At 34.1% G+C, this 72089-nt stretch overlaps 3 protein-coding genes across 3 annotated transcripts; all 3 read right to left on the minus strand.

Moving 5' to 3' along the window:
• Nucleotides 1–859: 859 nt before the first annotated feature.
• On the minus strand, nt 860–3213 carry LOC133781578 (alpha,alpha-trehalose-phosphate synthase [UDP-forming] 1-like). Its single transcript, XM_062220618.1, has 6 exons — nt 2957–3213; nt 2593–2641; nt 2182–2282; nt 1799–1986; nt 1478–1595; nt 860–1308 (listed from the first exon to the last, which is right to left on the minus strand). Exons 3-6 carry the CDS (start codon nt 2248–2250, stop codon nt 1285–1287), a joined length of 399 nt encoding a protein of 132 aa, XP_062076602.1. The 5' UTR covers nt 2251–2282; nt 2593–2641; nt 2957–3213; the 3' UTR covers nt 860–1284.
• Nucleotides 3214–24383: 21170 nt separating this feature from the next.
• Nucleotides 24384–26721, minus strand: LOC133784638 (receptor-like protein EIX2). The gene is made up of 2 exons (XM_062223928.1): nt 25059–26721; nt 24384–24970 (listed from the first exon to the last, which is right to left on the minus strand). Exons 1-2 carry the CDS (start codon nt 26719–26721, stop codon nt 24384–24386), a joined length of 2250 nt encoding a protein of 749 aa, XP_062079912.1.
• An 18075-nt stretch (nt 26722–44796) lies between these two features.
• On the minus strand, nt 44797–47468 carry LOC133784639 (receptor-like protein EIX2). Its single transcript, XM_062223929.1, has 2 exons — nt 44875–47468; nt 44797–44833 (listed from the first exon to the last, which is right to left on the minus strand). The coding sequence occupies exons 1-2, from the start codon at nt 47466–47468 to the stop codon at nt 44797–44799; spliced, it is 2631 nt and encodes an 876-aa protein (XP_062079913.1).
• Between the last annotated feature and the right edge of the window lie 24621 nt (nt 47469–72089).

Raw genomic sequence — 72089 nt, forward strand, 5'->3', positions numbered from 1 at the left:
CGGGAAAAGTAGTTCTATCATCACGAATAGTACGAGGCGTACCAATTAAGATTGAGGACAAAGAACTAGAAGGAGACCTGATACAACTGGCGATCAAGGACTTTGACGTAATCCTAGGCATGGATTGGCTAGCACGGCATGGCGCAACGATCGACTGCAAACGCAAGAAGGTGATGTTCGAGAATCCTGACGGCCAGAGACAATGCTTCATGGGACAAGCTTCAGGACTACACACCCCGTTAGTGTCATCTCTCAAAGCTCAACAAATGATAGAGAAAGGATGTCAAGCGTTCTTAGCCAGCATCACGAACGTGGAAAGGGAGACGCCACTTAAGGTTGGAGATGTCACTACAAGAAAATGGGGTCTTTACCTACCAATTGTAAGTGTAGGTAAAACTAGCCTAATGGTGGGTAATATGGTTTACCTACCAATATTGAATTGGTAGAGATTGGTAGGTAAAAGTTAGTGGGGAAAGAGTCTTTACCTACACTTATTAACACTGGTAGGTAAAAGAATCAGTGGACCCCACTAAGTTATAAATCAATTGATGAGTCATCATATGACGTGTTTGATGACATGGCATCCTACGTGTATGCTGACATGGTTTTTGTAGTTTTACGTGTCTGATGATGTGGCATCATATGTGGCATCCTACGTGGCATCATATGTGGCATCCTATGTGGCATCATATGTGGCATCCTACGTGGTGTCATTTTATTAGCCCACATAGCATTATTTTATTGGTTTGTTACATAATTTATATTTTGTTCAAATTTAATGGTTATGTGTGGGTAAAGGATAATAACAGTTATTTATAAATGTTATATATTAGAAATAAACTAGAAAAAAACCATTCAATAATAAAATGTTTAATGCTAAAATTCTTTATAATGTTCAATACTAAAATAAATCATAAAGTTATCATTTTAAGGTTACCCCTACCAAAATAAAAAAAAACTTCATAAAGTTCATTCCTTAGTAAATTAATGTAAATAAACTAAGAATCATCTTGTAACTCCCGAACTGAAATAGATGGCGACTCTCTTAAATTTGCATCTGAAGCTTGGTCTGTTGGAGGCGGTGGAGGCGGTGCCATGAAATTGTTATGACGAAGTATATCCACAACTACACTAAGTTGTTCGTTAGTAGCATTAAGGCGGGAAGTTATATCATTAAGTCGTTCAACTAACTCTTCATAAGTTGGTTGATTACCCACAATATTTTCACGATGTGGGTAAACCAAACTTATGAAACAAAAGCATGTGGTGCTATAACATTCATTTCTACCAGTATATTTGTAATTCCATCTGAAAAAAAAAAGTAAATTACACAAATTAACACACTGTCACTTTATAAGTTTTACTTCACTTACCCAATTTGTACATAATTGAACATGGAAAATGAAAATATAGAAATGAAAAACAGATATCATATAAAATTCCAGCATGTAAAGTGTAGCAAGAGAAAGATGCCTACCAGTATAAGCAATCTATTATTGGATTCCAAATAGTGATCAACGGCTTCTTTCATAGGAAGTAGAGGTGGAACTTGCCTAGTCCTCAGTTGAGCTTCCACAATAGTATCATTAAGTTCACTGAAATGGAGAAACAAAAAATGACACTAGATTAGAATAAAGCCTGAAAAAGAAACACTAGCTAGTATGAACAGATAAATATTTTTGCTTCTTAGAACAGAAGTGAAATTTGAAATCGTAGAATACATGTCAATCTCCACATTGAGAAGGTTTCATTATCTATAAATCATACATGCTAATGCTAATGCTATATATGAGCATACCTAACAAAGGTTGCAACCCATTCTTGAGATGTATGAGTTGTTACATGCATGAAATTATGCTGGTGTCTCTTTTCTCTTTCATCAGCTGGCATATTCAAAGCATAAGCAATGGAAGCAGCAACTTCTGTGATATTCGATGGATTTACTAAAATGGCACCAGCACCGAGCGATTGTGTTGCACCTGCAAACTAAATTTAAATGGAATAAACAAGAAGATGCAAGCCCGAAGAACTATGAAGACAATGCGTTGAACAGAATTCACGACAAAGTATTCTTTTTTTCCTTTTTCTTTTTTTTTTATTGATAATTTAAGCTTTTCTGATGAATTTAACAATGGAAAAAACCTACCATGCAAACTCAGAGAAAATATAAAGTTAAATTACCTCACTCAGAATGAGGACTCCTTTCTTGGATGCTTGGCAAGCAACAAACTCATAACTCACAAGATTCATTCCATCTCTAAGAGAAGTAACAAGTGCAACATCTAAACAAGGAAAAACAAACAAATAAACAAAATTACATGCATATAAACAGAAATGAAAAATATCTATATTTATTTTTATATATACATATATATATAAAATTTGCACCGGAAAAAGAAATAGCAATTGAGTTACTCATGGTAAAAAAAAATAATTAATTGAAGGCACAATTGCCTTCTGTTGTTTCACCATATTAATGTATTACATGATTGAGTTACCATAGGAATCACTACAAACTAGGCAGCCTAGGAACAATTTACTTATCTAAGACAAAATTGATTAACGGTTTTTTTACAAAACAAAAATGAGTACCAGTAACAGCATACAGAGCGCACAATGCGTGAAAGTCAAGAGATTGGTCCTGTACAAAGAAGAGAAAATGGTTTAGCAGTCTTGACATAATCATTGAACAAAATTGTAAGAAAATCAGGTTCAAAGAAAATGAGAGACAGAAACATAACATACATAATATTTGACTAAATTGCAGTCTCAAAACATATATTAATCAAATGTTGTTGCTTGAAAAGACCTGAACTCAGACCTTTTATTCTTCTTTTTGTTTGATTTTTCTTCCACTAAAATGTCTTCTGAAAGTTGGGAAAGTGATTAAAACAGAACAAAGAAGATCACTTGAAACAGTGTCTCTAATTTACATGATATATAAAAAAAGACAAACCAGATGGTGTATGGGAACAGCAGTAAGAGTTCCAAATCTCCCATTAATGCGTCCCACAATCTCATGAACTTGGCTTGTAAGCTTTTGATCTGTAAGAAACAATAGTAAATAGATAAATAAATAACTGTATTATTTTAAAACTTCATCAAGATGAGATTAATTTAATAGAGTAGAAATGAATGTTATAGCACCACATGCTTTTGTTTCAGCATGACTAACTTCCAACTCAGAAAAACTACTCATAGTCAAATGATTGAAATAACATTAGAAAATAAACTACAGCACGACAATTTGAAGTAGAACTACTTTATCACGCTAGCTTGGATTTTCCTCTAGGAATTTTTAGAAAGCCAAAATCTTTTGTGGAATTCCTTTGATCATGTCAAGACGATCAACCCCCAGCATCACCTATCCATAGTTTAACAGCAATGATAGGAAATTAGGGAACCAAAATTGTGAAAGGAAAATTCATGTAGATACATTGCTGAAACACCAAAATAACTCATGAACATCTATTCTGGTTGTGACTAGAAAATTATAGTAGTTGCTATGTAGGTGTCGAGGAGGGGCTCGAACCTCAGACCTTGTAGGAGCAATATTAGAAGTTAAAAAATAAACTAGAAGCGAAAACTCATTTGTTTGTATATATATTAAAGTCAAGAATTCCATGCGAGTTGGTTGAACCTGTTCACTTCAGCCAATGCAATTTGAATAAAGAAAACAGATAACTAGAAAACACCTAAAGATTGCAAGAGAATTTGAACAAAACAGATCTTAAACTGCAGCCATATATAATTATTAGCAGAAAAACAAGTCTTATTAGTAGACAAGCTAGCCTAGTAGGCTCCCTTCTTTGGGAAATAATTTTGCATGCCTCTATTTCAAGCCAAACATGTACCATATTGTTTATCAAAGAAACCAAAAGTTGTAGGTCAACTACCTTCCCACTAGCAAATCTCTCTTTCAGTTCTTTCATGTGTTCCTTGACTTGAGGAATTTCCAAAGCTCGAACAAACCGGTCAGAGTCTATGCCAATTGGAAACTGTAGTTCCACATCCAAATGGAAAGAAGGGAATGCATGCATCACAATAAATAATGAAGTGAAGAAACTCAGCTTGAAAATATTAAAACTAATGCATTACACCACATCAATGTACAAATGATTATGTATTATGTACTATGTTAAATGCTAATTTTGCAGGTGCGCAAATAACTATAAAAGAATGATGGAAAGGCTTCCAAATTTGTACCGCTGCAACACGAGTAAGCTTTCCTTGGTCCTTTACTCCTTCAGGTGTACCCTCTAGCCCAAGTATACGAGTATAAGCACTCACAAAATGCCTTGCATAATCGTATGTATGGAAGCTGGAAGCTCAAGAATCCACCAATTAAAATCCTCATCAAGAAATAATGGTATGCACCTCTGCAATCAATGAACAATTTCGTTAAGGGTAGATGATATGTATAGAGCTAGAAATACAAGATTACATAATGACAAGTAGCTATTTGAACCTTTTCAGCTAAAGCTTTGGTTAGTGCAATTTGTCCAGTCTCATCAGGCACATTTACACTAGCCCAACCAATCCATCTAGCATCAAACTCCTTCACCCCTATTAAGAATTGAAAAAAAAAATAAACAAACAAACAAGGGATTGAATTACAGATCTGCGATGGACCTTCAAAACGAATCCACTTCAGAAACACATAAATTGTGATACATATATATCTATTTTCTTTTCTTTTTATTCACCACCACAAATAAAAAAACGAAAAGTATGATCGGTGGTAGCTGAAATTCCAAAGGATAAATTCAAATAAAATATTGAATTCAAATGCAAGAAAGTATATCGAAATTAAATTTTTGTTCAAAGAAAAATTCAATAACATAATAATTGATCGATTGTGCTGAGTAATAATTTCGAGGGAGATTGAAGGGAAGGATAATCATAAACATGAAGATGTACCTTTGGGAAGGTAAACATTGCGCTTCAAGTAGTAAATGTAGAAGCACTAGAGGAAGCCGGAAAGGAGGTAGAGAAGAACGCCACCTATATAGTTGCGAAGCCAAGACTGGAAGAACTGAGGAAGAGGCTCCCAAACTCTTGTAGGGAGTAAGGTTCCAAGCAAAATGTGGTTGTACAAGTTGCTCTCCTCCAAGAACAGATGCAGGTACTGTTCCGAATCCATCGGAATAAGGCTAATCCTCCAAGAGACTGCAGATTCCTAAGATATTATTATAACAAAAAATGTTAGACACTATGTGACGCGCCTGACTCATTTTGTGGGTCCGATGTGGGATTCATGTGGGGTCTTTTACATGTATATACATACAGACCTACAAACATTAACATTTCCAATTACACCATATCAAATACAGAATTATACCCAATAGAGAAAAACAGTCTATCGAATTAACTGACCTCACTACGAATCCAATACTTCCCGACCCATGATTTCTTCTCTGTCGATGAATCGGTTGAGCATTTCCTTCTCCTGCAGAACCAAACAATTGTTCTCCTTCCCGAACCAGTCATAGCAGTGTTTTGCAACATAATCATACACGGAATCTCTGATCGGAGTCGGAACAACCCCAAAAACACTCAAAGCAGAGTACGGGAATGGCAAGTAGGAGGCCACTCTGAGTGCAGCCGCGGAGCCTTGGTGGAACACACCAGGACCCTCGATGAAGAGAAATCGACGAAGAACATCGTCTCGATCAAGACCGGAGAGGCGCAAATAAGGCTCGACAGTCTCGAATTGAAGGCAGTATAACTTGATTTTACTGTACTTGTCTTTAGAAAATTGCAGAAAATTGTTTCTGGTTTGTGCATGGGTTTCAGAATAATGGTTGATTGTAGATCCTGATTTTGTGGCTGATTGTGTATGGGTCTATAGATTTTGTGGTTGATTGGTGTACAGAAATGGGTTTGAGTTTTGAACTGGGTTGTGTTCGACCGGTTTTCTAATAGGAGAGACTAGAGGGTTTTTTTTGTGTGAAAGAGTTAAATGAGAAAAAATATATTATAATGATTTTGTTTTTATAGAATTAATTTAATTTTAATTTTTGTTTGTGTAATGTTTGTTTTTAAGATGTGTACCATTTGTTAAAAATAATATGAATTGTTAAAAATAAGTAAGATGACATGTAGGATATTTTTAACACATCATCACACAACTCATCATCATTTTTAATAAAAAGTTAAAATGATAAGAGGGAAACATAAGCGCCAAATGAAATTTTTTTTCCCTCCAATATATATGTAGGGTAACACTATTTACTTACCCATATTATTAGTAGATAATCATCTTTCCAAAATGTTATAATATTGGCAATATTTACCTACCAATAAATCTTAGGAATAAATATTGGTTGGTAAAGGTTTCCTTTACCTACCAATATATATTGGTAGGTAAAATATTGGTAGGTAAAGATCAGATTTCTTGTAGTGTGTTCGAGTTATACAAGAATTTCCAGAGGTATTTCCCGATGACTTGCCAGGAATGCCGCCAACTCGAGAAATAGACTTCACGGTAGAATTAGTACCAGGCACTGAGCCTATCTCTAAGGCACCATACCGGATGGCACCTACGGAACTCAAGGAGTTAAAGACGCAGCTACAAGAACTCCTAGACTTAGGCCAAGCCATTCACCATGGGGAGCTCCGGTACTATTCGTGAAGAAGAAGGACGGGAGAATGCGGATGTGCATAGACTATCGTGAGTTGAACAAAGTAACGATTAAGAACAAGTACCCGCTACCTCGGATCGATGATTTGTTTGATCAACTCCGAGGTGCGACGGTGTTTTCAAAGATCGATTTACGGTCAGGATATCATCAGCTCAAGGTAAAGGGAGAAGATATTCCTAAGACAGCCTTTAGGACTCGTTATGGACATTACGAGTTCTTGGTGATGTCTTTTGGTCTTACTAACGCACCAGCCGCGTTTATGGACTTAATGAATAGGGTCTTCAAGGATTACTTAGATAAATTCGTCGTTGTATTCATCGACGATATCTTAGTATACTCCAAGGATGAAGTAGAGCATGAGGAACATTTGAGGATGATTTTGACGCGATTGAAGGAACATCAACTCTACGCAAAGTTCAAGAAATGCAAATTTTGGCTTTCGTAAGTGGCGTTCCTCGGGCACATTATATCGAAAGATGGAGTTGCAGTAGACCCATCAAAGGTAGAGGCCGTGAAGGATTGGCCCAGACCAAAGAACGCATCTGATGTAAGAAGCTTCCTAGGGTTAGCAGGTTATTATAGGAAGTTTGTAGAGGGCTTTTCTAAGATAGCCACTCCGCTCACCAACCTGACCCGGAAGCAACAAAAGTTTAACTGGAATGATAAGTGTGAAGAAAGCTTCCAGTTGCTTAAAGGTAAGCTTTGCTCAACACCAGTACTCAGTGTACCAACACCCAACGATAAGTTCGTTGTCTACTGCGATGCATCGAAGCAAGGATTGGGTTGCGTGCTGATGCAAAATGACAAGGTGTTAGCCTACGCCTCACGTCAGTTGAAGGAGTATGAGCAACGCTATCCAACTCACGATATGAAGTTGGCAGCGGTGATCTTTGCGTTAAAAATATGGCGCCATTATCTTTACGGAGAACGGTGCGAGATTTATACGGACCACAAGAGTTTAAAATACTTCTTTACACAGAAGGAGCTCAACATGAGGCAGCGCAGGTGGTTAGAGTTAGTCAAGGATTACGACTGTGAAATCCTATACCACCCAGGAAAAGCGAACGTAGTTGCCGATGCGCTTAGTAGGAAAAACTAGGGGAATTTAGCAGCCTTATCTGGAATAGAAAAGCCGCTACAGCAGGAGCTTATCAGTGCCGGAATAGAAGTGGTTGTAGGCAAGCTGGCTAACTTGTCTATCCAATCGAATTTGTTAGAGGATATACGAATTGGTCAGGGACATGACGACACACTAGCAGCACACATGGATGCAGTCAGAGAAGGAAAGACTACAGATTTTTCAATAACTAGCCAAGGATTATTGAAATATAAGGATCGGGTATGCGTGCCAAATAATCAAAGTATTAAGAAAACGATCCTAGAAGAAGCGCACAGTACCCCGTACTCAGTTCACCCAGGGTCAACCAAGATGACGCATGACATCAAGGCAATCTATTGGTGGCCAGGGATGAAGAAGGACATAGCGGAGTATGTATCTAAGTGTCTGGTATGCCAGCAAGTAAAAGCGGAGCATCAGCGCCCTGCAGGTTTATTGCAACCGCTTAGCATACCAGAATGGAAGTGGGACGATATAGCCATGGACTTCGTGATGGGTCTGCCAAAGACGAATAAGCAGCATGATTCCGCTTGGATAGTAATAGATAGACTAACCAAGTCGGCTCATTTCCTGCCTGTTAGAACTTCATACACGGCAAACCAATATGCAGACATCTACATCCAAGAGATTGTACGATTGCATGGCATCCCCAAGACGATAGTGTCGGATAGAGGATCGGTGTTTACGTCAAGATTTTGGAGAAGTTTACAGCAAGCTATGGGTACTAAGTTAAGCCTTAGTACAACTTTCCATCCTCAGACATATGGGCAGTCCGAGCGTACGATTCAGATTTTAGAGGATATGCTACGCGCGTGCGTACTTGATTTCAGAGGATCATGGAACAAATACTTGCCGCTGATCGAGTTCTCGTACAACAACAGCTACCAGTCAATGATCGGGATGGCACCTTATGAGTTGCTGTATGGAAGAAGGTGTCGATCATCATTGCACTGGGACGAGGTAGGAGAAAGGCAGCTTCTAGGGCCCGAAGCTGTTAGACAAGCTCAAGAAGCAGTAGCGCTTATTAGACAGCGTATGCTTGTTGCTCAAAGCCGTCAGAAAAGCTATGCAGACGCCAAGCGACGCGATGTGGAGTTCCAAGTTGGAGATCAAGTCTTCCTGAAGATATCTCCTATGAAGGGTGTCAAGCGGTTCGGGACGAAAGGCAAGCTTAGTCCCCGATTCATAGGTCCTTTTGAGATATTGGACAAAGTGGAACCAGTTGCGTATAGACTACCCCTACCGCCAGCACTAGCCGATAGTCACAACGTCTTCCACATCTCGATGTTACGCAAATATGTGTCAGACCCATCTCACGTCCTCAAGTACGATACAATAGCACTCCAGAAAGACTTAAGTTACGAGGAACGACCGGTTAGCATCCTAGACAGAGGGATGAAGCAATTACGGTCCAAGAGCTTTCCTATAGTCAAAGTTGTATGGAGTAATAGTTCTGAACGAGAGGCAACGTGGGAGTTGGAGGAGGACATGCAAGGCCGGTATTCGGAATTATTTGGTAAGTAAATTTCGAGGACGAAATTCTTTTTAGTAGGGAAGAATTGTAGAGTCCAAGAACTTTACTTAGCTAATTGAATAATAGTATTATAGTATTTATAGCATTATCTTTGTAACTGTGGATTTTTGGTTCAGACCGGGAATTATTTGGACACTCATAGTAGTACTTGTAGATTTTCTAAGTTTAACCTATAGTTTAAGAATATTAATTTTAACCTAAGGTTTGATTATATAACTGATATTAAGAATAATATTTTTTACACTATAAGGTTTAGATAAGGACCAATAGGATTTTAAGCACATGTTATGAATGGGTGATTAAGGATTAAGTATTTTGAGGATTTAATTTAATAAGGAGTAAAGTTTGAATGCTATAAGGTCAGTCAGCAGCTTTGAATACGTTGAGGGCTTAGTCAAGGCTGTTTACTCCATTCAAACTTAGCTAAAAATGTGTAATTTCGTGTTTAATTAATCAGCGTATTCCGATATATCGCAGCTATAGGGGGCGATATATCGTAGCACGTAGATACGAAAAACACGAGACGATGCACGGGAGCCTCGGGCATACTGGCCCAGACGATATATCGCCTACAGGGGGCGATATATCGCCTCCATCAGTGTATTTTGAAATGTTTTGAAATCATTTCCCATTCAGCCATTCAACCTCTTGATATGTCCAGCATCTTTTTGAACGAGTCTTCAGCCTCTGCTGAACGATTATTCAAATTATTTTCACCTAAAAAGCTATTATTTTTGTTCAAGTAAAATCAAGATCCTTTCATTCCTAAACTCTATAAATAGGACCTAGTACCCAGCCATTATTCATCTTTTGCTCTAAGTTCAGAGGCTGCAAGTGCTAAGTGAGTGTGAGAGTGTAAACACCTGGGTTTGGGAATCATAAGCTTGATCATCATAAGCTTATCAAACACTTTGGGAAGTAAGGTTTTAGAGTATTTCGGTTTGTGGTGTAGATTAGTCTTACAAGTCTTCAAGGTAACCCAAAACTCTAGTTCATTTCTGTATTATGTTATTTTCTTTCTCATAGTCTTCTACTCAATCTCTAACCTTAATCTTTATTTTGGTTAGGAAATCTAAGTTCTTGAGCACATAAGTTTTGGTAAGTGTGACTTTCAATGGTTTAGTCTTTCCATCCCTTTCATTTCATCTCTTTTTCTTCATTAGACTCACCCTGTTATATATGGTTTTAGGGGTGTTCCAAAAGTCCCAACGCTGTCCTCTTATCCCGGTAACTTTGGTAAGGAAAATAGGATAGAATCTATATGTTTATGCTTATGTTATCTTATGTTTTATGTTATGAAATATGTTATGATAAGTGTTATGATATGTATGTTTGTAGGCTTGGGCATATGACCCATTTGACTAACAAGACCCCAAATAGATTATGGGCATATGACCTACTTAGCTAGTAGGACCCCACTAATCTCATGGGCATATGACTTGTTTAGTCTATGGGACCCCAAGTAATAATGGCCATTATAGTATGTGTATGTATTAAGTGTTATGTTATGTCTTTATGATTATTATGAAATTTATGTACATGATGTATGTGCTAGATTTTCCTTGCTGGGCATTAGGCTCATTCCTTTTTGTTTTATGTGCAGGAAAATAGCTATTAGTGGCGGTAAGGTTCGTGGATGCTTGGAGATTGTGTATCGATGGTGAATGGATTCAAGGAGTCGAGAGTTCGATTTTTCGAGGATGTAGTCTTGTTTTACCTTTTTATGGTTTTAAATGTATTTTTCCGCACTTTCTATGTAACTCCTTTTCACTTTAAGTTATGTTTTGTTTTAAAGACAATGGGTACCCATATCCTACTTATTTTATGAAAGTAACTTTTGTTTCTACAAGTTTCTAATAAGTTTATGGTATTTTCGCAAATGTAAGTCTTATTAAGGTTTGTATGTATAGATTCATTAATGGTCCAAAAGTCTAGAGTAGTGGGTCATTACAACTAAATTATACATCTATAGTTATAAGGTTAATTTATGAATAAAAACAGTAGATAGTGCATGAATTACCTCTCTCACAGTCAGCCTCTATATGTGTTGGATCTCGAGGAGGATCTGCCCCGCCATCACCTCCGTGATGTCGCATTACCGCAGAAGACATATCTAATAAATTTAAATATAATGATATATATGTGTGAATACAATAAAATGTTGACAAATAAAGATAAACATAAATAATATGGTTATCCATAAATAATAAGTGCAAACAATCTTTGAATGCAAAAATTACAACTTAATCATCACTATAATATTCATTATCACTGTCATTCTAATTTTCTTCTACATTATCTTCTTCTAAGTCCATCTCTCCCTCTTCCTCTTCCTCTTCATCAACCATTTCCTCTTCCTCTTCCTCTTCATCTTCCTCTTGATCAACAGGAGTATCTACAAACAATTGGAAATCAGATGATATTGTGTTATGCATAACATCTATTTCAATGGGATCCAACTGTTCATCAGCTGCTGGGATGTCCCACACATTTCTATGATGAACTTCTTCAACAATTTTCCAATCCCGATCATTTTTCAAATCATCAAGATAGAAAATTTGTTTTGCCTGAGTTGCCAAGATAAATTTGTCTTCTTTGTACCACTCGAACTTAGTAAATATACTGGTTATATTATTTTCATGCTTCATCCTAGTCTTGGTAGGATCTGTATCAAACCATTTACACTTAAATAATACAACAGAACAACCAGCAAGGTATGACATCACTATAACCTCTTCTAATTGCCTGTAGAAATTTTTGTTGTCTACTCTGGGTACTAAGACACCGTTGTTTTGAGTTTTCAAATTTTTATCTCTATTATAACACAAAAATAGAACTCCATTGACAATACACCCAGTGTATGAAGAAACAAGATTAGAGGAGCCGCTTGCTAAGGAGAATAACTCTTCAGAAGGTTCTGTAGATCCCACTTGTCGAAGATTGCAAAGCTTATTGTAAAACCACATGGGGAACTCCTTTTTCTGTAATTGATCTAGGTTTTCAGCATCACTAGATAAAAGGATTTGATTGTGCTCTCTACATAGATAAAATATGAAAGACTTAAAAAATTTAAAAGATAAATGGAAGAGTAGATAAATATATTGTTAGTGTGATCAAAGTACTTACTGAATATATGGGAGAATCTCAATGAAATTGTTGAGAATGTACCACTCAACAGTTTTTTTAAGTTCATCGTCCAAAGTTGTTAATGTCTTCTTACCGATCAGACGACCTTGAGATTGAAACACAACAACTTCTTTGGTGATGGAATTGCATCAACATTTCTATATGGACGATTAAACCTTGTTTCCACCCCTTTGAAGTACATAGAACAGAATGTCAATGCTTCATCGACGACATAACCCTCAGCTATGGACCCCTCATGACGAGCTTTATTACGCACATAATGTTTCAATTTTTTCATGTATCTCTCAAAGGGATACATCCACCTCATGTGTACTGGACCTCCATCTATTGCTTCTTAAGGAAAATGTATCATTAGGTGAACCATAACATCAAAAAACGATGGCGGAAAAATAATTTCTAGTCCGCAAAGAATTTCAACAATTGATGTTTTCACTTTCTCCAAATCAGAAACAATCAGAGTTCTAGCACAAATAATCTTGAAGAAAGTGCACAAGTCAATAATGGTCTTGGCTATAGGTTTTTCTTGGAATGAATGAACACCAATTGGAAAAAGACGTTGCAATATGACATGACAATCGTGGGATTTCAACCCAGTAATCTTAATCTCATTTTCAATCACATTCTTCCTTAGATTAGATGCAAACCCATCTGGAAATTTGATTGATTTCAAAAATCAACAAAACTTATGCCAATTTTCAGGAATATATGTGTATTTCGCTACCGGCTTTTCCATTCGACCATTTACCATTCTCAGATGCAAATTTGGCCTTATCTTCATCTTCTCCAAATCTACTCTAGCGCTAATTGTATCTTTGGTCTTACTTTCCAACCTGACTATTGCGCCAACTAAGCTGTCACATACATTTTTCTCAACATGCATGACGTCTAGGTTGTGTCGCAACTTCATATTGGCCCAATATAGGAGCTCAAAGAAAATGTTTTTTTTTACGCCAACCAACTTGCTCTTTTGTGTGTTTCCTTTTTTGTCCACCGTAGCTAACATGCTTACCAGGAAGAGATTCAGACATAAAATTCATTTGTGTGAAAATAGCTTCAGTGCTAAATTCCTCTGGAGGTGGTCTTTTCTCAACTGAACCATATAACTTCTTCTTTTTTCTAATTTGGTGTCCCATTGGTAAAAAATGTTTGTGACCGTAAAATGAAACCTTATTTTGCAAACGAACGGATGGTGTTGATACATTGCAAGTAGGACAAGCAGTGTAACCTTGACCACTCCATCCAGAAAGACTACTCCTCGCTGGAAAATCATTTATAGTCCACAATAAAGTTGCTTGAAGCTTAAAAAAACTACCATCAACAACATCCCGAGTCTGAACACCGTTCACCCATAATTCCTTAAACTCATCAACCAATTGCCTTAAGAAAACATCAAAATCTTTTCCAGGTGAATGTGGATCAGGTATTAATAAAGTCAACATAAAGTTAGTCTCTTTCATGCATAACCACGGTGGCAAGTTATAAGACAAAACTCATATTTCCAAAAGGATTGAATCCATCAGCAGCCAATCCAAGGCGCACATTCCTAGGTTCCATTGCAAACGCTGGATTGCTACGGTCAAAATCCTTCCATGCTTTCCCATCTGCAGGATGACGCATGATACCATCTTCTTTAACACGCCCTTCATGATGCCATCTCATATGTTGAGAAATGTGCCTCGACGCGTATTTTCGCATCAACCTAGGGGTCAATGGAAAATAACGCATAACTTTTTGGGGCACTTTTTTCCCTTTGGTATTTTTATCCACCCAACGATCCTCCCCACAAATTGGACACTTGTGTTTTCCTGCATTTTCCTTCCAAACCAATGCACAATCATGCTTACAAACATGGATTGACTCGTAACCCAAACCCAATTTCCTCATCAACCTCTTCGCCGCATAATGTGACTTTGGTATCTTATTTGGAGATGGGAATGCATCTTCTAATAACTCCAAGATTCCATCAAAAAATTTGTTAGGAATTTTCCCCAACACTTTGAAATGCATCAACTTTGCTACGAAATTCAAAGATGTGTATTTTTCACACCCTGGGAATAACGGAGACTCCATCTCGTCAAATAAGTCATTATAGTATTGGCTAGTACCTCTGCATTCTGATGCTGGTGGTATCTCATCATCAACCTCATTCTCATCATCTTCACAATTGTTAGGTTGTGCTATATCATTAAGAACATCCATCATCTCGTCCTTGTGACATTGGTGGACCACTCTATTGGTCGGTATTATTTCCTCCTCTCCATGCCAGTACCAATTTGTATAACTTCGTAGAAAACCATTCTAAAAAAGATGACTTTCTAGCACACCAATCGTTTGCAATTCGATATTAAGACACTTGTTACAAGGACACTTCACTAGTCCCCTTGTATCCACAAATTGCTGAGCTCTCTCAACAAATGAAAACGCTCTAGCAACATACTCATTAGAAAATTTATTTGAATTATTAATCCAAGTCTTGTCGATTGACATTTTATAGGACACTGCACAGTGTAAGAAATTATTATTTGAATTATTATTTTTTTCAATGAATTATCATGTTTTACAAATAAATCATCAATAACTTATTAGGTTAAAGTTTATTAATTAATAAATTAAGTGAGTAATTAATAATCAATTTAATTTCAATTTTATATATAATTTAGTAATTACTTTTATTTGATTTAATTATTTATTTTATTATACTTATTTTATTAATTATTACTTTTATTGGTTATTAAATTTAGTAAAAAATTTATAAGTTTATGCATATTGACCATTTATAAAAGATTTATGAAAGAGAAAACCACAAAATGAATAACATAAATCTTATGGTTATTATTTATTGTATAATTTTATTGATTCACTCATTACTACTTTTTTCTTTCTATTTTTTTTAATGAACGCAAATTGCTTGCTCAGAATTGATGTATGGTACATTTATACATAAATTTCCCTAAAAAAAACACACACATGTACCATACATCATAATTAGAAAAATATCATTTTTTTTCTTAGGTAAACCTGACTCCATATTTCTGGAGGAAAAATAGTTGCATCAAGAAAATGGATAGACTATTACAAAAGGATGGGAAGTAATTAAAGAAAAATAACATCACAAAGAACAACAAATATACATATTATTGCAATAAACTCAAAACTTGTAAAAATAGTAAGACTTCTTTTTCTTGATAAAAAACAAATATACTATTTTAAATATGACTGAATATGTGTAAATATCAATCTAGTTATAGGTAGCTATAGCTTAAACATATTGTATTAATTACATGAAATTGGACTAACATTGTATAAATGGGCTGGGTGATCCTATTATTCTTGTAGTGTATTGCCCTTTGCCTTTCTTAACGGTGACTAATTAATACTCTTTAGAAGAAATTATTAAAGTCATGTTTTTAGTGGTATCGGATTCTTTCCAAGTCTATTAATGAACACTACTTTTAATTCAAAATCTTGTTTTTGGTGGGGTTTCTTTCTAAGTCTTTTGATGAGCACTTTGATTAAGTTTATGATTGACCTATTATTTTATTTTGTGGATGTTTTCACCTTAAAAGTAACAATATTTAGTGCAGATATGTTATAATCACAACCTTTATTAATAATAAGACTTCACAAAAAAGTTTATCAATGATAATATTTTTACTGATTTGAGTGCATACTTACCACTCTTTTACAGTCAAGTTGTTACTACTCATCATTCACTAGTTTTATTTTATTTTTCTTGACGGGAAAACTTGTTAGTTAAACCACGCAAAAAATCGTCAACAAATACTAAAATATTCAGTGATTAAAGAGAAATTTACATGTATCACTAATTGTTAAGAAATTTTTAAGACCTCGATCTTTCCTTTACATTTATAGAGAGTTTTCTGCAACTTCCGGCAAGCTATGTTGTTGTGGCACCTTCAAGCTTCATCGACATATTAGTAATGAGAAGCAATTGACATCTATGGCTTCATCTTCTCCAATGCTGGCAACGATGTTCTCTAGTGCTTATCCACAGTTAATATCAAAACCAATATAGGAAAAAAATAAAAAGAAGGTAGTATTCGTATATGCAACTCTGGACAACCAAACATGCAATGCATGTCGGGCTTTTACCTAGTACTATAATATGTTGTAGTGTTGGTTAGAACATAACATATAATTTTTTTTATTATTTTTAATTTTAATTATACATGTGGCACTAACTTAACATATGTCAAATCAACAATTTATTAGCCACATAGTACCGAAACTAATAGAATTTTTACATTTCATTAATGTGTCTAGTTTGGGTAATTTCTATTAGGCAAAAAAAATTATTTATAATTTTTATATATATATATATTACAATTTGACAAGTGATAATAATTTGGAAGAGAAAATCCTACTTATTTATTTTGTTTTTGGATGTTCAACGCATTGGAAGAAACTAACCAATCAACTCCAAATTGTAGTAGAACATAGTTGTTGAATGCAACTTTTCAGTTTATCATTAATATATATATATATATATATATTTGGATTACTTCTTAATGGTTACTACTTATAGATTAGTACTAATAATTATGATGATATAGCAACATAGTGATTTGGTATAACAAGTCACTAACAGGTAAATATTTTTTTCTAAACTAATTTCGAATTTAGTTTTTTTTTTGTCCTAATTAATGTTGTTTCCAGCCAATAAAATACTCTTGCTATATTTAGAAATTGACATGTATTTAAAAAATGAAAAGTTTACAATATTATATTTTCATAATAAATATACGTATTTCATCAAGTAAGCCTTCCAAAATTTTGAAAAAATCAAAATTTAGTTTTAGAAATATTAATTAACAACTATAAATAAGGATCATTGATCTTATTTCAATAATTAATATTAAAGTAATCAATCAGGACAGCAGTAACCAGCACCCATTCTATGAAACTTATAATGTAGCATAATGGAAAAACTTCACACTGAGACATATTACTATTTCAACTCTGAACACTTCAAACCATCTTAAAGCCGCTAGCTCCACCTCATTTGATGTAAGACCAACACCATTGCCCACGATGAACAAGTTCTTTATTAATTCACTAAAACTCCAACACAAAAATATCAAATCAGAAAAAAATAATATATAGTGAAGGAAAAATAATAAAATGTTTACAAGGATTGCAATCGATAATTAATACCTGATAAGTCATGTACATAAAGATTAGTTAGTTATATTAATACACTGTAAATACAATTAGTCCAGTATTACCTAATGTACAGGTGTCACACTGACACAACCCCACCGTTGAGTATAAAGCCCAAACCATGTAATTGTAAATATACTTGAGCTGCAATATTCAATATAACAGTATTCATCAAAAACTTTCTCCCATTTTCATGGTATCAGAGCCAATGGCTCAAGCAAACGAAACCTCACAAATTTCATCTAGCCAAACCCCAATTTCAGCAAACCCTACTTCTCTCAATGCAGCTCCATCTTCAAACAATCAAAACAATTTCAACTTCCCTTCTATAAATCAAACCTTCTCAGTGAAACTTGATGAGAATAACTATCTCATTTGGAAAAATCAGCTTCTCAATGTAATTATGGCACACAGATTGGATAGTTTTTTGGATGGTACTCACCCATGTCCTCCACAATTTCTTCCCGATGAACCTACTACTCTGAACCCAGAATTTACTACTTGGAGCCGATACAATCGACTCATAATGTCCTGGTTCTACTCTTCTCTGTCTGAAGCAATGCTTGGAGAGATTGTGAATTTTCAGACTACACAGGAAATATGGGAAGCACTCGAAGAGATCTACTCGGCAGCTTCTGTGGCGCGGATTACAGAGATTCGAGGAAAACTGCAGTCGATTCGAAAGGCTGGTCTGACCGCTCAACAATACATTCAGCGATTAAAAGGGTTCTGCAATCGCCTTGCTGCCATTGGAGAGACCGTCTCTCACAAGGACCAACTGATCTATTTCTTGGGAGGTCTCGGTCCGGAGTATGATGCCTACGTCACAGGTATTCTTAACAGATCTGATAAACCATCTATGGAAACCTTGTACAGCTTGCTACTTAGCTTTGATTATCGGATGGAAAGAAATGCGACTGAGGAATCTCAGAGCTCCCTTCAAGCTAACCTTTCTCAGATGCGCTCTGGAAAGAAATTTGCCAAACAACCGTATACCAACAATCACCAAAAATCTCATTCTCCACACTCATATCCCAATCAACAATTTTCCCATACTACCCATTCACATTATCCTTCAAATCCCTCTCATCAACAATCCTTCTCTGCCTCCCCTTCAAGTGTTCTTGGACCTCGACCCCTTTTTTCTCCCTCACCGCAATCTCAGCTTCACCCACGATCTTAGCTACCTCGCCCTACTTGTCAAATTTGTGGCAAGACTGGCCACACAGCCAACATCTGCTATCATCGCACGAATCTCTCATATATTCCTCAGTCACCCCGTAACTTTAACACTATACTTAACTCCCCACCACAGCCTTCTGTTACCTTCTCTGGCTCTGAGGCTTCCTCTGTTCCCTCTGTTGCAAGCTGGTTTATGGATTCAGGTGCAACACACCACTTCACCCCTCACTTCCAACTAATGGATCGTGCCCTCCCTTACACTGGATCTGAACAAGTTCAGGTTGGTGATGGTAAGTCCCTTCCGATTTCTCATATTGGTCATGTAACTCTACCCTCTCACATTGTTCCTCTCACCCTCAATCATGTCTATCATACCTCTGCCCTCACAAAAAATCTCATCAGCGTTTCAAAATTTTGCACTGATAATCATGCTTTTATTGAATTTCATTCCAAACATTTTCTTGTCAAGGACCAGGTCACCAAGAACATCCTTCTCACGGGGGTGCTTGATCGTGGTCTCTACAAAGTCACTCCTCCCTCTGCTCCAGTTGTCTCCTCCTCCTTGTCTCCTTCTGTTGCTCATCTCACTCAGGTCCAGGACTTCTCGCTTTGGCACAATCGTCTCGGCCGTCCCTCCTCTCGTGTTATCACTAAAGTTTTTGATGATTGTAATTTTCCAAAACATTCTGGTTCTCATTTTTAGTTTTGTAAGGCTTGTCAATTGGCCAAATCCCATCGTTTACCGTTTTCATTATCTGTAACTCGAGCTTCTGCTCCTTTTGAACTCAAACACAGTGATTTATGGGGTGCTGCCCCTGGGAAGTCTATTACCGGTGTTCGCTATTTTGTTCTCTTTATTGATGATTTTAGTTGATTTACATGGATTTATCATTTACACAACAAACATGATGTGTTTCCTACTTTTCTCAAATTTCAAAAAATGGTTGAATGTCAATTTCGTACTAAAATACAACGTTTCCAAAGTGACTGGGGTGGAGAATTTCGGTCCTTAAAAACACATTTTGACTCTCTTGGCATCATTCATCAATTGTCCTGCCCCTATACCGCTGAGCAAAACGGTCGTGTCGAGAGAAAGAATCGCCATATGGTTGAAGTTGGCTTGTCTCTCCTTGCTCAATCTAATGTTCCCTTAACTTACTGGCCATACGCCTTTAGTACTGCTGTGTACCTGATCAACCGCTTACCTACCCCTGTTCTTGACCACTCCAGTCCTTATTTCATTCTCTACCAAAAACTCCCTGCATATGATCATCTTCACACTTTTGGGTGCTCTTGTTTTCCCTATCTCCGCCCCTTCAACACTCACAAACTTCAATTCCGTTCCCAAGAGTGTGTCTTCTTGGGCTACAGTTCTCAACACAAAGGTTATTTATGCCTTGCTCAGCCCACTGGTCGTGTTTATATTTCACGCCATGTGGTGTTCAATGAATCTTCGTTTCCTTTTGCTTCCTCTCCTTCTTCTCCTCTCCCTTCCTCTTCTTCCTTTCCCTCATCTGTGTCTCTTCTTTCTCCTGCTGTGGCCACCATGCCCTCTCCGTGTCCACCTCCTTCACCCCCTCTCCCTTCTTCCGCTGCACCTTCTTCCACTCCTCCTCCTCTATCCACTTCCACTCCTCCTTCTCCTCCTTTTCCCACCTCCCCTACTCTATCTTCTTCTTCCTCTGCTCTTTCCTTGTCTCGTTTTGCCTCCTCCCCTCCTACTGTTCCGCCTGTCGTTGAGTTACGTGACCAATGTGTGCCTCCCTGTACCACGCCTCTCAATCAACATCCTATGATTACTCGGGCAAAGGCTGGTATCTCTAAGCCTAAGGTTCTTGTTAGCACTATCACTGATGCATTTTTTGAACCTTCTACATATAAGCAGGCAGCCAACTTCCCACATTGGCATCAAGCTATGCTTGATGAATATACTGCTCTTCAAAAGAACCACACCTGGCACCTTGTACCACCTCCTGCACATGGTCACATAGTCGGTTTTAAGTTGGTGTACCGAGTTAAATTAAAGGCTGGTGGCTCTATCGATCGTTACAAGGCTCGCCTCGTCGCAAAAGGATATCACCAAACAGAGGGGCTCGATTACTTTGAAACCTTCAGTCCGGTTGTCAAACCGGCAACCATTCGGACTGTTCTTACTTTGGCCCTATCCGAGGTCTGGTCTCTTTGCCAACTTGATGTACAGAACGCGTTTCTCCATGGTGATCTCACCGAGACTGTGTTTATGTCTCAACCAGAGGGGTTTCACGATCCCACACATCCTAATTATGTCTGTCATCTAGATAAGGCGTTGTACGGTCTGAAACAATCTCCGTGTGCCTGGTATAATAAGCTCAGTTCATTTTTGCTCGCTTGGGGATTTGTTAACTCATTTGCTGACTCCTCAATGTTTACATATTGTCACTCCACTGATGTTCTTGTGGTTCTCGTTTACGTGGATGACATCATTTTAACTGGCAACAACCCCTCCTCGATTGCAAAGCTTCTCTCTGATCTGCGTTCCACGTTTGCTATCAAGGACTTGGGCCAACTCCATTATTTTTTGGGCATTCAGGTTCATCACTCAGCCTCTGGTCTTCACTTGAATCAGCATAAATACATTCAGGATCTCTTGCACTGTGTTGAAATGCTTGATTCCAAAATTTATCACACCCCTATGACCACTGCTACTGTCGTTTCTGCTCACGGCGGTACTCCTTTACCTGATGGCACTCAATATCGCAGCATTGTCGGTGCCCTACAATATTGCACGATGACTCGCCCTGACATCTCCTTTGCTGTGAACCGTGTTTGCCAATATATGCATTCTCCCTCGGACACTCACTGGCAGGCTGTTAAACGTATTTTACGTTATCTTAAAGGCACTGCTCATCACGGGTTATAGCTCCAACCGTGCTCTGACTTCAATCTTTTATGCTATACGGATGCGGATTGGGCCTCCTGCCCCGATGATCGACGAAGTACTGGTGCATACTGCATTTTTCTGGGCCATAATCTCATTTCCTGGTCTTCTTCGAAGCAGCGTGTTCTCTCACGCTCAAGCACTGAATCTGAATTTCGTGCTCTTGCAGATGGTGTTGCTGAACTTTCATGGATTCAGTTCCTTCTTCGTGATCTTCGTATGCAACAACGCTCTGCTCCTCTGCTTCTTTGCGACAACATCAGCACCACCTATCTCACTGCCAATCCAGTTATTCATGCTCGAACTAAACACGTCGAAATCAACTTTCACTTCATTCGTGAACATGTTGCATCTAAGCAGCTGGTGGTTCGTTTCACACCTTCTGAAGATCAATTGGCTGATGCTCTTACCAAAGCCTTGCCCTCTGCACGGTTTCTTCAGTTACGGTCCAAACTCACGGTCGTTCCTCCTCCCATGAGTTTGAGGGGGGATGATAAGTCATGTACATAAAGATTAGTTAGTTATATTAATACACTGTAAATACAATTAGTCCAGTATTACCTAATGTACAGGTGTCACACTGACACAACCCCACCATTGAGTATAAAGCTGTAGAGTCCAAGAACTTTACTTAGCTAATTGTTTAGTAGTATTATAGTATGTTTAGTGTTATCATTGTTACTTTGGATTTTTAGTTCAGACCGGGAGTTATTTGGACACTCATAGTAGTACTTATAGATTTTCTAAGTTTAACCTATAGTTTAAGAATATTAAGTATAACCTAAGGTTTGATTAATGTGACTGATATTAAGAATTATATTATTATATTATAAGGTTTAGACATCAACCAATAGGATTTTAAGCACATGTTTTGAATGGTAATTAAGGATTAAGTATTTTTGAGGATTAAATTAAATAAGGGTAAAAGTTTGAATGTATAGGGTCAGTCAGCAGCTTTGAGCACGTTGAGGGCTTAGTCAAGGCTGTTTACTCCATTCAAACTCAGCTAAAAATGTGTAAATTCGTGTTTAAATATTCAGCGTATGCCGATATATCGCAGCTATAGGGGGCGATATGTCGTAGCACGTAGATACGGAAAACACGAATCGATGCACGGTCGCCTCGGGAACAAAGGTCCAGGCGATATATCGCCTATAGGGGGCGATATATCGCCTCCACCAGCATGAATTCAAATACATTTGAATTCTTTTCCCTTCAGCCATTCAAACTCCTTCAACAGTCCAGCATCTTCTGAACGAGTCTTCAGCCTCTGCTGAACGATTATTCAAATGATTTACACTTAAAAAGCCATTATTTTTATTCAAGTAAAATCAAGATATTTTCATTCCCAAACTCTATAAATAGGACCTAGTACCCAGCCATTATTCACCATTTGCTCTAAGTTCAGAGGCTGCTAGTGTTAAGTGAGAGTGAGAGTGTAAACACTTGGTTTGGGGAAAAACTATAAGTTAAACATCATAAGCTTATCAAACACTTTGGGAAGTGAGTGCTATAGTATTTCGGTGGATGTTAGATTGGTCTTGCAATCTTTGAGGTAAACCCAAAACTCTAGTTCTTTTCTGTATTTTTATGTTATTTCCTTTCTCAAAACCTTCTACTCAGTCCCCTAACCTTATTCTTATTTTGGTTAGGGAATCCAAGCTTTTAAGCATATAAGTCGGTAAGTATGTTTTCTATGGTTTAGTCTTTCCATCTCTTTCATTTCATCTCCTTTCTTTAGACTTACTCTTTCTTATGGTTTTAGGAGTGTTCCAACAATCCCAACTCAGTCCATAATCTCAGTAACTTTGGTAAGGAAAATAGGCTAGAATTAATATGTTATGTGCTTATGTTATCTATATGTTTATGTTATTAAAAGTGTTATGATATGTATATGTGTATGTAGGCTTGGGCATATGACCCATATGACTAACAAGACCCCAAATGGGTTATGGGCATATGACCTACTTAGCTAGTAGGACCCCATTAACCCCATGGGCATATGCTTGTTTAGTCTATGGGACCCCAAGTAATAATGGCCATTATAATAAGTGTATGTTATATGTGTTATGTTAAGTCTTTATGTTTTCTTATGAAATTATGTATGTGACTTTGTGTTAGATTTTCCTTACTGGGCATTAGGCTCACTCCTTTCTGTTTATGTGCAGGAAAATAAGTTTAGAGGCGGAAAGATTCGTGACGCTTGGAGAATGTGTATCGAAGATGAATGGAGTCAAGGGGCCGAGCGTTATTCGATTCGAGGATATAGTCTCCTTTTATGTTTTTATGGTTTTTATGTGTATTTTCCGCATTATTATGTAATGTCTTTTATTTTAAATCATGTTTTGTTTTAAAAACAATGGGATCCCATAATCCTTCTTAGTATTATGTTTATTTGTAAATAACTCTTATTTTCAAGTTACTCAATAAATTATGGTATTTTCGTAAAAATGTAAGTTTTATGTATAGTTTCGGTAATGGTCCAATTAGTCTAGATTAGTGGGTCATTACAAAAGCCCAAACCATGTAATTGTAAATATACTTGAGCTGCAATATTCAATATAACAGTATTCATAAAAAACTTTCTCCCATTTTCAATACCTTATGTTCTGCTAGCTAGAAAACCTGCTCTTCGCCTTAACTGCTTTGACAAAAATGGTTTCATCCATGTAGAACCAATTTCACTATATTTAAGAATTGGAAAAAGGCTAGTTTCCAAGAAATATTGAACAAAAAATAACCAGAAACTCCAGCGAACCCAACTCCAACTCCAGCTCCAAATCCCATTTTAAGCCATGACATGTCAAACCATTCTTTACCACCATTAACAACACTGTCATTAATGTTAGTTGAATGATGTGAGTTACTCTTGGAGCATGAGTTTGGTAGAGGATTACCACAAAGTCCAATGTTTCCGATGAATGAAGAAGCATTAAAGGTTAGCAGTTGAGTGGTCGTAGGGATTCTTCCTGAGAATTTGTTATTTGACAAATCCAGGTTTGCCAAAAACGATAGCTTCTCGAAGCTTGTGGGAATTGTACCTGAAAGATTGTTGTTGGAGAAATCCAGTGCTTGTAGGTTGCTCATCTTACCAATCTCCCTTGGAATTGTTCCATATAAATGGTTCCTTGATAAGTTTAGTTGAACCAATTCAACCAGATTTGTTAGTTCTTCAGGTATTTGACCAGATAGTTTATTGCTTGATAGATCGATGAGTTTCAATAACTCCAAATCCCGAAACTGGTATTCTTTTCCATTCCACATTATAACTATAGACCATTGTACCAGACCTCCTCTTGATAACTAACGAATGGAAAATCACCATCGTTTGAGTACCAGACCTCCTCTTGATAACAAACCAATGGGTAAACACCATCTTTTGAGTACTATTATCCATCATATGTGTAAAATTGTTTATGCACGAAGGAATATCTCCAGACAGAGCATTCATTGAAAGGTCTAAAATTTGAATGGAACGAATGTGACATAAATTTGATGGTATACTTCCATAAAATTTATTTGATTTAAGCCCCAGGATGAACAAATTTGTAAGTCCTTCCCCCATCCATGTTGGTATTTCTCCTTCCAACGAATTGTCCTCCAAATCAAGAAACTGAAGATATGCACAATTGTTCATTGATGAAGGTAAAGCTCCCGATAAGTTGTTGTGCCTCAGATTTAAATACTGAATTTTATTCAAAAAGCCCATTGAGCTTGGGATCCCTCCAGAAAAATTGTTGTCGTTTAACATGAGAAGCTTCAAAGACTTCATGTTCCCCCAATAATCAGGGAGGCTTCCGAATAACAAGTTATTAGAAACATCAAGAACTTCTGTTTTGTCAGACACTGCTTGACAAACAAAATCTTTGATAGTAACAAAGCGATTACTAGAGAGATATAACACTGGCACACTAGACAGATAGTGTGGGATTGAGCCATGAATTTGATTCATGACTAGTTTTAGATTCAGCAATTTCGAAGCATGGTTGGAAAACCAATCAGGAATAACATCATCAATTTCGCTGTTTTCAATATCAAGAATAGAAATATTTGTTTGGTTTCGAAGCCAACTGGGAAACTGAGGACCTAACTTGCAGGACATCAACTTAACGGAGAATAGGTCGAAGGGTGGAACCCAAGCGGGATCGAATTTCACTGTTAACATGTTCCGAGATAAGTACAGTTCCTTTAGATTGGAAAGTTTACGGAAGTGAACTTCTGAGACAAGGCCAGAGAAATCGTTATCAGAGAAATCGAAATCCTCGAGATATTGGAGCTCACCAATACTTTCAGGTATAGTGCCATTGAACCTGTTATTATTGGCAAACAATACTCTAAGGTCTGACAACACTGAAAGATTGGTCAGTATGGGTCCTTCGAGGTGGTTGTCAAAGATGCTTAAATATTGTAGACGGGTCGGAAATGTATTTGAATCATCAGGAAAAGAACCTCTCAAGTTGTTCTTACTCAGATCCATAATATACAATGAGTTTCTAGCACAGCCGTTGAGGCTTTTAAAAACATCATCGAGTGTTGTGTTGAACTTGTTGATTTCCAACCATAGAAATTTAAGACTGCAGAGATTCCCCAACGATTTTGGTATTCCACCTTCGAATTCATTGGCCGACAAAGCAATTTTCTTGAGATATCTCATGTTTTCAAAAGAATTTGGAAGAGTTCCTTTAATGTCACTATCAGATAGTGAAAGATTAACGAGACTGGTGCTTATATTGAGCAACCAAGGAACTGTTGTGGGGTGTACGAAACTCGTCACAATGGAAAGATCTGTGAGAGAATTAGAGGATGAATTGGAATGCGAAAGAGATGAGATATCTACTTGTGGTAATACACAATTAGACATTGCCAAAAATGATAGGGAGGAGGCTGTTTTGAATGATTGAAACCAATTTGTGGCTCTGGTAAAATCAGTATTTCCAAGCGCAAAGTATTGACACGTGGCTACGACAAACAAAAGAACGAAAACTCTGATCATCGTCATCATGTTAAGCTATTAATTGGTTTAGTGCAAATTTAACTGCCATATAAATATATATATATATATATACATATAAAATTTGGGGACCACACGATTGACGTCTCATTATCTTTGGACGACTCATTATTAGTCTTATTGAAAAGTAAACACCTTTATTGTGTGGCTAATCTGTTACGTACAATCTCTATCCACAAACGTAGCAGTTACTCCATATATATATATATATATATGGAGTTTGATTGTGTTTGATGTTAGAGATAATTTAGATTTTACATTAATAAACATATATACATATATATTAAGTATTTGTTTGTGAATTAAACTGAAAATAAAATGATAATTATAAAATTCTAATATGAATTTATTAGGTATTTATAATCCTAATTTGAATAGTAGGGAAATACAAAATTTAAGCTATATTAAATTTGTTTAAAAATTTGTGGAATACAAATTTGAGTATTTTTTAATAGGCATTTAAACTCTAGTAATTAATAAATATATAAATATTTTTAACATATATATGTATACAAACATTTTTAAATAATTATCATTGTAAAATATCTTAAAAAATAGCTTATTTTAATTTGTTTAATTGTTTGTTTATATAATTTTATCTAAGTTTAAGTCATGTTTACAATCTACCGTTAAATATAAGAATATTCAGTTAAAGTTAACGAAAAAAAATAAAAATTGTTAAAACAAAAAATTTCTGATATCTACACAAAATTTTTATATAGAAGAGATATTACTATCTCCATCAAAAGTGAATTGCAGACGCAATTAATCTGTGCAGAAATTTATTGGATTGGATGTTAGATGGTAGATGGTAAATTACACAAGAACTTAGATGAGAATCATCAAAATTTAATTTCTAGTTCGATTTAATATATCGGATGAGAAAATAGTATCAAAATGTAGTATATTAAATTTAATTTGAAGATTGGCATTTTAAATTTATATTTTGATAATGTTACCTTAAAACACTTGTTCAAATAATATGACTCAAAACGTGTGGGGCGTCCTCCAAGCTCTTGTCACCTTCAAGCAGGGCCTTGTTGATCTAGCCTTCCAAGTCGATCATCTAACACACCTTCAAAAGCATGTCACATTTCACAAACACTCTAAAGCGCAACATGCTCCATTCAGTTGGAGCCTTCTTCGAACTCTATTTTGATGTCTGTGTTTAGACTGAACAAGTCCCCCTTCTTCGAAAATTTTTGTTTGCTGTTGTGACACAACATGCCCTTCTGTTTGGCCTAATTGAGTTTGGTATGCAGCTGGTGTGGCTCATTTGTCATGGCAGTTTGGGCCTCAACTATCCCAATTGTTGGTATTAAATAAGAAAATTTCATAATACGCAGCGGAATGTATAGGGAATAGGATTTAAAAAAAAAATCATTAATACCAGCCAAGATCATACATATATAGATATGGCTGCAGTCAAAGAAGGCAAGACCACAGACTTCTCTATAACAGGACAAGGGTTCTTGAAATATAAAGGTTGGGTATGCGTGCCGAATAACCATGAAATTAAGATGAATATTTTAGAAGATACGTACACTGCCCCATACTTTGTTCACCCTAGATCTACCAAGAAGACTCATGACCTTAAGGCACTATATTGGTGGCAGCCGGGAATGAAGAAAGATGTAGCAGAGTATGTGTCCAAATGTCTAATATGCTAGAAGTAAAGGCGAAACATCAGCAACCCACAAGCTTATTTATAACAACCCAACTATTCTAGACTTTGGACCATTAATGGCTACTATACTAATCTTAAGAAAACGTACATATGAAATAACCATAACTTTATTTAAAAACTGTAAAGTAAAGGTTAAATACATAAAAATTCATTTAGGATATGGGATCCCATTGTTTTGAAAACAAAACATAACTTAAATAAATTGGTTACAAAATTAAGTGCGGAAAAATAATACATAGAAATCATAACTAAAAGACTTAAAAACTTCATCCTCGAATCGAACGCGCAATCCACCGATTCCATCCTGTCTCAATACACATCCTCAAGCTGCCAAGAATCTTTCTGCCGCCATAACTATTTTCCTGCACATATAAACATAAAGGAATGAGCCTAATGCCCAGCAAGGAAAAACTACTAAACACATAAACATACACATAAAATCATATCATAACATATGCTAAAAACATATCATAACATATACTATATAAGACTATACTTATTATGGCCATTATGACATGTGATAAATCATCTACGTTCCCTGTCTAATATTTGAGGTAGATTAGATCACATGTAGTGTATGATAACCCATCTATGTCCCCTGTCTAATATTTGAGGTTGGGTAAATCATAACATAACATATAAAAACATAAACTTATCGTTTAGATAGAATAATTAAGAATGTGGCATTCGTCACATGTATGTTTATTAAGGATAGGATTTTAGATGAATAAATTTATCAAGGATCTCGTATTACTCAGTCAAAGTGGTTTAAACAACTTCAAGTGTGCTTAAAATGTGCAAAACCGTGTTTAATATATCAACGTAAGCCGATATATCGCAGCTATAGGGACTGATATATTGCCTATGTTGATACGGAAAATAAGTCGACTTTGCACGAGCGAAACCATAGAGCCTAGGGAATATGGGCCAGGTGATATATCGACTATAAGAGGCAATATATCGGCTCCACCTGCATATTTTGAAACTCTGTGGAATCCAAGCTAGTAACAACCGTCAACAACTTGGACTTACTCTAGAACGATTTTGACCAAGTTCTGGGCATCTGTTGAGCAGAAAACTCCATTTTTATTCATTTTAATGGGAGTCAGTTTCACTCCTTGAACTCTATAAATAGGAGCCTTCACTTAGCCATTTGCATCATCTTTCAAAAACTTTTCAGAGCCTCCAAGCTGCTAAATTCGTTCTAGAAAGAAACACTAGGGTTTTGGAGTTGGAAGCTTTCAAATCTAAGCTTTTATAAACACATGGAAAGTAAGCTGGAGTGTGATTTTGGTATTGAGGTGTAGATTAAAGTTCTAAGCTATCCAAGGTACTCTTAATCCTCAAGTTTAGTTCATTACGATTCCTCTTGTTCTTTTCTTTTACCTCAAATCCTAACTTGTTATAATGGCTTTTGGTTAGGTGTTTAATTTTTTTGAAAGTTAAGGTTTTCGGTAAGTTCTTGTCTTGATGGTTTAGATATTCTTTTCATCGTCTCTTCTTTAGGAAACATATGGTTGTACTGTTTGGTTTTAGGAGTTTCCAATCGTGTATTTGTCTCCAATATACCCCAGTTTTGGTAAGGAAAATAAGTTAGATTTTATGTATGTATGTATGTATGTATGTATGTATGTTGTTTTTATGTCTTTTAGTCGCTTGGGAAAAATGGTTGCTTAGATAGCAAAATAAGCAAATCCCGAGATTTTTATCATTATCGTAGATTATAGTTGTGTCTAAACCTACATCTAAATAGTAGTAAGATGACTATAGATGGTTTATATCACATACTACGGTAATGAGTTAATGACCATTAATATTGTCATCCATTTTTATGTTTTATGTTTTAATAGTTTTTCCTTATCGGGCATTAGGCTCATCAATTCCTTTTTATTTAGATAGTGCAGGTAAATGAACATGGAAGGCGGGACAGATCCTAGGTGGCTTTGGCATGTGTATTGGGAGAGGACTAAAGGAATGGACCAATGGAATCGATTGAGAATGACGTTGACATTTGAGTCTTTTATTTATGTATTTATGATTTTCGCATTTAGCATTTGAACATTTATAATAAAATGTTTAATTTTCTTTATGATTTTATGTATAAACAATGAGATCCCATATTTTGGATTTTCTATAATAAAGTTCTATTATTTTATGTATATATCCAAAAGATAGTAGTATGTCTTAGTAGTTTTTAAAGGTCCGGGGTCTTTAAGTTAGTCGGGTCTTTATAGATAGTGTATATTTTGTGCCAAATTTGGCCCAAAATATATGTCAATTCTATATTTGGCCAACTTTTTATATTTGTACTCCAATGCATAAGGTGCAAACTTGTTAATAAAAAAAGTCAATACAGTGATTAATGTTTATTGAAAATAAACAAAACAACTAATTTTTTATTAAAATATAAATTAAAAATTAAAAAAAATTCAATTATTAAATCATGTTAATGAGTGACAAATGAGTAATTAAAAAAAGTGATATTTATTTTGTGCCATATTTGACCCATGCTATATTTTATGTTAAATTTGATGCATTTTTTTGCATGTGCTAAATTTAGTACAGATTTTAGACCTTCGAGTTCCATTTTATGATGATGGGCTAAAAAATGGCTATACACCACCTTTATAGCACTCCATTAGTCATGCTCTAACTTAGTAGCATGACTAAAATCGTTGGGACAAGGTCATCTCCCTTTTATCTACATTTGGTAGTATTTATGGCCTACCACACAATACCTCACACAACACTAGGCCAAATGACAAACAAAAGTAACACATATATAAATTCGTTGTTGGCATATAAATTTGTTAAATAACTCATATATAAATTTAATTGGATAAAGAAATATTACTACATGGAAACATAATATTTAGTTTAATTAGGTGTCGCATCATAAATAAATGCTCGAAATTATAAAAATTAATAATTGACTATCTTCGTCGCCACTTTTGTTTGTCTTCTTTCTCACGGAATAGTTTATATATATAAACAAGACATTAAAATTAAGAAATTTCATAGAACTAGACTTTATAGTTTATGGAAAGTGATCATGTATGTTGTCGCTTTATAAAGTACACATCAAACGAAACAACACGTTATGACTATATTTGATTACTCTTTACTCTATTCAATTAATTCAAAGAAGAAATAAAATTTCTAAATTATAGTTGACTGTACATGGAAATGAATATGCATAAATTTTATTGGATTGAATGTTAGAGATGAAATATACTAAGATAAGATGAGAGTTTTTAAATTTTAAATTCTAATTAGATTATTGGATTAAATGAGAATTTATAATGTTTCGATTTATGAGGGCTAAGGTTTATTTTAAAATTATGTTTATATATATTTAATTTCTATGACATATAATATTTTTTTTATATAATTTTTGTATATGGGTACGTGTACTACCAGAAAACTTGTTTCAAATAATACCGAAAAAGTATTATGAAATACATATCATAAAACACTTTGATGTCTTAAGGAAAGTAATGCCATGGTAAGTTGGAGTAGTTGCATAACACTTTTTCATTGTTATAGATAAGTGTTATTATAGTGCTTCCTTTTTGTTGTTTATATGATTGTTTGTACAACACTTTTTGCTATAGTGTCATACATATAATCCTATACAACACTTTTTTTCCTTGCAACCAAAAAAAACATCATTGAAGCCAAACAAAATAGTATAAATAAAATATTATTAATTACTTGAATTTACAATAATAGGTTTAGTTTAGGCTTCCAAAATTAGGAAAATATTATCGTCACTGAATATGTGAAAAGTTAGGAAAATAATTTATTTGATTCCAAAGAAAACAATCTCATTATAACTACACATTCGAAAAACAATACTTCAATCATCACTGCTAATACAAAATTTGTCAAAACAACCTATGTATTATAAATACTAACCAAAACTCAAAGTTCAAATATGAACAAGAAAAAAAGCGATTGCATATGATCTTGTTTAGAACCCAAAGTCCAAATTATTTCACCAATACAACTACTCATAATAATCTTTCTCCGCAACACTACATGATATATAAATTATAAATCTAGTTAACCATGCATAATATTCCATAATTTTTATAACTCTCTTATTTTGGAGAAAAAGGTTGTAGATGAGTTGAGTTGATACAGAGCTAGTTGAAATGACTCATACTTCCCGAATTGAAGTGCCCACAACAATTGATGGAGTTATCGAGATGAATTAACAACATCATTCATAAATAAATGTTCAAAATTATAAATGAATAGTACTTCACCGTCGTTGTCACCATTTTTTTCTCTTCCTCCATTTTGAAGTTGTTTGAATAGTTCTTATATATTAACAAGAAATTTCTTAGAAAGATACTTCAATATGAAAAGTGAACCACCACATATATATATATATACTAGATATAAGCAACGTGAAATCACTACAACAAAATAAAGGTTTTATGACTTTATTTGAGATACATTGAAAGTCTACAATGTCTCCCAATTGGGAAGACGTTGTTGGTGGGATCATTGTGGGTATATGTCTCACGTATCCCAATGGAAAAGGTGAGAGACTTCCCACGTCTCCTAGTGGGAGAGGTTGAAAGTCAAACGTTGACTTTCAACCTCTCCCATAGGGAGACATGTAAAGTCACTCACCTCTCCCAATAGGAGACATTGAGAGTCCCTGGGAGACTTTCAATGTCTCCCATTAGGAGAGGTGAGTGACTTCCCACATCTCCCAGACTTTCAACCTCTCCCAATGAGAGACATTGAAAGTCTTCCAGATTTAAAAAAAAATCAATTAAATAAATTTATAATTAATATTATTTTAATTTGATTTAATAATTATTTAAATTGAAATTATTTTAATTTAAATTGATTTTAATTGAAATGGTTTTAATTTAAATTTAAATTGATTTAATAATTAATTAAATTGAAATTATTTTAATATTAATTTAATAATTAATTAAATTGAAATCAATTTAATATTAATATAAATTAAAATTGACATAATTAATAAAATAAAAATATGCAAGAAGTACACAATATTTGTTAGACATATTCAAAATTAACAAATATTGCATTGTGTATGAAGAAAGAGGTAAAAAAAAAAAAAAAAAAACCTATCAACGAGGTCGGTAACTTTGGATTATCGGCAACATATATGTCGCTCGTTCTTGTCGCAACTCATCAACTTGTGCCTCTGTATACGACGTACTTGTTAGATGCAAAAAATAATTAGTAAAATATATACGGTTTCAAAAATAATTTGTAAATTTTAATTAATAATATTGTTCTCAAGTAATGTCTATGAAAAAGAAAATAACCGACACTAAATAAGCACGTGATAAAGTTGGATGTCTATATAAAACTAATTGTTTATTATCCTAGATAAAACCGAGCACCATTTCACCTATAATACTGACCTAACCATCTGCATGTGAATAACAAAATAAACAATTCAAACAACATACAATAAGTTTTTTCCTTATAGCACCGCAGTACACAACCAAATTTCTCATAACCTACTTCACTAAAACACACAAGTTCTCAACATTCCGTTATTACCGCAGCACATAATATTAATCTCAGAACTCACTTCACTATGGATGAATATTTAAGATATTCAAATTCTTCTAACATTTGTTTAATAATATTAAAATTAGAAGTAAGAGAATATATACTTCCCGGTCAATTGAAGTGCCCACAACAATTGATGGAGTTATCGAGATGAATTATCAACATCATTCATAAATAAATGTTCAAAATTATAAATGAATAGTAGTTCACTGTCATTGTCACCATTTTTTTTTTCTCTTCCCCCATTTTGAAGTTGATTGAATAGTTCTTATATATAAACGAGAAATTTCTTAGAAAGATACTTCAATATGGAAAGTGAACCACCACATATATATATATACTAGATACAAGTATAAAACGTATGATTTTATTATTTTTAAATAATTATCCTTGTAAAATATCTCTAAAATATCATATTTTAATTTGTTTAATTATATATTATTTGAAAATATTTATCATTGTAAAATATCTAAAATATATCCTATTTTAATTTATTTAATTAGTTATTATTTTTAAATAATTATTATGGTAAAATATCTCAAAAATATCCTATTTTAATTATTTAATTATAGGGGGTGTTTGTTTTGAGTAGTTGAGTTGCCTTAGAAAGTGTAGATGGATATAGGATGAAAGTAATATTAAACTCTTGTGTACAAAATGATTCACTTTACCCTTAAAATACATGCGGGGCTCACACAAATTATTAACTTTGCCCCCTTAAAATTTGAACCAAACATAGGAAGGGATTTAGATTCTCATTCCCACATTTACTTTACCCCATACCAAACAACCCCTTAAGTGTTTACAAATTACTGTTAAATATTAGAATATTATGTTAAATATAAAAATATTCTGTTAAAATTAACAATAAAAAAATAAATAATTGTTAAAACTAAAAATTTCTCTTATCTACACACTTATTATAATAGAAGAGATATATGTATATATATATTGTCTCTCGCTTTATAAAGTAGACATCAAATACAAATCATTCGTGTACTATATAAATATATATATATATAGGATAATTCTTTTATAGGGGCTTCACTTTAAGCTCTACCGGTGGGATCTCAGTGTTCTCGACCTTTGAACAGTTTTCGGCGGTATTTTTTTTATGACTGTGTATATTGTAGCTATTTAGAGCATCAACACAATTTTCAGAAAAAATTCTAAATGGTTTACAGTACCGAAAACTAGGTTCAAATATGTTGTTGCACGCGTGACTAATTTTTTTTATGCGCGTGGGAAACAACATGTTGGAACCTAGTTTTCGGTACTGTAAATTATTCAGAATTTTTTGAAAATTTGCAGGATGTTCTAAACAACTACAATATACACGGTTATAAAAAAAATATCGTACCAAAAACTGTTCACGGGTCGAGAACAGTGAAGAGTCCCACCAATAGGGCTTAAAGTGAAGCCCTATAAAAAATTTGTCAAATATATTTTAAGAAAAATTAATTCTAGACGCAAAGTCTTTGTTGAGACTTTATGTGTTGAATTATACTTTGTTTTGAGAGTTATAAATGCGAGACTTTGTTGGTCTAGATATCCACACATCGATTTTGATTATGTAAATTCGTTAAATAGTTCATATATATAAATTTAATTGGAGAATATAAGAATTATTGTTACATTTATAAATGAATAATTCACTATCGTCTTAGTCACTTTTCCTTGTCTTCTTTCCCATGGAATAGTCTGCTAGGTGAAAGACCCTTTAGTCACCCCACTTGTTGTTCTAATACTCTTGAAGTCATTAATTATAAATATCATAAATAAAAATGTTTTCTACAATCAATGTATGGGACAACTAGATATATTTCTTCAATATAAAAAGTATATAGACAACATAAATTATTGGTTTTACCAGTTTTTTTTCCATTAACTTTAACGGAATAGTCTTATATTTAATGGTAGATTATAAACATAATCCTTAAACTTAAAGAAAATTAAATAAATAACTAATTAAAAAATAAATAAAAGATGATATTTTTGAGATATTTTACAATGATAATTATTTAAAAGTAATAAAACCATATATTTTATAACTTAAATAAAATTTAATTACCAAATTCAAAAACTAGAACAAATATAAACTTAAACAAACAAAAAAATTAATTAATAAAATAGGATATTTTAAAGATATTTTATGATAATTTAAATAATTAAATCATATTTATTTTAAAATAATAAAGGCATATATATCATTTTTTTAGCTTATAAATTTGTGTGATAGTTTATTTTTTATCAAGTGATTGAAACTCTTTTTTTTCATGAAATTCATCAAAGAACATTGTGAGATACAGTACAAACTAAAAATAGTTGATGCATATATACTATTGTCTACACTATGAATTTTTCTATTCTTATTATATTTCTATTATTAATTTTTTTACAATATTATTGTATTTTACATATATATATGTCATGTAGCAATGTAAATATATATCTATGTCAACATTATGTTTAGTTGTCATATATATAGAGATTATTGATATAAATATTTATATATACTATAGAATGATAATTCATTCTATTATATATATATATTTAAAAAAAACAGTCAACTAGTTTTTATTAAAATTATAGACATTGTTTACAACTTTAAAACTAAGCAAACGTGAAGTTTAAGTTTAATTAAATTTTATTTAAGTTATAAAACGTATGATTTTATTATTTTAAATAATTATCATTGTAAAATATTTTAAAAAATAGATTATTTCAATTAGTTTAATTGTTTATTTATTTAATTTTATATAAGTTTAAGTTTTGTTTACAATCTATCATTAAATATAAGAATATTTTGTTAAAGTTAACAAAAAAAAAAATTAAAATTGTTAAAACTAACAATTTATGTTATCTGCACACATTTTTTATATAGAAGAGATATATGACTATCTCGATCAAAAGTTAATTGAAGACGCAATTAATCTGTGCAGAAATTTTATTGGATTGGATGTTAGATGGTAGATGGTGGATGGTAAATTACACAATAACTTAATAATAGAATAAAGAGTATTCTTCACTAGTTATTATTAAATTAATTTTGATAAAAAAAATTAGCTTAAAAAGTATTTTTTATCGATTAGTAGTATATTTTAATTTTTTCTTTTGACACACTATATTTTGATATTATTAAAACTACATAAATATAATTAAATAAGTATTGTTTGTTTTTTATTGGAGTTGTTTGTTTTTTTTTTTCAAAATTCGAAATTAAACATATACAAACAAGATCTTACAGTTAAGAAATTTCTTAGAAAGATACTTTAATTGATGGAAAATGATAGATACAGCACAGCTCACTATAATTATTTGTAAACTTGATTCTAGACTTACGCAAGTCTTTGCAATAATTTGAATGTATTGGATGCTAGCTAGAGATATTTTAGATGATAATTTTCAAAATTTCATTATTTCTAACTATATTGAATTGGATAAGAATTGTATAACATATATGTTTTCTTTTTTTAAAAATATAGTATATTAAATTTGATAATTCTTATTTAAACTTATGCCTATATAAAATTATTTCATGAATTTGTATTGGGCTTTAAGCCGAGCTGTAACAAAGTTTAATTAAATAGATCTTTACAAATAATACTTAATTTCGTTAAAAAAAAAAGTATATTTTTACGATCAAACATTTTTTTTAATGTTATAATTTTTGTGAATTTTTTTATATTTTTACGGCTTCGTTTTTTTTTTCTTTGTATTGTTTTCACATGTTTTTTAGATTTATTATGGGTTAACGTTTAGTTGTATTAATATATACTATTTTTTTATTGATACAATGAGTTGTTTTCTAATAGTTTTTTCTCACACGGTATTTTTGTAATTATGAAACTTTAAAAAGCATAATTTTGAAAACTTAAGCACCTATGTTTGAAAAAAAAGACTATTTTATAAAATATCTTTAAAACAATAATAATTAATAAGACTTAAAATATTTATGAAAATATTCTTTTATTTTTTCTGATTTAAAATAAAATCAAAGAAATTAAGTATTTTGAAATAATAATAATATAATAACTTTATTTTGAAATTGAATATTTTTTTAAAAATTAATAATTTATTTAAACACTATTATACTACAATTTCAAATTAAAAAGTAAATATATATTTACAATATTTTATTGATTGATTGATTTAATTAAATTATTTGAATAATTTTTGTATAAATTATTTCAACATATAAAAAATAAATTGAAAAGAATTCATATAAAAATAAAAATGATATATATATATATAAAATATATAAATTAGAACAAAAGAAATATCTCATAAAAGTCAAAAGAGAATTCGAAGACATAAAAGTCAATTAAGTACAACCCATCTATCTTCCTGTATTAAGTTTTCATTTTCATATCTATATATATACATATAAATGGATTAACTGGATGTATGTATACACAGAATTAGCTATCTATATAATTAAAAATGAGAGTTGCAGTAGTGCTCGTGCTTGTGCTTGTGGTTGTGCATGTATGGAGTATTACCAGTAGCAATGAAGAACGAAGTGGGCAATGCATAGAGAGTGAGAGACAAGCTCTTCTTGGTTTTAAGAAAGGTCTTGTAAGACAAAGTTTTCTGTTATACCAAAAAAGGCAGTGATGGAAAAATCTCAGCTCGAAGGTGGCTGAGGGGAACATTTTCTATTTATACTCTGATAAAGCATTACATGCACCAATGATAAAATGACAGGTAGCCCTACTGATGGTAAAGAGGAGACCACCAAAACAGAAAGGAATTAATACAACGCACTCATAGAATTAACTCAATTACAGTTAATATAAATGCTGGTAATTAGTCATTAAACAGAGCTTTGTTCTTAACACCACCCCTCAAACGAGAGGGTGAGGTCTTCACACCGAGTTTGGAGATCAAGTATTGAAATCTTGCATGAGACAGTCCTTTTGTCATGCAGTCAGCAATCTGGTCTGTTGAGGGTATGTATCAAACTTCCAATTCCCTGTTGAGAACTTTGTCACGGACAAAATGAATGTCTAGTTCGATGTGTTTGGTCCAAGCATGGTAAACGAGATTTGATGCAAGAGCACTTGCACTTGTATTATCACACCAAGTAATCGGTTTTTCAAGTTGAGGAAATTTGAGTTCTCTGAGTAAAGATTTTATCCATATTATTTCAGCACTGACATGAGCAAGAGCTCTGTATTCAGATTCGGTGCTGGATCTAGATACAACTGCCTGTTTCTTAGATGACCAAGACACAAGAGTATCACCAAGATATACACAGTAACCCCCAACTGATTTCCTTTCATCAACATTACTGGCCCAATCTGCATCTGAATAGCCAGTTATGTCCATTCTGTCACTACAGCAGATGTGAAGACCCAGTGTGCGAGTTCCCTTCAAGTACCTTAGAATCCTTTTGGCTGCCTTCCAGTGCATATCTGTTGGTGCTTTGAGAAATTGACTGAGGAAGTTGACTGCATAGCTTATGTCTGGCCGTGTGTGACACAAGTACTGTAATGCTCCAATGAGACTTCGATAGACTGTAGGATTTTCCACTCCCTTTCCATCAGTGATAGACAGTGACTTTCCAGTAGCTGTAGGTGTTGGACAGGACTTCAGATGTTGCAAGTTGTTCTTTTTCAGCAGGTCTTCGATGTATTTGGTTTGAGTAAGATATAGGCATGTTTCATCTCTTACTACTTCGATTCCGAGGAAAAAGTGAAGTTCACCAAGGTCTTTTAGAGTGAAATTCTTGTTCAGTTGCTGAACAAACTCGTGCAGCTTTTGATTGTTATTTCCTGTGACAATAATGTCATCCACATAGATCAATACAAGGATGATAATATTGTTGTTGATGTAAAAGAACAAGGAAGTATCAGCTTTGGAATTTCAAAAATTCCACTCAAGCAGTGTGTTCTTCAATCTGTCAAACCAAGCTCTTGGAGCTTGTTTAAGTCCATACAAGGACTTATGTAGCTTGCATACATAATCTGGTTTTTCTGGATCCTTGAATCCCTCTGGTTGACACATGTATATATCCTCCTCTAAATGTCCATTTAAGAGGGCATTATTGATGTCTAGTTGTCTAGTGTCCCAGTTCCTTGAAGATGCAATGCTTAGTACAATTCTCACAGTGGATGCCTTGACCACAGGACTGAAAGTTTCCCCATAATCTAGCCCTGTTCTTTGATGGAATCCTTTTGCAACCAGTCGCGCCTTATACCTCTGAAATGAGCCATCAGCATTTCTTTTTATTCTTAGCACCCATTTGCATCCGATCAAATTGTAATCATCATGTCTAGGAACAAGAGTGTAAGTTTTATTTGCCTTCAGAGCTTTAATCTCATCTTTCATTGCTTTACTCCATCCACTATGTTTTAGTGCCTCTGTAATGATGCTTGGTTTTTCATATATTGGTGTCCACTTCGATTCACAGAGGTAAGTTTTTGGTTCAAAAATTTCAGCTCTTGCTCTGGTAATCATAGGGTGTGAGGGAGCTTTGTTAGATGCTGCCACATCAGTTGAGACATCTGTTGTACTAACGTTAACATCATTTCTGGTGGGATCTTCAGAATTTTCTTCATTGCGCGATACTTCAGTGGCTGCTTCAGGAAGAACAACTCCACGATCAAGAGCATCAAAAACTGAACAGTCTGAATTAGGATCACTAACCTCTTGTTGAGAAGGTGCGGCTGCTGGAGATGATTCAGGAGATGCTTGAGATGGTACTGGAGTGGTTTTGTCTTGTGTCACTGTACTGAAGGGTCTGAAGTGTATATTGGGAAATTGTGACCATGATTCATTTTGAATGACCAATTGTTTTTCAGGTGCAAAAGTATTTAGGAAACCAGTTTCAAATGGGAATTCTTTTTCATTGAATACAACATTTCTAGATATGTAAATTCGACCAGTGGTGCTCAAGCATTTATATCCTCTGTAAGAATCATTGTAACCCAAGTTGACACATCTGCAGGATGACGCATGATACCATCTTCTTTAACACGCCCTTCATGATGCCATCTCATATGTTGAGAAATGTGCCTTGACGCGTATTTTCGCATCAACTGAGGGGTCAATGGAAAATAACGCATAACTTTTTGGGGCACTTTCTTCCCCTTGGTATTTTTATCCACCCAACGATCCTCCCCACAAATTGGAAACTTGTGTTTTCCTGCATTTTCCTTCCAAAACAATGCACAATCATGCTTACAAACATGGATTGACTCGTAACACAAACCCAATTTCCTCATCAACCTCTTCACCGCATAATGTGACTTTGGTATCTTATTTGGAGATGGGAATGCATCTTCTAAAAACTCCAAGATTCCATCAAAAAAATTGTTAGGAATTTTCCCCAACACTTTGAAATGCATCAACTTAGGTACGAAATTCAAAGATGTGTATTTTTCACACCCTGGGAATAACAGAGACTCCATCTCGTCAAATAAGTCATTATAGTATTAGCTAGTACCTCTGCATTCTGATGCTAGTGGTATCTCATTATCAACCTCATTCTCATCATCTTCACAATTGTTAAGTTGTGTTATATCATTAAGAACATCCATCATCTCGTCCTCGTGACATTGGTGGACCACTCTATTGGTCGGTATTATTTCCTCCTCTCCATGCCAGTACCAATTTGTATAACTTCGTAGAAAACCATTCTCAAAAAGATGACTTTCTAGCACACCAAGCGTTTGCAATTCAATATTAAGACACTTGTTACAAGGACACTTCACTAGCCCCCTTGGATCCACAAATTGCTGAGATCTCTCAACAAATGCAAACGCTCCAACAACATACTCATCAGAAAATTTATTTGAATTATTAATCCAAGTCTTATCGATCGACATTTTATAGGACACTGCACAGTGTAAGAAATTATTATTTGAATTATTAATTTTTCAATGAATTATCATGTTTTACAAATAAATCATCAATAACTTATTAGGTTAAAGTTTATTAATTAATAAATTAAGTGAGTAATTAATAATCAATTTAATTTCAATTTTATATATAATTTAGTGATCACTTTTATTTGTTTTATTATACCTATTTTATTAATTATTACTTTTATTGGTTATTAAATTTAGTAAAAAAATTATAAGTTTATGCATATTGACCATTTATAAAAGATTTATGAAAGAGAAAACCACAAAATGAATAACATAAATCTTAAGGTTATTATTTATTGTATAATTTTATTGATTCACTCATTACTACTTTTTTCTTTCTATTTTTTTAAAGAACGCAAATTGCTTGCTCAGAGTTGATGTATGGTACATATATACATAAATTTCCTTAAAAAAAACACACACATGTGCCATACATCTTAATTAGAAAAATATCATATTTTTTCTTGGGTAAACCCGACTCCATATTTCTTGAGGAAAAATAGTTGCATCAAGAAAATGGATAGACTATTACAAAAGGATGGGAAGTAATTAAAGAAAAATAACATCACAAAGAACAACAAATATACATATTATTATGAGAAACTCAAAACTTGTAAAAATAGTAAGACTTCTTTTTCTTGATAAAAAACAAATATACTATTTTAAATAGGACTGAATATGTGTAAATATCAATCTAGTTATAGGTAGCTATAGCTTAAACATATTGTATTAATTACATGGAATTGGACTAACATTGTATAAATGGGCTGGGTGATCCTGTTATTCTTGTAGTGTATTGCCCTTTGCCTTTCTTAACGGTGACTAATTAACACTCTTTAGAAGAAATTATTAAAGTCATGTTTTTAGTGGTATCGGATTCTTTCCAAGCCTATTAATGAACACTACTTTTAATTCAAAATCTTGTTTTTGGTGGGGTTTCTTTCTAAGTCTTTTGATGAGCACTTGGATTAAGTTTATGATTGACCTATTATTTTATTTTGTGGGTGTTTTCACCTTAAAAGTAACAATATTTAGTGCAGATATGTTATAATCACAACCTTTATTAATAATAAGACATCACAAAAAAGTTTATCAATGATAATATTTTTTACTGATTTGAGTGCATACTTACCACTCTTTCACAGTCAAGTTGTTACTACTCATCATTCACTAGTTTTATTTTATTTTTCTTGACGGGAAAACTTGTTAGTCAAATCATGAGTAACGAAAAAATTCGTCAACAAAAACTAAAATATTCAGTGATTAAAGAGAAATTTACATGTATCACTAACTGTTAAGAAAATTTTACAATAATATAGTTACATGGAGATATTTTCATTTTTAAGATCTCGATCTTTCCTTTACTTTTATACAAAGTTTTCTGCAACTTCCGACAAGCTATGTTGTTGTGGCACCTTGAAGCTTCATCGACATATTCGTAATGAGAAGCAATTGACATCTATGGCTTCATCTTCTCCAATGGTGGCAACGATGTTCTCTAGTGCTTATCCACAATTCATATCAAAACCCATATAGGAAAAGAATAAGAAGAAGGTAGTATTCATTTATGCAACTCGGGACAACCAAACATGCAATGCACGTCGGGCTGTTACCTAGTACTATAATATGTTGTAGTGTTGGTTAGAACATAACATATAATTTTTTTTATTTTTAATTTTAATTATACATGTGGCACTAACGTAATATATGTCAAATCAATAATTTATTAGCCACATAGTACTAAAACTAATAGAATTTTTACATTTAATTAATGTGTCTAGTTTGGGTAATTTCTATTAGGCCAAAAAAAGTTATTTATAATTTATATATATATATATTACAATTTGACAAGTGATAATAATTTGGAAGAGAAAATCCTACTTATTTATTTTGTTTATGGATGTTCAACGCATGGGAAGAAACTAACCAATCAACTCCAAATTGTAGTAGAACATAGCTGTTGAATGCAACTTTTCAGTTTATCATTGATATATATATATACAACATAGTGATTTAATATAGCAAGTCACCAACAGGTAAATATTTTTTCTAAACTAATTTCGAATTTAGTTTTTTTTTTGTCCTAATTAATTTTATTTCCAGCCAATAAGAGACCCTTGTTATATTTAGAAATTAACATGTATTTGAAAAATGAAAAGTTTAAAATATTAAATTTTCATAATAAATATACGTATTTCATCAAATAAGCCTTCCAAAATTTTGAAAAAATCAAAATTTATTTTTAGAAATATTAATTAACAACTATAAATATGAATGATTGATCAATAGTTAATATTAAAGTAATCAATCAGGACAGGACAGCAGTAACCAGCACCCATTCTATGAAACTTATAATGTAGCATAATGGAAAAACTTCACACTGAGACATATTACTATTTCAACTCTGAACACTTCAAACCATCTTAAAGCCGCTAGCTCCACCTCATTTGATGTAAGACCAACACCATTGCCCACGATGAACAAGTTCTTTATTAATTCACTAAAACTCCAATAAAAAAATATCAAATCAGAAAAAAATAATATATACTGAAGGAAAAATAATAAAAAGTTTACAAGGATTGCAATTGAGAATTAATACCTTATTTTCTGTTAGCTAGAAAACCTGCTCTTCACCTTAACTGCTTTGACAAAAAATGGTGTCATCCATGTAGAACCAATTTCACTTTATTTAAGAATTGGAAAAAGGCTAGTTTCCAAGAAATATTGAACAAAAAATAACCAGAAACTCCAGCGAAACCAATTCCAAATCCAGCTCCAAATCCCATTTGAAGCCATGGCATGTCAAACCATTCTTTATTACCACCATTAACAACACTGTCATTAATGTTAGTTGAATGATGTGAGTTACTTTCGGAGCATGAGTTTGGTAGAGGATTACCACAAAGTCCAATGTTTCCGATGAATGAAGAAGCATTAAAGGTTAGCAGTTGAGTGGTCGTAGGGATTCTTCCTGAGAATTTGTTATTTGACAAATCCAGGTTTTCCAAAAACGATAGCTTCTCGAAGCTTGTGGGAATTGTACCTGAAAGATTGTTGTTGGAGAAATCCAGTGCTTGTAGGTTGCTCATCTTACCAATCTCCCTTGGAATCGGTCCATATAAATGGTTCCTTGATAAGTTTAGTTGAACCAATTCAACCAGACTTGTCAGTTCTTCAGGTATTTGACCAGAGAGTTTATTGCTTGACAGATCGATGAGTTTCAATAACTGCAAAATTTTCTGAAACTGGTAATATTTTCCTTTCCACATAATTTTTGTTTGCGCTATTTCATTAAAATTATAGACCATTGTACCAGACCTCCTCTCGATAACAACCCAATGGGTAAACACCATCTTTTGAGTACTATTATCCATCATATGAGTAAAATTGTTTATGCACGAAGGAATATCTCCAGAGAGATCATTCATTGAAAGGTCTAAAATTTGAATGGAACGAATGTGGCATAAATTTGATGGTATACTTCCATAAAATTTATTTGATTTAAGGCCAAGGATGATCAAATTTCTAAGTCCTTCCCCCATCCATGTTGGTATTTCTCCTTCCAACGAATTCTCCTCCAAATCAAGAAACTGAAGATTTGCACAATTCTTCATTGACGAAGGTAAAGCTCCCGATAAGTTGTTGTGCCTCAGATTTAAATACTGAATTTTATTCAAAAAGCCCATTGAGCTTGGGATCCCTCCAGACAAATTGTTGTCGTTTAAGATGAGAAACTCCAAAGACTTCAAGTTCCCCCAACAATCAGGGATGCTTCCGAATAACAAGTTATTAGAAACATCAAGATGTTCTGTTTTGTCGGACACTGCTTGACAAACAAAATCTTTGATAGTAACAAAGTGATTATCAGAGAGATATAACTCGTGCACACTAGACAGATAGTGTGGGATTGAGCCATGAATTTGATTATCCTGTAGTTTTAGAACCATCAATTTGGAAGCATGGTTGGAAAACCAATCAGGAATAACATCATCAATTTCGGTGCGTGAAATATCAAGAATAGAAATATTTGTTTGGTTTCGAAGCCATCTGGGAAACTGAGGACCTAACTTGCAGGACATCAACTTAACGGAGAGTAGGTCGAAGGGTGGAACCCAAGCGGGATCGAATTTCACTGTTAACATGTTCCGAGATAAGTATAGTTCCTTTAGATTGGAAAGTTTACGGAAGTGAACTTCTGAGACAAGGCCAGAGAAATAGTTATCAGAGAAATCTAAATCCTCGAGATATTGGAGCTCACCAATACTTTCAGGTATAGTGCCATTGAACCTGTTATTATTGGCAAGCAATACTCTAAGGTCTGACAACACTGAAAGATTGGTCAGTATGGGTCCTTCAAGTTGGTTGTGAAAGATGCTTAAATATTGTAGACGGGTCGGAAATGTATTTGAATCATCAGGAAAAGAACCTCTCAGGTTGTTCTTACTCAGATCCATAATATACAATGAGTTTCTAGCACAGCCGTTGAGGCTTTTAAAAACATCATCGAGTGTTGTGTTGAACTTGTTGATTTCCAACCTTAGAAATTTAAGACTGCAGAGATTCCCCAACGATTTTGGTATTCCACCTTCGAATTCATTGGCCGACAAAGCAATTTTCTTGAGATATCTCATGTTTTCAAAAGAATTTGGAAGAGTTCCTTTAATGTGACTATCAGATAGTGAAAGATTAACGAGACTGGTGCTGATATTGAGCATCCAAGGAACTGTTGTGGGGTGTACGGAACTCTTCACAATGAAAAGATCTGTGAGAGAATTAGAGGATGAATTGGAATGCGAAAGAGATGAGATATCTACTTGTGGTAATACACAATTAGACAATGCCAAAAGTGATAGGGAGGAGGCTGTTTTAAATGATTGAAACCAATTTGTGGCTCTGGTAAAATCAGTATTTCCAAGTGCAAAGTATTGAAGAGAGTTGAGATGAGAAAGCCATTCAATACTATTACCAATCAACTGACCATAGCCAGGGGCATTGTAAAGATTGAGGTACTTTAACCTCGTCAGATTCCCAAGTTGGGAAGGAATGATTCCAACAAAGAGATTATATGAAAGGTCGAGATATGTGAGTCTAGACAAAGAGCCAATGAACTCGGGAATGTTAGTAAAATTATTGTTATAAAGATTGAGGTACTTTAACCTCGTCAGATTCCCAAGTTGGGAAGGAATGATTCCAGCAAAGAGATTATCTGAAAGGTCGAGATATGTGAGTCTAGACAAAGAGCCAATGAACTCGGGAATGTTAGTGAAATTATTGCTACTAAGATCCAAGTAGCTCAAATGTTGTAACTCAGCCAATGAAGAACTGATTTGACCACTCAATATTTGTTCATTATATTGAGCAGGAAGATCAAGAGCAATAATATGATGAGTTGAGTTATCACACCTGATTCCTCTCCAAGTGCAACAATCTCCGCCGGTGCTTGCCCAGGATGATAGAACGTTGTATTCGTCGACAAGGCCTTGCTTAAAGCCTACAAGGGCTTCTCTCTCCTTCTCTATGCATTGTCCATCAACACTGCTGCTCGTACTCCATACATGACACGTGGCTACGACAAACAAAAGAACGAAAACTCTGATCATCGTCATCATGTTAAGCAATTAATTGGTTTAGTGCAAATTTAACTGCCATATAAATATATATATATATACATATAAAATTTGGGGACCACACGATTGACGTCTCATTATCTTTGGACGACTAATTATTAGTCTTATTGAAAAGTAAACACCTTTATTGTGTGGCTAATCTGTTACGTACAATCTCTATCCAGAAACGTAGCAGTTACTCCATATATATATATGGAGTTTGATTGTGTTTGATGTTAGAGATAATTTAGATTTTACATTAATAAACATATATACATATATATTAAGTATTTGTTTGTGAATTAAACTGAAAATAAAATGATAATTATAAAATTCTAATATGAATTTATTAGGTATTTATAATCCTAATTTGAATAGTAGGGAAATACAAAATTTAAGCTATATTAAATTTGTTTAAAAATTTGTGGAATACAAATTTGAGTATTTTTTAATAGGCATTTAAACTCTAGTAATTAATAAATATATAAATATTTTTAACATATATATGTATACAAACATTTTTAAATAATTATCATAGTAAATATCTTAAAAAATAGCTTATTTTAATTTGTTTAATTGTTTGTTTATATAATTTTATCTCAGTTTAAGTCATGTTTACAATCTACCGTTAAATATAAGAATATTCAGTTAAAGTTAACGAAAAAAAATAAAAATTGTTAAAACAAAAAATTTCTGATATCTACACAAAATTTTTATATAGAAGAGATATTACTATCTCCATCAAAAGTGAATTGCAGACGCAATTAATCTGTGCATAAATTTATTGGATTGGATGTTAGATGGTAGATGGTATGTAGTATATTAAATTTAATTTGAAGATTGGCATTTTAAATTTATATTTTGATAATGTTACCTTAAAACACTTGTTCAAATAATATGACTCAAAACGTGTGGGGCGTCCTCCAAGCTCTTGTCACCTTCAAGCAGGGCCTTGTTGATCTAGCCTTCCAAGTCGATGATCTAACACACCTTCAAAAGCATGTCACATTTCACAAACACTCTAAAGCACGACATGCTCCATTCAGTTGGAGCCTTCTTCGAACTCTATTTTGATGTCTGTGTTTAGACTGAACAAGTCCCCCTTCTTCGAAAATTTTTGTTTGCTGTTGTGACACAACATGCCCATCTGTTTGGCCTAATTGAGTTTGGTATGCAGCTGGTGTGGCTCATTTGTCATGGAAGTTTGGGCCTCAGCTATCCCAATTGTTGGTATTAAATAAGAAAATTTCACAATACGCAGCGGAATGTATAGGGAATAGGATTTAAAAAAAAATCATTAATATCAGCCAAGATCATACATATATAGATATGGCTGCAGTCAAAGAAGGCAAGACCACAGACTTCTCTTTAACAGGACAAGGGTTCTTGAAATATAAAAGGTTGGGTATGCGTGCCGAATAACCATGAAATTAAGATGAATATTTTAGAAGATGCGTACACTGCCCCATACTTTGTTCACCCTCGATCTACCAAGAAGACTCATGACCTTAAGGCACTATATTGGTGGCATCCGGGAATGAAGAAAGATGTAGCAGAGTATGTGTCCAAATGTCTAATATGCTAGAAGTAAAGGCGGAACATCAGCAACCCACAAGCTTATTTGTAGCAACCCAACTATTCTAGACTTTGGACCATTAATGGCTACTATACTAATCTTAAGAAAACGTACATATGAAATAACCATAACTTTATTTAAAAACTGTAAAGTAAAGGTTAAATACATAAAAATTCATTTAGGATATGGGATCCCATTGTTTTGAAAACAAAACATAACTTAAATAAATTGGTTACAAAATTATTTGCGGAAAAATAATACATAGAAATCATAACTAAAAGACTTAAAAACTTCATCCTCGAATCGAACGCGCAATCCACCGATTCCATCCTGCCTCAATACACATCCTCATGCTGCCAAGAATCTTTCTGCCGCCATAACTATTTTCCTGCACATATAAACATAAAGGAATGAGCCTAATGCCCAGCAAGGAAAAACTACTAAACATATAAACATACACATAAAATCATATCATAACATATGCTAAAAACATATCATAACATATACTATATAAGACTATACTTATTATGGCCATTATGACATGTGATAAATCATCTACGTTCCCTGTCTAATATTTGAGGTAGATTAGATCACATGTAGTGTATGATAACCCATCTATGTCCCCTGTCTAATATTTGAGGTTGGGTAAATCATAACATAAAATATAAAAACATAAACTTATCGTTTAGATAGAATAATTAAGAATGTGGCATTCGTCACATGTATGTTTATTAAGGATAGGATTTTAGATGAATAAATTTATCAAGGATCTCGTATTACTCAGTCAAAGTGGTTTAAACAACTTCAAGTGTGCTTAAAATGTGCAAAACCGTGTTTAATATATCAACGTAAGCCGATATATCGCAGCTATAGGGGCTGATATATTGCCTATGTTGATACGGAAAATAAGTCGACTTTGCACGAGCGAAACCACAGAGCCTAGGGAATATGGGGCAGGTGATATATCGACTATAAGAGGCAATATATCGGCTCCACCTGCATATTTTGAAACTCCGTGGAATCCAAGCTAGTAACAACCGTCAACAACTTGGACTTACTCTAGAACGATTTTGACCAAGTTCTGGGCATCTGTTGAGCAGAAAACTCCATTTTTATTCATTTTAATGGGAGTTAGTTTCACTCCTTGAACTCTATAAATTGGAGCCTTCACTTAGCCATTTGCATCATCTTTCAAAAACTTTTCAGAGCCTCCAAGCTGCTAAATTCGTTCTAGAAAGAAACACTAGGGTTTTGGAGTTGGAAGCTTTCAAATCTAAGCTTTTATAAACACATGGAAAGTAAGCTGGAGTGTGATTTTGGTATTGAGGTGTAGATTAAAGTTCTAAGCTATCCAAGGTACTCTTAATCCTCAAGTTTAGTTCATTACGATTCCTCTTGTTCTTTTCTTTTACCTCAAATCCTAACTTGTTATAATGGCTTTTGGTTAGGTGTTTAATTTTTTTGAAAGTTAAGGTTTTTGGTAAGTTCTTGTCTTGACGGTTTAGATATTCTTTTCATCTTCTTTTCTTTAGGAAACATATGGTTGTACTGTTTGGTTTTAGGAGTTTCCAATCGTGTAGTTGTCTCCAATATACCCCAGTTTTGGTAAGGAAAATAAGTTAGATTTTATGTATGTATGTATGTATGTATGTTGTTTTTATGTCTTTTAGTCGCTTGGGAAAAATGGTTGCTTAGATAGCAAATAAGCAAATCCCGAGATTTTTATCATTATCGTAGATTATAGTTGTGTCTAAACCTACATCTAAATAGTAGTAAGATGACTATAGATGGTTTATATCACATACTACGGTAATGAGTTAATGACCATTAATATTGTCATCCATTTTTATGTTTTATGTTTTAATAGTTTTTCCTTATCGGGCATTAGGCTCATCAATTCCTTTTTATTTAGATAGTGCAGGTAAATGAACATGGAAGGCGGGACAGATCCTAGGTGGCTTTGGCATGTGTATTGGGAGAGGACTAAAGGAATGGACCAATGGAATCGATTGAGAATGACATTGACATTTGAGTCTTACAACAAATTCTACTTTCAATGACTCCCTACAATGTCTTACACCATTGGTGTAAGACATTAAAAATTAGAAGGGATTTTAAATGGCTAATGGTGTAAGACATTGAAAGTGCATATTAATGGTTACAATTGGAAGACATTAAAAATAGTGGAAGACGTTGGAAATAGGCTGGTAGTGATAAGTGGAGCACATCCAACGTCTCCCACTGGGAGACGTGGGACACGTGGCACGTCTCCCAGTGGGAGACGTGCCACGTGTCCCACGTCTCCCAGTGGGAGACGTTGGATGTGCTCCACTTATAAAACAAACTCTACACAACCTTCTTCCTCATTCACGAACCCGAGAGCAAACCAGAGAGGAATTGGGCGATTTGGGGCTGCGTTTTTAGGGTTCTAAGGTAAGTTTTTTTTTATTTTCTTGATTTTTAGTTAATTATTTTGCAAATAAATCATAGGTTTTGCATTAGGATGAGTAATATACATGATTTTGTGTTAGTTTTATATTTTTATGCATTTTTTTATATACATTGTATGTTTTTGTGGTTTTTCAATGGAAGTTTTTAGGGATTTATGATTTTTTAGTTTTTTTTTTTAATTTAACCTATCACATTGTATATATTTCATTAGAGTATATATGTTCATGATTTTTTTAAATTTTTATCAATTTTTATTTCGAAATTTAGATATATTTTTTTATATTTGAATTTTTTTTTAAATTGTAACTATTTTGTTATATATATAGTTATGTTAAAATAAATTTATTAAATAGAAATATATTAAAATTTTTATGTTTTTGTTTATTATTAAGTTTTTAGGTTATGAAATTTTATATTGATTTTTTGTTGAGGTTATAATTAGCGGCACATTGTGATTTTTTTTATTTGTTTACTAATATCATTTACTATTATTAGATATTTAGTGATATTTGTTTAGTAATGTTTAACATATTAATTAATTTAATTTCATAGGTTGTGATTTTGTGGTGAGATTTTAGAGAGTATTTTGCATCAAAATTTCAATATCAATAACACATTTGAGGTAATTAAGTTTCTAAAATTACAATAATACGTTATATATTGCTAGATATTTAGTGATGTTTTATTTATTATTTATTAATTTAATTTTATTGGTTTGTGGATTTAATAGCGAATTTGATTACTAAGTGAAGTAACTTTGCTAGCTTTTGGATTAAAGATTGCAACAGGTACATATATATTCTCTTACTTCTACTTTTAATATTATTAAACAAATGTTAGAGGAGTTTGAATATCTTAAATATTCATCCATAGTGAAGTAGGTTCTGAGATTAAAATTGTGTGCTGCGGTGATAACGGAAGGTTGAGAACTTGTGTGTATTAGTGAAGTAGGTTCTGATAAATTTTACTGTGTGCTGCGGAGCTATAAGGAATAAACTTATTGTGTGTTGTTTGAATTGTTTGTTTTGCTATTCACATGCAGATGGTTAGGTCACTATTATAGGGGAAATGCTGCCCGATTTTATCTAGGATAATAAACAATTAGTTTTATATAGACATTCTATAAGGAAGAAACTTATTGTATGTTGTTTGAATTGTTTGTTTTGATATTCACATGCAGATGGTTAGGTCACTATTATAGGGGAAATGCTGCCCGATTTTATCTAGGATAATAAAAAATTAGTTTTATATAGACATACAACTTTATCACGTGCTTATTTAGTGTTGTTTCTTTTCTTTTCCATAGACATAGGAGAATATATGGATAAACAGTGGATGTCAGCGAATAGGTTATCTGCGGAATTTAGGAACGGGGTTGATTTGTTCTTAAGGTTTTGTTCAGAAAATGTGAAAGACCCAAATTTTACTTATTGTCCATGTCTTAAGTGTGGAAATGTTAAAAAGATGGATCTTAAAAAGATTAAAGAACACTTATATTTCAATGGGATCGACAAGAGTTACACAATTTGGTATTACCATGGGGAGATAGCTCCGATTGCTCCAACTCTGCCAAGTAGACCAAAAGGAGTGAGGAGGAATATAGTGGAGGAGAACTGGGATCCATTAGATGAAATGATTGACGACGCACATTATGGATCAGGAGTAGACCCAAATAAGTTTGAGACACTCCTTAATGATGCCGAGAAACCAATTTACCCTGGTTGTACAAGATTTACAAAATTATCTGCGCTTCTTAGGTTGTACAATCTAAAAGCTAAACATGGCTGGAGTGATAAAAGCATTACTGAGTTATTTGGTTTCTTGAAAGAGTTATTGCCTGAAGTTAATGAAATTCCAATTTCATTTTATGAGGCAAAGAAGACATTATGCTCATTAGGCATGCAGTACGAAAAAATTCATGCATGTCCTAATGATTGCATATTGTATCGAAATAGTTTTGCAGACGCAAAATCGTGTCCTACTTGTGGTGAGTCACGATGGCAAATGAAAAGAAATGGTGACGATGTCAAGGAAGGAGTACCTGCCAAAGTTTTGTGGTACCTTCCGCCAATTCCTCGTTTCATCCAATTGTTTAGAAATGCCGAACATGCTAAAAGTTTGTCGTGGCATGCTAATGAAAGAATAAAGGATGGTAAATTAAGACATCCAGCTGACACCCTTGCTTGGAAGAGAGTTGATTTGAAGTGGCCTTCTTTTGGAAATGAATCTCGTAATATTCGTCTAGGTCTTTCGACTGATGGGTTTAATCCACACGCATCCCTTAGCAGTAAGTATAGTTGTTGGCCTGTTATGCTTGTTATTTACAATCTACCCCCATGGTTGTGTATGAAGAGAAAGTTTACGATTTTGACCTTGTTGATATCAGGACCTAAACAACCTGGTAATGATATTGACGTCTATCTAGCTCCTCTTATAGATGACTTGAAAACTTTGTGGGATGAAGGGGTTAAGGTTTATGATGCATATAGGCAGGAAGAATTTAATCTTAGAGCGGTCTTATTGTGGACAATTAATGACTTTCCTGCTTATGGAAATTTATCTGGGTTTAGTGTGAAAGGATATAAAGCTTGCCCCGTTTGTCAAGAAAAAACATGTTCTGAATACTTGAAACACTCTCGGAAAATATGTTATATGGGACATAGGAAGTTCTTGCCTAATACGCATAAACTTCGGACTTGGAAGAAGGCATTCAATGGTAAACAAGAGTTTGAAGAGGCTCCTGAGCCATTGAATGGGATCCAAGTACTTGAGAAGATGTCTAAAATTGTGTTCAAGTTAGGGAAGCCCAAAGTTCGTACACCTACAAAGATGAAACGTAGTCGCAAGGCCAAGGTTGTGGAAGGGCCAAAAGGGTGTTATAAAAAGAAATCTGTTTTCTTTGAACTTGAATATTGGCCTTTCTTACTTATACGTCATAATTTAGATGTTATGCACATAGAGAAAAATGTATGTGATAGTTTGATTGGCACTTTGTTGAATATTCCTGGGAAAACTAAGGATGGAATTAAGGCTAGACAAGACTTGGTTGCAATGGGTATAAGGGATGAATTGACTCCAAAACCAGATAAGAGACGAACATATTTACCTCCTGCAGCTTACACTCTTACTAAAGAGGAAAGAATGGAAATTTGCAGATGTTTGTTTAATATAAAAGTTCCAGACGGATATTCCTCAAATATAAGGTCATTGGTAGACATGAAAAGTTGTATTCTGACTAGCATGAAATCTCACGATTGTCATATTCTAATGCAACATTTGCTACCAGTGGCCATTCGATCTGTGTTGCCTAGGAGAGTTCGAGATGTAATCACAAGGTTATGCTTGTTTTTCAAGTCACTGTGTTGTAAGGTGATTGATCCGCTAAAGTTACCTAAGTTAACAGATGAAATTGTTGAGGTATTGTGTGAGTTGGAGAAATATTTCCCGCCGGCATTTTTTGATATAATGATCCATTTGACAGTTCACTTGGTTAGAGAACTAAGATATTGTGGCCCAGTTTATTTAAGATGGATGTATCCATTTGAGCGATATATGAAGATTCTTAAGGGGTATGTTAGGAATAGAAGTCGGCCGGAAGGATGCATCGTCGAATGTTATATTGCAGAAGAGGCAGTTGAATTTTGTTCTGAATACATGACTGGTGTACATAAAATTGGGTTAAATGATGTTGAAAATGTTGAGATTCAGAGTCGTCGTGGTAGCGTTGTATGCACAGTAAGTCGAGATCTTCTAGATGAAGCGCATCGTCTTGTGTTGCAGAATATAAATGAAATTCAACCTTATATCGAGTGAGTTATACTCATATAATACATTAAGTTTAAGATTGGACATACTTCAGTTTGCTCGAAAGGAGAAGATTGGACAAGCAGTACTCGTCAGCTACATGAGGTACATATCTGACAAATAAGTTTGTTCATTTAATTTTCTAATTTGATTTATTCATTCATATAACAATTTTTCATATTTTTGTATTAGGTTCATTTACAGATATGTGGTACAACAAGGTCGCCAAAATAAGTTTTTATTTGTCAATCCTAATATCGTCGCCACTCAAGGGAGTTCATTCGACGATCGTGTTCAGAATCTGTTCAGACGTTGCAATGACGTAAAATCAAAAGAACAAGTTATGCTTGTCCCTTGGAACCATGGGTAAGTTTAAAAACTTGTCATTTTTCCGACCCATATCAATAATTTCTTTGTTTAACATTTGAGCTATAATTTTCATGTTTTTCTTATACAGTGAACATTGGATGTTGCTTATTTTGGCACCATATGCATATCATGTTTATTGTTGTGATCCGGTGAATTCAGAGCTAAATAACCGTGAGGAGATTGTATCAGTGATCGTCAGCGCTTTCAATCTTTTTTTCTCTATGAATCTTCCTGATGTCGAGATCCCTGATACTCTACGCATTAAGCAACCTCAGGTAAGTAACTTTAGCAGAAATTTTTGAACATTTATAATAATTAAGTAGAATAATATGTATGCATTTTTTAAAAAGTTTCAATTTAATAATAAATTACTCATATTTTTAAATAATTAGTGTCCACACCAACCGGACAATGTGGCATGTGGATACTACTTAATGAGGATGTTGAAGGATTTGATTGAGCATGCGAGTCCTGGGCATTACTTGAGAACGGTATTATTAATTAAAATTTACAAATTATTTTTGAAACTATAAATGTAATCAAATAATTAATTAATATATTTTACTTTATATTTCTTGCAGCTAACAAGCACATCATATACAGAGGCACAAATTGATGAGTTGCGACAAGAATGGGCAACATATATGTTGCCGATAATCCAAAGTTACCGACCTCGTTGATAGGTTTTTTTTTTTAATTTTTTAACTCTTTCTTCATACACAATGCAATATTTGTTCATTTTGAATATTTCTAACAAATATTGTATTTCTTGTATATATCTAACAAATATATTTTTTTCTTCCAATTTGATTGATTATTAAATTAATTTAAATTTAGATTAAAATAATTTAAATTTAAATTAATATTATTTCAATTTAATTAATTATTAAATTAATTTAATAATATTAAATTAATAATATTAATTATTAAATTAATTAATAATTAATATTAATTAAATAATTAATTAATTATTAAATTAATTTAATAATATTAAATTAATTAATATTAATTATTCAATTTAAATTAATAATATTAATTATAAATTTATTTAATTTATTTTTTTTAAATGTGGGAGACTTTCAATGTTTCCCATTAGGAGAGGTGGGAGACTTTCAATGTCTCCCAATGGGAGAGGTGGGAGACTTCCCACGTCTCCCAATGGGAGAGGTGGAAAGTCAACATTTGACTTTCCACCTCTCCCATTGGGAGACGTGGGAAATCACTCACCTCTCCCAATGGGAGACGTGGGATGTCTCCTAGGGACTTCCCACGTCTCCCCTTGGGAGAGGTGAGTGACTTCCCACGTCTCCCAATGGGAGAGGTGGAAAGTCAACGTTTGACTTTCCACCTCTCCCATTGGGAGACGTGGGAAGTGAGGCACGTCTCCCAACGGGAGACGTGGGATATATACCTACAATGACCCTAGCAACAACGTCTCACTAAGTGGGAGACATTGTAGACTTCCAATGTCTCCCAATTAAAGTCATAAAACATCTATTTTGTTGTAGTGCTTTTATTTATGTATTTATGATTTCCGCATTTAGCATTTGAACATTTATAATAAATGTTTAATTTTCTTTATGATTTTATGTATAAACAATGAGATCCCATATTTTGGATTTTCTATAATAAAGTTCTATTATTTTATGTATATATCCAAAATATAGTAGTATGTCTTAGTAGTTTTTAAAGGTCCGAGGTCTTTAAGTTAGTCGGGTCTTTATAGATAGTGTATATTTTGTGCCAAATTTGGCCCAAAATATATGTCAATTCTATATTTGGCCAACTTTTTATATTTGTACTCCAATGCATAAGGTGCAAACTTGTTAATAAAAAAAGTCAATACAGTGATTAATGTTTATTGAAAATATACAAAACAACTAATTTTTTATTAAAATATAAATTAAAAATAAAAAAAAAATTCAATTATTAAATCATGTTAATGAGTGACAAATGAGTAATTAAAAAAAGTGATATTTATTTTGTGCCATATTTGACCCATGCTATATTTTATGTTAAATTTGATGCATTTTTTAGCATGTGCTAAATTTAGTTCAGATTTTAGACCTTCGAGTTCCATTTTATGATGATGGGCTAAAAAATGGCTATACACCACCTTTATAGCACTCCATTAGTCATGCTCTAAGTTAGTAGCATGACTAAAATCGTTGGGACAAGGTCATCTCCCTTTTATCTACATTTGGTAGTATTTATGGCCTACCACACAATACCTCACACAACACTAGGCCAAATGACAAACAAAAGTAACACATATATAAATTCGTTGTTGGCATATAAATTTGTTAAATAACTCATATATAAATTTAATTGGATAAAGAAATATTACTACATGGAAACATAATATTTAGTTTAATTAGGTGTGGCATCATAAATAAATGCTCGAAATTATAAAAATTAATAATTGACTATCTTCGTCGCCACTTTTGTTTGTCTTCTTTCTCACGGAATAGTTTATATATATAAACAAGACATTAAAATTAAGAAATTTCATAGAACTAGACTTTATAGTTTATGGAAAGTGATCATGTATGTTGTCGCTTTATAAAGTACACATCAAACGAAACAACACGTTATGACTATATTTGATTACTCTTAACTCTATTCAATTAATTCAAAGAAGAAATAAAATCTCTAAATTATAGTTGACTGTACATGGAAATGAATATGCATAAATTTTATTGGATTGAATGTTAGAGATGAAATATACTAAGATAAGATGAGAGTTTTTAAATTTTAAATTCTAATTAGATTATTGGATTAAATGAGAATTTATAATGTTTCGATTTATGAGGGCTAAGGTTTATTTTAAAATTATGTTTATATATATTTAATTACTATGACATATAATATTTTTTTTATATAATTTTTGTATATGGGTACGTGTACTACCAGAAAACTTGTTTCAAATAATACCGAAAAAGTATTATGAAATACATATCATAAAACACTTTGATGTCTTAAGGAAAGTAATGCCATCGTAAGTTGGAGTAGTTGAATAACACTTTTCAATTGTTATAGATAAGTGTTATTATAGTGCTTCCTTTTTGTTGTTTATATGATAGTTTGTACAACACTTTTTGCTATAGTGTCATACATATAATCCTATACAACACTTTTTTTCCTTGCAAACAACGTAACCAAAAAAAACATCATTGAAGCCAAACAAAATAGTATAAATAAAATATTATTAATTACTTGAATTTACAATAATAGGTTTAGTTTAGGCTTCCAAAATTAGGAAAATATTATCGTCACTGAATATGTGAAAAGTTAGGAAAATAATTTATTTGATTCCAAAGAAAACAATCTCATTATAACTACACATTCGAAAAACAATACTTCAATCATCACTGCTAATACAAAATTTGTCAAAACAACCTATGTATTATAAATACTAACCAAAACTCAAAGTTCAAATATGAACAAGAAAAAAAGCGATTGCATATGATCATATATATGATCTTGTTTAGAACCCAAAGTCCAAATTATTTCACCAATACAACTACTCATAATAATCTTTGTCCGCAACACTACATGATATATAAATTATAAATCTAGTTAACCATGCATAATATTCCATAATTTTTATAACTCTCTTATTTTGGAGAAAAAGGTTGTAGATGAGTTGAGTTGATACAGAGCTAGTTGAAATGACTCATACTTCCCGAATTGAAGTGCCCACAACAATTGATGGAGTTATCGAGATGAATTAACAACATCATTCATAAATAAATGTTCAAAATTATAAATGAATAGTACTTCACTGTCGTTGTCACCATTTTTTTCTCTTCCCCCATTTTGAAGTTGTTTGAATAGTTCTTATATATAAACAAGAAATTTCTTAGAAAGATACTTCAATATGGAAAGTGAACCACCACATATATATATATACTAGATACAAGCAACGTGAAATCACTACAACAAAATAAGGGTTTTATGACTTTATTTGAGATACATTGAAAGTCTACAATGTCTCCCAATTGGGAAGACGTTGTTGGTGGGATCATTGTGGGTATATGTCTCACGTCTCCCAATGGAAAAGGTGAGAGACTTCCCACGTCTCCTAGTAGGAGAGGTTGAAAGTCAAATGTTGACTTTCAACCTCTCCCATAGGGAGACGTGTCAAGTCACTCACCTCTCCCAATAGGAGACATTGAGAGTCCCTGGGAGACTTTCAATGTCTCCCATTAGGAGAGGTGAGTGACTTCCCACATCTCCCAGACTTTCAACCTCTCCCAATGAGAGACATTGAAAGTCTTCCAGATTTAAAAAAAATCTATTAAATAAATTTATAATTAATATTATTTTAATTTGATTTAATAATTATTTAAATTGAAATGATTTTAATTTTAATTGAAATGGTTTTAATTTAAATTTAAATTGATTTAATAATTAATTAAATTGAAATTATTTTAATATTAATTTTATAATTAATTAAATTGAAATCAATTTAATATTAATATAAATTAAAATTGCCATAATTAATAAAATAAAAATATGCAAGAAGTACAAAATATTTGTTAGACATATACAAGAAACACAATATTTGTTAGACATATTCAAAATTAACAAATATTGCATTGTGTATGAAGAAAGAGGTAAAAAATAGAAAAAAACCTATCAACGAGGTCGGTAACTTTGGATTATCGGCAACATATATGTCGCTCATTCTTGTCGCAACTCATCAACTTGTGCCTCTGTATACTACGTACTTGTTAGATGCAAAAAATAATTAGTAAAATATATACGGTTTCAAAAATAATTAGTAAATTTTAATTAATAAAATTGTTCTCAAGTAATGTCTATGAAAAAGAAAATAACCGACACTAAATATGCACGTGATAAAGTTGGATGTCTATATAAAACTAATTGTTTATTATCCTAGATAAAACCGAGCACCATTTCACCTATAATACTGACATAATCATCTGCATGTGAATAGCAAAATAAACAATTCAAACAACATACAATAAGTTTTTTCCTTATAGCACCGCAGCACACAACCAAATTTCTCAGAACCTACTTCACTAAAACACACAAGTTCTCAACATTCCATTATTACCGCAGCACATAATATTAATCTCAGAACTCACTTCACTATGGATGAATATTTAAGATATTCAAATTCTTCTAACATTTGTTTAATAATATTAAAATTAGAAGTAAGAGAATATATACTTCCCGGTCAATTGAAGTGCCCACAACAATTGATGGAGTTATCGAGATGAATTATCAACATCATTCATAAATATATGTTCAAAATTATAAATGAATAGTAGTTCATTGTCATTGTCACCATTTTTTTTCTCTTCCCCCATTTTGAAGTTGTTTGAATAGTTCTTATATATAAACAAGAAATTTCTTAGAAAGATACTTCAATATGGAAAGTGAACCACCACATATATATATATATACTAGATACAAGTATAAAACGTATGATTTTATTATTTTTAAATAATTATCCTTGTAAAATATCTCTAAAATATCATATTTTAATTTGTTTAATTGTATATTATTTAAAAATATTTATCATTGTAAAATATCTAAAATATATCCTATTTTAATTTATTTAATTATTTATTATTTTTAAATAATTATTATGGTAAAATATCTCAAAAATATCCTATTTTAATTTTTTTTAATTATTTAATTATAGGGGGTGTTTGTTTTGAGTAGTTGAGTTGCCTTAGAAAGTGTAGAGGGACTTAGGATGAAAGTAATATTAAACTCTTGTGTACAAAATGATTCACTTTACCCTTAAAATACATGCGGGGCTCACACAAATTATTAACTTTGCCCCCTTAAAATTTGAACCAAACATAGGAAGGGATTTAGATTCTCATTCCCACATTTACTTTACCCCATACCAAACAACCCCTTAAGTGTTTACAAATTACTGTTAAATATAAGAATATTATGTTAAATATAAAAATATTCTGTTAAAATTAACAATAAAAAAATAAATAATTGTTAAAACTAAAAATTTCTCTTATCTACACACTTATTATAATAGAAGAGATATATGTATATATATATATTGTCTCTCGCTTTATAAAGTAGACATCAAATACAAGTCATTCGTGTACTATATAAATATATATATAGGATAATTCTTTTATAGGGGCTTCACTTTAAGCTCGACCGGTGGGGCTCTCAGTGTTCTCGACCTTTCAACAGTTTTCGGTGATATTTTTTTTATGATCGTGTATATTGTAGCTATTTAGAGCATCAACACAATTTTCAGAAAAAATTCTGAATGGTTTACAGTACCGAAAACTACGTTCAAATATGTTGTTGCACGCGTGACTAATTTTTTTTATGCGCGTGGAAAACAACATGTTGGAACCTAGTTTTCGGTACTGTAAATTATTCAGAATTTTCTGAAAATTTGCAGGATGTTCTAAACAACTACAATATACACGGTTATAAAAAAATATCGTACCAAAAACTGTTCACGGGTCGAGAACAGTGAAGAGTCCCACCAATAGGGCTTAAAGTGAAGCCCCTATAAAAAATTTGTCAAATATATTTTAAGAAAAATTAATTCTAGACGCAAAGTCTTTGTTGAGACTTTATGTGTTGAATTATACTTTGTTTTGAGAGTTATAAATGCGAGACTTTGTTGGTCTAGATATCCACACATCGATTTTGATTATGTAAATTCGTTAAATAGTTCATATATATAAATTTAATTGGAGAATATAAGAATTATTGTTACATTTATAAATGAATAATTCACTATCGTCTTAGTCACTTTTCCTTGTCTTCTTTCCCATGGAATAGTCTGCTAGGTGAAAGACCCTTTAGTCACCCCACTTGTTGTTCTAATACTCTTGAAGTCATTAATTATAAATATCATAAATAAAAATGTTTTCTACAATCAATGTATGGGACAACTAGTATATAGACAACATAAATTATTGGTTTTACCGGTTTTTTTTCCATTAACTTTAACGGAATAGTCTTATATTTAATGGTAGATTATAAACATAATCCTTAAACTTAAAGAAAATTAAATAAATAACTAATTAAAAAATAAATAAAAGATGATATTTTTGAGATATTTTACAATGATAATTATTTAAAAGTAATAAAACCATATATTTTATAACTTAAATAAAATTTAATTACCAAATTCAAAAACTAGAACAAACATAAACTTAAACAAAAAAAAAATTAATTAATAAAATAGGATATTTTAAAGATATTTTATGATAATTTAAATAATTAAATCATATTTATTTTAAAATAATAAAGGCATATATATATCATTTTTTTAGCTTATAAATTTGTGTGATAGTTTATTTTTTATCAAGTGATTGAAACTCTTTTTTTCATAAAATTCATCAAAGAACATTGTGAGATACAGTACAAACTAAAAATAGTTGATGCATATATACTATTGTCTACACTATGAATTTTTCTATTCTTATTATATTTCTATTATTAATTTTTTTACAATATTATTGTATTTTACATATATATATGTCATGTAGCAATGTAAATATATATCTATGTCAACATTGTGTTTAGTTGTCATATATATAGAGATTATTGATATAAATATTTATATATATACTACAGAATTATAATTCATTCTATTATATATATATTTAAAAAAACAGTCAACTAGTTTTTATTAAAATTATAGACATTGTTTACAACTTTAAAACTAAGCAAACGTGAAGTTTAAGTTTAATTAAATTTTATTTAAGTTATAAAACGTATGATTTTATTATTTTAAATAATTATCATTGTAAAATATTTTAAAAAATAGATTATTCTAATTTGTTTAATTGTTTATTTATTTAATTTTATCTAAGTTTAAGTTTTGTTTACAATCTATCATTAAATATAAGAATATTTTGTTAAAGTTAACAAAAAAAAATATTGTTAAAACTAAAAATTTATGTTATCTGCACACACTCTTTATATAGAAGAGATATATGACTATCTCGATCAAAAGTTAATTGAAGACGCAATTAATCTGTGCAGAAATTTTATTGGATTGGATGTTAGATGGTAGATGGTGGATGGTAAATTACACAAGAACTTAATTATAGAATAAAGAGTATTCTTCACTAGTTATTATTAAATTAATTTTGATAAAAAAAATTAGCTTAAAAAGTATTTTTTATCGATTAGTAGTATATTTTAATTTTTTTTGACACACTATATTTTGATATTATTAAAACTACATAAATATAATTAAATAGGTATTGTTTGTTTTTTATTGGAGTTGTTTGTTTTTTTTTTCAAAATTTGAAATTAAACATATACAAACAAGATCTTACAGTTAAGAAATTTCTTAGAAAGATACTTTAATTGATGGAAAATGATAGATACAGCACAGCTCACTATAATTATTTGTAAACTTGATTCTAGACTTACGCAAGTCTTTGCAATAATTTGAATGTATGGGATGCTTGCTAGAGATATATTAGATGATAATTTTCAAAATTTCATTATTTCTAACTATATTGAATTGGCAGTACAAGTGCGCCGGCAAAAATTACTTTCACCGGCGCAATTCGTGAATTGAGCTGGAAAAAATCAACCCCTTTCCCGGTGCAGTTTTGTGCTGGTAAAAGTGACTTTTGCCGGCACAATTCGGGAGTTGCGCCGGCAAAGGTATCGTGTTTAAAAAATGTCAGCACTTTTGCCGGCGCAACCCCGAATTGCACCGGCAAAAGTACCACCAGATTTTAAAATAAACATACAAACTTTTGCCGGCGCATTTCACCTAACCCGCCGGCAAAAGTCAAACGTGTTTTTTAAAGTCTACTTTTGCCGGCGCGTTTCATTGCGCCGGGAAAAGTCTAAAAATGCGCCGACAAAAGTCGTAATAATTAAAACGACACTGTTTTCTAGTAGGGTTTACTAAATACTTTTACCGGCGCATTTTTAGACTTTTGCCGGCGCAACGAAACGCGCCGGCGAAAGTCATAACGATATACCCAGCCGCGAGCCTCCTTCATCCCCATTTCAGTTCATTTTTTCTGAAACCACAAAGCTTCTCTTTCTCTCTCCTCTGTGATAATCTCTCCGACCACCGTGAGCCATAATCCCACCGTGGCTTCTCTCTCAAGGTTAGTGAAGCTTCTCTCTCAAAGTTAGTATTCGAAATTTTTTAACATTTTTGGATTTTTTTCTCTATATTTTGTTTTGTAATTGTATTTTTTTTGTTATTCTCTTCCTATATAAACAGGTGTGTTGTAGCTCTTGGTGAAACAAGTCTAAAAAGGTTAGTTTATATATATATATTTCGGTTTATATATATATTTATTTCGTTTTATATATATATTTATATATATCTGATTATATATATTAATTTATATTTATAAGTTGATATATATATGTATATATTTATATATCCGAATATATATATATATGCATATTGTATGGATATATGTTTATATATATGTGTAAATGTGTGTGTATATATGTTTATGTTTATGTATATGTGTAAATGTGTGTGTTGACGCTGTTTTTCGTCAACAGTGAAAGGAGAGCACGTAAACAATAACTGATAATGGCCAATTAAAATATGACAAGACAAACACACGATTTTTACGTGGTTCAGCAGTTAAATCTGCCTAGTCCACGAGTCTCTGTTATTAAACTCAGGATTATCTCTGAAAATTCTTAAGCGTGAATTCTTCAGAGTTTTCTCTCAAGGTTCAGAATTTCGGTCCTTTACAATGGTGCATGACCTCTCTATTTATAGAGAAGGTTGTAAAATGCTCTCCCACATATTTTGGGTAGTTACTCTTTTTGTGTAAATAAAATAAATGGCTTTAAATGCCTATAATCAGATATAAAAGGAAACGTCCCCTGAAGACCAGGGGGCGTATAACTAATCAAATAATATCCCACGATTCTAGGGGATTTACAGTAATAAATGTAGACTGCGTCTCTTGTGGATAACACTTGTAGAAACTCAAAGTTATTATCATATATCTCCGAGGCTTTATTCTCCCAGGTCTCACATCATCGTTCGAGCTAACGACATCTCCTGAGGTCACATGTCTTTCGAGATCGTATGCGCGTCAGGCTCGGAACCCCTGATCCGAGGTCATTCCTGAAGATAGATGCGTCTTGGAAGCTACCTTTCGAGATCGTAAATATTTCGAGGTCACAACAATTGAGGTCGTCTCAGCTTTGCAGGCTCCATATTTAATCCTGGAGCATACTTCAAACTGTTTGAGCTCATTCGCTGGGAATCCAGCTTTCGCGGTCACATTTAACATGGCTCGAAAACTGGGTACAACATCTTGCCCCCTCAAAAGTATTTGTTCGAATCCTAAGAGAAGGAAACTTTTGAACTACTTTCCTCGGGAACCATACCGTCATACACTTTTTGAAAATGGACACGCGTCAGCCAGGTCTTGCTCATTTTTGGTACTTGAGTACCTTGGAAACATGCCCACGATCATCCGTCTGCCACCTTTTCGGCGCCATCTTGTCATTGATCCCCATCCGTTGGATCTAGCAAGGATTTCATTCAACGCCCCAGATTAATCCCCCTTTTTCCATCTATATATACGAGACCCCACTCATCATCTTCTTTTTTTATTTTCGTTCACCAGAAGCAAGAAAAGAAGAAAAAATGAAACCAGAGACCTTCCTATAAAGCTTCTATCCTGTGCATGTTTTCTCAGCCAAAGAAACAAAGAAACCCTGGTTTGTTCGAGTCTGTGAGTTCTTATTTGCAACCTCTCCTTCATTCAACGATCTCTCTGCAATCGCCATTATTGTGTAAGTATGCAATCTTTGTTTTCCATTTTGTCAGTCTTTGTTCATGTTGTTCTTGCTGTGTCTTCGTATGTACTAGTTTACATTCTTAGCATAATACGATAGGAGATTTCTATCCGATAGTCTCTTATGCTTTTTAGATTTCCAACACAGAATTTACATCACTGGTTTATACCCAGTTTTGATGTTTGAGCAAGATTTCTGTTTCCTCAGTTTTAAAATTTTAAGAGACGTTTCTTGTACACCAAGATTTCGGGTAAAAAAATTTGGCTTTGGCCAATGCACGAAACCCAAGGCTGCCTTTTCTGGTTAACCGCCACTCTTTTTTCCCTTGATTTTCAGGATTTTCAAAAAATTATCCACTCTCATTCCTTTCTCGTGGAACGCACGTCCTGACTCTTTAATAAGGGTCTTAATATATAGCTTGTTTTGTTCCTAAACCTCGAGCTCGTCTTTTCGAGCTCGCAACTCTTGCATGCATGGCCCTCACCATTTTTTCTTTCTCGCTAGATGTCACAGAATTTGGAAAGACGGTGGGGGTCGTTGCTGGCAATCCCTTACGAGCCAAAAACCCTGAGCCCAGAATCGCTGTTCGCCCGGAATCAATGTCGGATAAGGGAGTACGATCTTGCGCGCGAGCAGGAGGATATTCGAGCTCATTACCGCCTCCAGATAGACGAGGTCATAGAGGGGAAGAGGAAAATTCTTCGGGAGGCCCTCTATCCGGAATCCAATTCAGGACCTAGGTCGATTCCCCTCGACCATGCACTAAAGGTCACTGTCGCATACCATCCAGGAGAGCTCCAATTTTCACTAATGGGGGAACCTTCTTCCTCACAACTGAGGAAAGAAATGTTCGAGGCCGAGCACTATTGGAGCTCGGTTACCGCGACTAGTCAGATAACTGACATCTTGGCCCTTCATGGCCTCAGCTTGTTAGGTTCTTTAAAGTGTCGTGCTCCGACTGATCACGAACGAAGCTGCTTCGCCCCTGGGGGCCGCGACGCCAAGGTGAAATACGCGGCATGGAGCCAGGAACACATGAGGGCGGGAGCACTGTTGCCCTTGAATTCTTTTTTCAAGGACTTCACAAATTTTTTTGGGTTGGCTCCGTTCCAACTTAACACCAATTCTTACAGGGTGCTGTCTGCCCTGAGGTCTCTATACCACGAGCTGACGTGGGAAGGACCTTCGCCTCAAGAGATTTTATATCTCTTCTGTTTGAAAAGCAACCCCTCCCGAGCTCGGGGAGGAGATGGCTTTTATTATCTTTCGAGCTATCCCAAAGAGAGGAAGGTCTTTGAAGATCTTCCCAATCATCCGCCTGATTTCAAAAAGGCCTTCTTCTGGGCAGACGGTCTGTCCCCGTCTCGACACTACTCGTTCAGGCGGATTCGTAAGTATTCCCATTATCTTTATCTTTGTGCTCGAGATTTTAGCTCTTAGATCTGTACGTAGTTGAAATGTATCTTGCTTTTCAGCCAATTTTCAGCGTCCCACTCCTGACGAGATAATGAAGGGACATAAGGAGACCCTGCTCCAACTCCCTCATGGTAGGAGGCCTCTCCTGTACCTTTTACATGAGGATAAGCTCCGAAAGGGCGGGCTTTTGGGGGAAGGCCAGTCTACCTCGGACTGGTCCAATAAAAAATATGAACGCTGGGAGCAGGTGCCGCTGCCCACAAGCGTCCTCCCTCCGAGGAGAGAGGTGAGGTCCCCACTTCCAGTTCGCACAAGGAGTCCGCCGTCGGGGAACGAGGCTAATGACGAAGCCTCGAGCTCAGACTCGGATGAAGGTAAAGCCCTCCATACTGCGAGAATGTGGTCCCCCACCTTACTAAGGCATAAGCCCAATAGGTTAGTCTCATGCCCTCAAGATAGATACCACTTCTACATATGGAGTTGGGTAGACGACTATGTCCATAGGTTTGATAGTGGGCTCGGGAAGTATGACACCATGTATACTTCGGATGAGATGTGGAATGGGATAGCTGTCCAATATGGGACCAACGATTATAGGGACCTTTCGAGGTTATCACCCACCTATAGGGAAGGTACTCCCCCTACTTCTTCACTTGGTTTTTTTTTATTATCATTATGTCTAACTCTGATTGGAACTGTGCAGGTGCCATGGACTCCGACCTCGACGCTGTGCTTTTTAGCGATGAGGGATCCGGAGCTCAGAAGAGTAAACGTCCGAGAATCCCGCGGAGGTCTGACCGACCAGCCAAGATCCCCAGGCGCCACGAGAAGACTCCGAAGGCCCAGACTACTGCGAGCACAACCGGGGAACCGATTGTCCAGGCTGACGCGTCTGGCTCAACCGTGTTCATCTCGCTTCCTCCGACCGATACTCAAATATAAGTCGGTCGACCCCCGAAGAAACCTTCTGTCTCCAAGGTTCAGCTGCCGACAGCCCGACCTCATATTGAGGAGTTCGTGCTTGATGGCAGTGCTGGCACCCAAGGGGCTGTGCTCAGCTCGGATGTCCTCTCTCGAGTGGGTCAAAGTTTTTCAGGCTTCGACGCCGACCATTGGGACCTTGTGCACAAGGCCTCGGACTGCAATACTCTTTATGATAAGAGTATCGAACTCACTGCCGCGGTAACCTTCGCAACTCTCCTTTAAATATTTGTATCTCAGCTCGCGATCTAATTCGTTCTTTGTATTTCAGGCCCTTGTCGTCTCAGCACAACTTAACTATAAGATGACCAACGAGGTGCACACGAGCATGTCTCTGGCCCAAAAGTCAAAGGATCTCGAGCTTAAGATGGTTGACGAACTCAAGGACTCGAAGTCTGAACTTGAAAAAATGAAGACCCGTCTTGAGGAGCTGGAGAAGACGAATGCCGAGCTTGAACAGGCAAAGACTCGTCTTGAGAAGGCCAATGCCAAGCTCGAAGAGGAGAAATCTGCTACCTTCGACATCATGGAGAGCGAGAAGGCCCGCCTCCTGGACGAGTTTAAGGAGCAGAAGGAGAAAGCGGTCGACCAAGCCATGTACAAACTTTGGGCTGATAATGCCGACCTCGATACCAGCTTCCTACGTCCTCTCGAGGCCAAATATGTTGAGCGGTGGAATGCCCCTCTTGAGGCAAGTGAAGCTGCTCGAGAGGCTGCTCAGAAGGATAGTCATGCTATTCATCTTGGGGGGTCCATTGCTACTGATGCTGAGAAGGCCAAGGAGACTCCTCTTCCTTAAATCTGATCTCGGGGAAATCACTTATTGGGGCTGCGTCCCCTTATTTTTTTAACTATTTTAATTTATGCCCATGGGGCTGATACAATTTCTTTTAACATTGACTTTCATATGCTTTACATTTCTTGGCTCGAAATATTTTGCACATTCTATATGGATGAATCATTTATGTTTATTTATTCATACAAACATATTGTGGATTTAGGCTCGAAACTCGATGCATTCATGCATAGTTTGTTCAAATTATCCGCTCCCGACCTCGTTATTCATCAAAGTCGGATGTTACTTTAACCATGAACTCGAAAGTACTTATATGATATGTAACGTGAATGGTTTGGTTATATCTTTTTTTGCTTAGTTACTTTTCCTCGTCCTTGGTCTTTGCTCCAAGGTTAAGAGTTCGAAACTATATTTCTTTAAGATATTCCAGCCTTGATCTCGACTTATCTCGAAGTAGGTTTAGGTTCCTACTTATCGTTGATTAGTTTTTTGGCTGGTTTGTTCCAAACCTGTTAAGTTTGCACATTTGGTTAACTCCAAACGTTTCCTGCTTTTGATAATTCGGTTATGTCCGAACTATCTAAGCTCGCGTATTTGGTTACATCCAAATACTTCATATTTTTAATAGTTCGGTCATGTCCGAACTATCTAAGCTCGCGCATCTGGTTATATCCAAATACTTCATATGGTTGATAATTCGGTTATGTCCGAACTATCTAAGCTCGCGTATCTGGTTACATCCAAATACTTCATATTTTTTATAATTCGGTTATGTCTGAACTATCTAAGCTCACGAATCTGGTTATATCCAAATACTTTGTATATCATTTATTTTTTAAGCTGATGGTATATATACTAATGATGCCCCCTTAATATCCTATGAGTGTGACCATAGGTTATTAAATTAAGAGAGATTGCAAAAATAAAAAATAAAAAGAGATAATATACTTAATGAAATAAATCTTCATTTGATGGAAATCAAAAAGCAAACAAACTAATACAAATAGAAACTCATGGTTATAGGCAACACTTTTCCTACACTACTGATAGTAAGGTCTTAGGTGTTCGCCATTCCATGCTCGTGGTACTAGGCTCCCGTCCAATCTCGCAAGTTTGTACACACCAGGACGGATGATTGACTCTATCTGGTACGGTCCTTCCCAGTTCGGCCCGAGCACTCCAGCTGCTGGATCTCGGGTTGCCAAGAATACACGTCTCAACACCAGATCTCCCATTCCGAACTTTCGATCTCGAACCCTCTTGTTGAAATATCTGGTAGTTCGTTGCTGGTAGGCAGCATTTCTCAGCTGAGCCTCTTCTATTTTTTCTTCAATCAAGTCTAGGGTTTCTTCGAGCTGAGTGTGGTTTGAACTTTGATCGTAAATCTGAGTTCGGATCGTTGGGATTTCCACCTCAATGGGCAACATTGCCTTGCAGCCGTATGCTAGAGAGAACGGGGTATGTCCTGTTGAGGTTCGAGCTATGGTCCTGTATCCCCAAAGGACTTGGGGCAATTCTTCAGGCCAACGTCCCTTCGACTCCTCCAACTTTTTCTTCAGATAACTTTTGAGAGTTTTATTTACAGCCTCGACCTGGCCATTCGCTTGAGGGTGGCCTACTGATGAAAAACTCTTTATTATGCCGTTCTTTTCACAAAAGTCGGTGAACAAGTCGCAATCGACCTGGGTTCCATTATCGGATACGATCTTCCTTGGTACCCCATACCGGTACACGATGTTTTTTACCACGAAATCAAAGATCTTTTTTGAAGTTATATTTGCCAATGGTTCAGCCTCCGTCCACTTTGTGAAGTAATCCACGGCGACCACAGCATATTTTACTCCGCCCTTACCAGTCGGGAGAGAGCCTATGAGGTCGATGCCCCATACCGCGAAGGGCCATGGGGAAGTCAACATGGTCAGTTCTGATGGTGGAGCTCGGGGTATCGTCGCGAATCTCTGGCATTTGTCGCATTTTTTCACGTATTCGAAAGAATCCGTTTTGATGGTTGGCCAGAAGTATCCTTGGGATATGATCTTTTTGGACAGGCTATGCCCCCCAGTGTGATCTCCGCAGAACCCTTCATGAATTTCTTCAATGATTTTCTTAGCTTCGGAAGGGGTTACGCACCTAAGTAATGGCATGGAATATCCCCTTCGGTATAGCTTTCCGTCCAAAATGGTGTAACGGGGAAGTTGATACATCAACTTTCGAGCCTGGTTCCAATCTTTTGGAAGAGTTCCAATTACGAGATAATCAACTATCGGGGTCATCCAGGTCGGCTCTATTTCGATCATACACACATCTTCCTCTTCTGGCTTGTTAATGCTAGGTGTTGATAGGTGTTCTATGGGTACAACATTCAGCTCTTCATTTTCGGCGGATGTGGCGAGTCGAGCTAAGGCATCTGCATTTGAGTTCAGTTCTCGGGGAACTTGTTCGATTG

This window comes from Humulus lupulus, chromosome 6, assembly GCF_963169125.1.
Source record: "Humulus lupulus chromosome 6, drHumLupu1.1, whole genome shotgun sequence".
NCBI lineage: Eukaryota > Viridiplantae > Streptophyta > Magnoliopsida > Rosales > Cannabaceae > Humulus > Humulus lupulus.

Excerpts from the sequence above, each read along its gene's own strand:
- LOC133781578 (XM_062220618.1), bottom strand. The coding sequence starts at position 2,250 with ATGAATCTTGTGAGTTATGAGTTTGTTGCTTGCCAAGCATCCAAGAAA. Across the intron at positions 1,987-2,181 it reads GAGTCCTCATTCTGAGTGAG|TTTGCAGGTGCAACACAATC; the intron begins GTAATTTAACTT and ends ATTTAAATTTAG. Across the intron at positions 1,309-1,477 it reads ATAATAGATTGCTTATACTG|ATGGAATTACAAATATACTG; the intron begins GTAGGCATCTTT and ends TTTTTTTTTCAG.
- LOC133784638 (XM_062223928.1), bottom strand. The coding sequence starts at position 26,721 with ATGACGATGATCAGAGTTTTCGTTCTTTTGTTTGTCGTAGCCACGTGT. Across the intron at positions 24,971-25,058 it reads TGTTATCAAGAGGAGGTCTG|AATACCAGTTTCGGGATTTG; the intron begins GTACTCAAACGA and ends GGAATGGAAAAG.
- LOC133784639 (XM_062223929.1), bottom strand. The coding sequence starts at position 47,468 with ATGACGATGATCAGAGTTTTCGTTCTTTTGTTTGTCGTAGCCACGTGT. Across the intron at positions 44,834-44,874 it reads ACAAGCTTCGAGAAGCTATC|GAAGAATCCCTACGACCACT; the intron begins GTTTTTGGAAAA and ends ACAAATTCTCAG.